The following is a 72,089-nucleotide window of genomic DNA, read 5'->3' as shown; positions in this document are numbered from 1 at the left end:
GATCAAACAATAAACAGTTTGATTTGACGTATTTCCTTTTTGGTGTTTGCTACATCTGTTATAACATAACAAACAATGGTAGAACTTGATGAGAATTTGGAGGAGGATGTATATAAATATACTGAATTTCAACTTGAAAGTTATTAATTTTACCTTGGTATTAAAATAGAGGTAACATTTATTATAGTGTCTATCGGCCAAACAGCATATTTCAAATAATGGCTTCATGATCACAATAATATCTTAAGTGGGTTAGGTACATAACCAATGTAATCTCAAGGTCACTGTTTTACTAAAAACTCATCTAGCAATTTAAATGTCCTAACTCTTCAAATTTTTGAAGACTAAATTTAATCACCCATAGAGGCAAAATTTCCCCCCAATAATATTACTTTTGAAGTACTTAACCTTTAACATAGGGTCAGCTGCCTCTTAGCTTAAAGGCTTTATCCTATTTCTTTTCAGCGTACTTTATATCTAGCTATTTTCCATTCAAATAAGTGCACTCAGGAAGATACACTGGTTTTCCAGCCTGTAATAGAGATAGTAGTCATCCACTCCTCTTAATTTGCTAACTGAAAAAAGAACTTTCAGGATTATATTTGACAGATTTTAATACACAAAGGGCTCATATTGACCCCTAAAATAGCAGATGGAGACAGAATGATCTCCTAAAGTAGCCACCTTAGTTATAAACTGTATTTTAATTGCCTTCATCAGAGTTGTTATTGACTCTAGCTTTAAATGGGATTGCTGGTCAGAGTTGGTAATAAAGTTTTTTTTTTTTTTTTTTTTTTTCTTTTCTGATTATTTCCTAAGCTTTTCAAGGTTTGGAATCCAAACACTCCTACTCGGAGTAAATAGAAAATAAAGTCTAATGAGGACAAAGCCAGGCCCTCCCCCAAAATTATTTTGAATGGTGTATTGCTATGGATGTCCTGATTTCCACTTTTAGAAAGTTTTTATAAAGCAAGATTCAAATGTTGCGGTCATTTCTTTTTCTTTTTCTTTTTTTTTTTTTTTTCGGTACGCGGGCCTCTCACTGTTGTGGCCCCTCCCGTTGCGGAGCACAGGCTCAGCGACCATGGCTCACGGGCCCAGCCGCTCTGCGGCATGTGGGATCTTCCCGGACCGGGGCACGAACCCGTGTCCCCTGCATCGGCAGGCAGACTCTCAACCACTGCGCCACCAGGGAAGTCCTGTGGTCATTTCTTAAACTAAATCAGTCATGTAGTCAATAAATATTTATTGAGGAACGACTCTGTGTCAGACACTTTTCTGAGGCAAGCAGTGGACAAGAGAGGCAAAGACTTTCCTTTCTGGAGCTCACGTTGTAGAGAGACGGATAGGTGGATTTTAGATCGAGTAGTTAGCAAAATGAGGAAGAAAACAAATATTTTTATTTTACATGATAAGTGTTATTAAAAAGAAAAAAACATATTCTGACATACTGAGGGGATACATTTTAGATTTGGTGGTTCAGAAAACCCTTCTCTAGAAGAAATATTAGAGATGTTTTCTGATGAGTACTGTCCGTATGACCAGCTGCAGGTAGAACATTCCAGGCAAAGGGAATAAAAAAATAAAATAAAGTAGCTCATGGGAATATTTATATTTGATCAAAATGTGAACCACGGAGGTTTGATGATATTTAAATTTTTGAAATGTCCTAAAAATATATGAATGTAGTGTTTTAAGGTGGGTTATCTAAGGGATAAAAGAGTTTCCAGTGACTTCAGAAAAAGACGTAGGAGAGCCATCTTGAACCTAATTTTCTTGTTCAATCCCATTGTAACGAAATTTATTAATCCAAGTGTTCAGTTATCATTAACTATCTCTTTCTTCATAGGACAGAAGCTCAATTATTTCAGCTGTCACATTTTAAGTGATCCTCTAAAATACTATTACAAACTATTTAAAAATATTTTTGATTTTCTCAACCCACAGTAAGAAACAGTCTTTATCTTGCAACCTAGTACACACACACACACACACACACACACACACACACACACACACACACAAGAGGCACGTGCACATATAGCTGAAAAATGTTTCACAAAACAATGCTTTCGGTTTCCATGGGTGATGAGTTCTAGTATTTTTTATCATTTCATTTAAAAAATTGCTTCTTGCAACTTACTGAACTGATTTCCTAAGCCACCAATAGGTCTCAATTGAAAGGGTGTTCTAAATGTTATTCAGCAATATGAGCACTCTGATCTATATATTAAAAACAAAAGACAAAGAGCTAGACCAATTACTATAGGCTAATTAAAGCTATTTATACTTTCAGGGAAAAAATTAGCACAGTTCTTCAATATTTTGACAAACACCAAATTCAGAAAAAAAAAACAAAACTGAATTAACTTTTTCTTTGCCCAGCAACATTGTAACTTTGTATTTGCTAGGCAAGCAATGCTTATATTTAATGAAGTAATATAAAGAATTCCCTTACTTGTAAGAGAACTGATTTTCTTTGTCCTGACCCCAGGTATTAGTCTCATTTAGGATGAGAAAGAAGTATTTAAGAATTTAGCAGGAGTGAACTCTAAATTATAGTAAAAGAACAAAAGATATCGGTTCTGAAATTTTATAACAGTGAATCTAACATTTAAAATAAACTTTTAACAGTAATATTTGAAATGTTTACTTAAATTTATTCTCAAATTTTTGACCACCTCAAGTTACAGTGTAACATAATAGAATATGCCAAAAGGAAGTCTCACACAAACAAATTTTGGCTTCAGAATACATATTGACACAGAAAACACTGGATGTTATGGAATTTACCCACAACCTACAATAAAAGAGTCAAGTCACTTTTGGAATGTATGGCTTTCAACCAACTGAAAGCCAGCCCTTGTGGTTCCTTCCCCATTTTCAACTCTGACATCTTAGAGCCTTTTTAAAAAATTTGTTACATTGAGAAAAAATTCTTAAATTGTTACACATATACTGTAAAATCAAGATTGTATAAACGTGTAACCAGAAAGTCAAGTGAGTTCCACAGATTTAGGTAGGAAGTACTCAGACATTGTACATAGGCAAACCAGGGGCCTTGCAAGATGTCTTCTAATTTTTAGGGAGTAGTCCAACTCCTGCAATTTTGCTGGCTCCTTTTCTACTCTGGGTTACCCCAGGGTCAAGCCACCAACGCTGCTGCAAACATTTACAGACTCTATTGTAGATGTGGAAGGTTATGTGGCAGGGTTTCATCATGAATCCCACAAACTTCCCCATCTACTGACTCTGACCACTTGGCCTACTACATTCATGCTTACAAATTCCTTCCCAGGGCAATTAACACACTCCTGCCTTTGGCTCATGTAGGATAGTTCTACCACGTTCAGGCCTCTTGAATGGAAGACACCCCCAGCACCTGGTTTATCTTGAAGTTTCCTGACAACAGAAGGCCTCTCCCCTAAGAAATTCTTAAACACAACACAATATATATGCATGTTTTGAAAGCACCTTATGCAAATCTGAAAAGATGCTTGATCAGCTGTCCCTTCACTTTTCTCCAAGGCAACCTCTGCATTAAGCTCTGGTTGAACTGCAGGCTGCAGATACTTTTGTACTTAGGGAGGAGAAATTTTCAACAAATTCACAAATTTTATCTTGGTGTTTTAAAGAAGAGGTGTCCACATATTTTCATGGTGGACCACATGATCAGAGATCCACATATATAAGCTTTTTTGTTTTGTATGTTTTTTTTCTTAAAACAACTTTACTGAGGTGTAATTTACATAGAATAAACTGCACCAATTTCGAATATACAGTTACATGTGTTTTAACACATTTACACACCTGTGAAACCATCAACATAATCAAGATCATGCTCTAGACACTCACATAAATGAAATCATACAGTGTATACTCTTCTATGTCTAGCCTCTTTCACTCAGCTATTCTTGTTTAGGTTCACACATGTTGTTGTGTTAAACTACTAAGTTTATTCCTTTTCTTCAGCAAGTAGTACTCCATTATACTTATATAACACAATTTGTTTATCCATCACCTGCTGATAGATATTTTTGGTTTGTAGATATATAAACTTTGTGGCTCTTCTAAAATTTAGTATACTATGTAGAAACTAGTTCAAATGCATACATTACAGGAAATATATGTTAATTCCATAACAATTCTACCACATAAATTCTGAAAACATCTGAAGGGTTTTTTTTTTAATTGTATAACATTAAGATAAGTTAGAAGGAAAACAGACAAGAGGACTTAACTATAGTTATCAAATTCTCCAAAATTTCTTCTCAAATTCTTTATTTCTCAGCAAACAATTCTGAAATTTTTAAAAGTAAGAGATTCCATTTAACTCATTCAGCCATGGCGAATGAGTGTGGGTCTCATATTCTCATGAAATCAGTGCATTTTAAAACTGGAATTCTTACTCCTCCTTGAACAATCTACAATGCCCCTGTTTTTTTCTTCACAGATTATAATTCAGCTTGTTTAAGCATTTTGTTACATGAGCAAGAAAGTATAAAGCCCTTGATGTGAGGAAGCAGCTAAGTAAATAACAGTTGGTTTCCAGGAACTAGTCATCTGACATATTTAAATAAACCAAATGCCCATCCTCTGGTTCATCTTAATTCAAATATTGGTAACAGTTAAAAGCACAGTTACCAAAAAAATTCAGAAGCTTTAAAACTTTTCATATTACCTCTTGCAGTGAACCTGACTTGCAAACTTCTCAGCACAGAGTCCATTGACAGAAACTTGCCTTTTGAATTGAATAAAGTTTTAAAAACTCACTTCTACATTATTTCATTACAGGAGTCTATTTGTGGCAAATGAGCTCAATGTTTAGACCAAATATGTCACATTCCTTCTGGCCAAGAAGTTAGATCCTACTAGGAGAAAAATTAATCTAAAAAATGGAGACACTGCAGTCAGTATGTTGGGTGACTCTGTCTTCCAGGATAGAATTAAATCAGAGGAGAGAAACAGGAAGTGATTGGAAATATGAACCTAAAAAGAATCAGGATAAAGGGCGGAAGACCTAAATAGACATTTGTCCAAAGAAGATAAACAGATTGCCAATAAACACATAAAAGAATGCTCAACATCACTAACCATTAGAGAAATGCAAATCAAAACCACAATGAGGTATCACCTCACACCAGTCAGAATTGTCATCATCAAAAACTCTACAAACAATAAATGTTGGAGAGGGTGTGGAGAAAAGGGAACACTCTTGCACTGTTGGTGGAAATGTAAATTGATACAGACACTATGGAGAACAATATGGAGGTTCCTTAAAAAACTAAAAATAGAACTACCATACGACCCAGCAATCCCACTACTGGGCATATACCCTGAGAAAACCATAATTCAAAAAGAGTCATGTACCACAATGTTCATTGCAGCACTATTTACAATAACAAGACATGGAAGCAACCTAAGTGTCCATCGACAGATGAATGGATAAAGAAGATGTGGCACATATATACAATGGAATATTACTCAGCCATAAAAAAGAAACAAAATTGAATTATTTGTAGTGAGGTGGATGGACCACCTCTATCATACAGAGTGAAGTAAGTCAGAAAGAGAAAAACAAATACTGTATGCTAACGCATGTATATGGAATCTAAAAAAAAAAAATGGTTCTGATGAACCCAGGACAGGAATAAAGACACAGACATAGAGAATGGACTTGAGGACACAGGAAGGGGGAAAGGTAAGCTGGGATGAAGTGAGAGAGTGGCATTGACATATATCAACTACCAGATGTAAAATAGATAGCTAGTGGGAAGCAGCCACATAGCACAGGGAGATCAGTTTGGTGCTTTGTGTCCATTTAGAGGGGTGGGATAGGGATGGTGGGAGGGAGATGAAAGAGGGAGGAGATATGGTGATATATGTGTATGTATAGCTGATTCACTTTGTTATACAGCAGAAACTAACACAACATTGTAAAGCAATTTTACTCCAAAAGATGTTAAAAAAAAAAAAAGGCATCAGGATAGAAAGAAAGGCAGAGACAAGGAGACCTTCTTCCTTAGGTAGAAGGGAACTAATGTTGATCATATCTTCCCACCTTCAATCACTTTGAGAACTAGATAGATACCATCGCCCTGCACTCTTACTCATTCAGAACTTTTATCCAGTTCCATCCCAAACCTAGTTTTATTTAAATCATGGATTTCATTTCAATCTTTACAGCTTTTCAAAGAAAAGGAAACACAGCATATTAAGGACTTCAAGAATCAAGCACATGCTTCTGCTTGCCATGATTCAAAAAAAAAAAAAAATCTGCATGCAAATTATCCATTCTCCTTCCCGTCTTCAAGTTACCCACCAATCTGACAAAAGTGTCTTGCTTTTTTTCACCCTAATTATTTATACATTGTGAGGAAATTGTAGGAGTAGAGAGCCCTGTGACTCACAACCAGATTCTTCCTTCTAGGTTGCTTAATGGTTGGCATCTTTGGGCAAAATCATTTTTAGTACTTCCAGTCTATAAAATTTATAAGCATGGAGTCAAGGTTTTTCATCACAAGGGAACTTGTCAAATGTTATTATTATACCCTAATATTCTCATCTAATAACACTGTCTAGAAAGAAAGAAAAATTTCCCCACATTGTTATTCTTAGTGAACCCATGCTGGTTTCTAGTTATCATCATTTCCTTTTCTAGATGCATAGCATGACACTAATTTCTCCAGGTCATTTTACAATAAACCCTGAAATCTGAATTCCTTCTGAAAAATTTCCTTTAACTCGTGTCACTCATCAAAAATACATCATTAAAGGAGAATTCCCTATTTGTTTTACTATCTGTTTCTATACATCTTTTTCTCATTACAACGGAGGGAGTACAATTCTTACCTTAAAAGCCAACTTTTTCATTCTTGCTTCTAGACCCCATCAACTTCTTTATTACCATGGAATCCAGAGTGGTGAAGCAGAGTAAGATAGGAGAGTGGTGGGAAATAAACTTGGAGAGAGAAGCAGAGGCCAAACCCCAAAAGAGGCATATGTTTTAAGCTTCATAAGAGGACATGTGAAGAATTTAAGCAAATGATGATATAGTCTGATTTTATTTGAATGAGTGAGAAAAGCAAATTCACTTGATTTGGGGATTGCATCTTCCTACACATATGACTTGTTTTCACGAGGTTTCCTGAATGCAGAAGGTTTCAGGAGAAATGTGGAATCCAGGAGACCTACGATGGCCTTTACCAATGCTTGTGCATGAAGCTCAGTCAGTGGGAGTTTTAATATTCATGTCGCAGCCTGCCCCCTCTTTATTTTAAATGTGCTTTTTGTCCTGTAGGATATTGAATATGTGCATTGCTTTCACAGAAAGGGAAACAAATAGCAAACAAACTTAGACTAGAGAAGCTATTCCCAGCATCCTCCTAATGCAACCGTCTGTCTCATCTGACCCCAAGAGAGAATTCTAATAATGTTATCATTTCATTCCCATTTCAGGCACTTTACATTTTTATATATGCTAAAGAATTCAGCAAGTCATCCAACTGGCATAAGCAATGGGAAAACTTCCTTTAAAGCACAGGTGTACAAGCAAACAAATTCTTTCTGTGCTTGAAAATTGATCCTTCAATATAGCAAACTTCTCAGCAGTGTGCTGGGCTGGCAGGAAGAGGTGCAGGAGTGCACAGCTGTCAGGTAGAGGAAACAGATGTGATCGCCTCCTCTCACCTTCCAGCAGAGTCGGGAATAGATACTGTCACCCTGAACGGTATTTTCCCAGCCACACTACCAATATGAATTTATTACAAGCAGAGATAAGTCACTCTGTGTGTGTGTTTTTATGACAGAAAAGAAAGAAGGAAGGAAGGAAGGAAGGAAGGAAGGAAGGAAGGAAGGAAGGAAGGAAGGAAGGAAGGAAGGAAGGGAGGAAGGAAGGAAGGAAGGAAGGAAGGAAGGAAGGAAGGAAGGAAGGAAGGAAGGAAGGAAGGAAGGAAAGAAGGAAGGAAGGGAGGGAGGGAGGAAGGAAGGGAGGGAGGGAGGAAGAAAGCAAGGAAGAAAGCAAGGAAATCAAGCAGTGGAGTATTAAACTCTGATGTGAGGTATAAACAGGTGTGATTAGCTGGTTAGCTCTGGATGCCTTGGAGAGATAACCTCATGTCACTGAGGCTATGTTTGGGGCAGTGGGTTGTAAACATCTTTGAAAAGCAAAACAGTGCCAGGAATATATCAGAGTAGCATTAAAGTGAATAGTTAAACATAATGCAGTGGTAAACTTTAGGCTCCAAATTTATCACTGGCACCTGGATATACTAAAAGCCCTAGAATCCTGGAAGGACTCCCTTTGTGACCAGCTCCAGTGGTGGGTAGGCTTTGTTCTGCTGCTAAGTCACAAAAGCTATGATTCCAAATTAAGAAATTAAATCATTATCTCCCAAAGCTTACATTTTTCAAGTAATGTCAAAACCTGAAGCACAACTGAGTAACATCAAATGGAGTTTAATAAAACAGTTTTGTTTAAGAGGAATAGATTTATTTGGCATCTAAGCCACTTCAACCCACTGTTCTTTATAGTATATCTCTGCTTCTTATGAACCTGAAAAAAATCCCACGGTAGACAGACAATCACTTTGATATTGCTACGTCAAGCTTTTTCAACATTTACTGCTTTCTTCAGTCAAATATCAGAGCCACAAAACTGTAACCGGATGCCATGTAACTACTTTGCTTTTCTTTCAAATATTGCTATTACATAGCCTAAGCCAAGCAAACAAGCCTGCACAGCTCTCTAGCTTGTATGTTTCACAGACACCTCTGAGTGCTTCTGTTGTATTCCCTGTATTCCTATGTACTTTCTAAGCGTGGACAATCAAAGGACTGTTTCCACCTCCAGCCTCCATCCCGCCAATTCTTTCAAGCTAAGGCGTCTTTAGGGTTTGATGGTGATAAATTTAAGGCATCCCAAGTTTAATCAACATTCTTCTTTAATCCTTCAGCTAAGGGTCCCAGGTGTTAAACACCATTTCAAATCAGGCATGTGTTAGCTCCAAAACTGGTCTTGAAAACTGAATTACAAAGTTTGTTCTGACAACACATCCAAATTAAATTTTACCTTGACAAGAGCTAACAGGTCGTCATCTTTAAAGCTTCTTCGTTGCCTACGTTTCTATCTAAATGTTTGTTGCCGGCGGAGCTAAAATGCCGGCCAAGTCCAGTTTTACCTAATCCCGCAACATTCAGGAAACACAGCTGGTGCGTTGTCGTTATGTTTATCCACGTGAATCTTCTATTCTCTCCTTCTCTGGGTTGTTTCTTATTTATTTTTATTTTTTCATTTAAAGAAGAAATAAATGTTTTAAGGTAAATTTTGGCTAAGCAGTAGTTTTCGGGTGTAAATAGAAATTGTTTCTTTTACAGGCATCGTACATTAAAGTAAATTCTACTGCATTTGAAAACCCGTCAGCTGTATTTTGTACTGGTATTCAGAATCCTCTCCTTTTTGACCAATATTACATATGAAGTTCTCTGGGAAGATAATGTGCATGATTGCAGGCTTGCCTTGTTAAAATCCATAGCTTTTTATGCAGTCGTGTTTTCACCTATGAATTATGCATGAAAGAGGATCTCATTACATTTCATTTTCTTTACAGCGGCATCCTCTCTTCTAGACAGACTGGGGTTCCCATCCGCCGAGCTCCCCTCACCCTGCAGCTTGGCTCCATCTTGATGCCTTCATAGCGTTTTAGACAAAATAGGCGTGTTTAACTTGTCACCTCCTGCCTGGTATAAATTATTCACCGGAGCTTTGCACAGATTTGTGAGATAACCAGCCTGGACTCGGGGAAACTTCACAGGCTGTGTATGGGAATCCGACAGATACATGGAAGGCCCTTTCTCTGCCAGTTGTCCAAGGTAGAGGAGAAACACTGCCTTGACTCCAAAAAATAGCCTCCTTGTAAAACTTAAAAATGTCTCACTCTCCTTCATAAAATAGAAATTATCTATAAACGTTTGCCACTTAGATGGGTGTGTTTCAGTGTTTTTCTTTTTTCCTCAGAACTAAAGGTCAAGGAACAAAGTGCTGTGGGCTTTTTTTTTTTTTTTCTTTTTCTTTTTTGAAATGAAGCCATTGGTCTTCCATACCTGACAAGATGAATTAAATGTGGAGAAAAGATCACAGAATTTAATCAGCACAGTCATTCAGTGTATGTGGTCAGGAACAATCACTCAAAGAAGCATATGGAAAACTAGGTTAGTATGTTTGTGTGTGTGTGTGTGTGTATTATGAGGATTTTTAACTAAGCCACTATCTCTGTTGTCAAATATAAGAAAATCCAGTTAGAAAAAAAGATTAGTTTTACCTATGTCAAATTATGCCATTCACTCTACCAGAGTCACATTATGAAAAGGGGTCACATAGAAGTAGCAAAAGAAATAACCCCTGAAGAATCAAAGTTAATAGCAAAAGATGTGATGAACAAATTAGCTTCTTATTTTTCCTATCCAATTAAATATTTCTTGGAATCAATGGAAATTATGCAGATAACTGAGGGCAATTTTCTATCGGGCTAGAAAGGTGAAAGGCACACTGAAGTTTATTTCTAGACTAAGAAGACTTGCTCAACTTTCTTTACTTTTTTCTTGCAAGAATGTGGTCATAGTGACAAAAACTTTCATATCCCAACTGTCATATATTCTTTCCTTCTTAAAATGAAACCCAATGAAATGACTCATAAGCTCGTTGCTGTAAGAGTAATGACAGTAAGGCTTATGGTTCTGACAATACGCTTTCGAAATATAACCGCTATGTGTGGAAATTTCTGATATGTGAGTTCATTATAAAAGTTTTACACTTTTAAAGCAAGCATTTTGCTCTTTTATTTCCATTTTCTTCTTAATAATTATAGGTGTAATATATTTTCTAAATATGTGTGTGTGTGTATATATGTATACATATAAACTATATTTCTATAGCTTTTGTGTGTATATAACACACACACATGTACACAAACAGCCGTACCCTCAGTGCTCAAATATGTCACTGAAAGATGGTGACGTGACGTATGAAGAATATAAGTAATACATCAGAAACCTCTGGTCCAATTACATTATCAGTTGTTAAACTCTGGGAAGTCATGGGTTTTTGCATGGGTTCCCCTTTTTCCCCTCCTGACTTAAAAGGAATCTTCATCCTGATCATGGAATAGTAATATGGAGCAATATGTTTACACCTGCAAAGTAGTATTTATTTAAACAAACACATGTTTTTGTGATAAGTATAGCATTTCTTCCTAACGTTACTGCTATTTGTTCCTGTGGTGGACATGCAGCCATTAATAAGATATAGATTTAATGGGTCTGAACCTCAGTCTGTTGCAATGCAAATACAAAGAAAGGAATTGACGTTTGCAGTGGATTGCAGTTTTCTTTGAAAGCTTATCATTTGGCATAGCGATTGGCATTAAAAGAATGCTATTTAACTCTTGGCTGAATGAGTGAATGACCCATTATTATAGGTGGCTCTATAACACATTGGAAATACAGAGAATATATGAACATGGTTCAATATCAATATAGGTGACGTTGGGTGGCTCAGGTTCTGATTTTTCATCAACAATTGTTCTGTTGTTTCCCAGGAACAAATACAGATTAAGCTCCTGGGAAAGCATTTGTTATACCCAGTTTGATTTCCAGGAAACTCATCCAGTGAAATGATTTGAATAGGGCAAAAGACATAATTATTGGTATGTAGTCATTTGATTGAGCAGTGGCACCAGACTATTAGTATTAAATACTATCAACTGTAGTCTAGGTTTAAATTTCTTCCAGTTTCTCTGCACTCTTTCTCATTTTGAGTGTTATTAAAAATATTGAGGATAATTTAGTGGAAATAAAATTTTATCTAAAGATTAACGTCATATTTGCTTGTTTATGTTTTCTCTTGTGTAAATGGTTGGTTTATATTCTTCGGTGTCCGCAAGAGAGGTACTACTTCCTCTGGGGATAAAGTATATCAGCACCTGTGAGTATGAAGCACATAAGATTCACTACTCTGTATGGCTTTATTTTACTTGTTCTCTGTTCCATACTCAGATCTCCTCCCTCTTTGCGAGGTGCAATAAACATGAAGGAAAGTTTGGGTAGAGAAGGCCGTTTTTCACTCTTTCACTCTCATGTATTCATATCCTGACAGAAAATCTCCAACAATATGTTTACCTAGGAAGGAGTGCTACAGAAGATTTGGTTGTGTTATTACCTACTGATAATTATATATTATAACAGCGACTTGGAGTAGTAGAAAAAAGAATAGGCATTTTGTATCTACCAGTCATGAACACAATGGCATACATTACTGAGTCCATATGCATTTCATCACTGGAGAAGAAAATCCCTTCTAATTATTTCAAGGGTATTTCAGGTTTGTGTGTGTTGCATTTTAGCTTATAACTAAAACAGTGTTTTTCTTTTACACTGTAGTCTTTAATATCTGCCTTCTACCCCAAATATATTATTTCTATTCCTGATACAACAATATGTATATTCAGAAATTTAGGCTGCAAGAAAAAAACAAATCAAAAAGAACATTCTATCTAATATTTTGTAGTCTAGAAATAGAACTAACTAAAGGAATGATTTATCAATTACAGGGCAAAGTAAAATAATACGGCCCAGGAAAAGTATACATTGCATATACCCTGTGCTTTTGTTTGGGTAAAATATGAGATATGACGTGACTATACTCTTATCTTGATTAATTCCAAAATGCCTCTCTCACTTACTCCAGTGCCTCACCCTCTTTTCTAATCACATTGACACATGAACTTTTTTGTTCCCACCAAGTGAGTTATTTGCAATGGCAATATTAATTTATTTGAGCAGAATTGAATCAAGCTGCTTTCAAAAAAAGATATAGTAATGGGGTCAGAGTACATATTATTTCAAGAAAATATTGTGTATATTTGAGGTGACAAAGGCCTACCTGGACTCAAATAAGACCAGACTGATTTGGAAGTAATAAGAGGTGATGACATGGATTTAACTATGCTGTATGTACATGGGGAATAGGATATAAGCTTTCCACTAGTTGAGAGTTTGATATATCATGAAAATTGACTTAAAGCATAATTATCAATAATTATAGATTATTTAATAGATACTCAGCTGAACCCTAGAGGAAAAGTTTCATAGACAGATAAGAAGTTATGGGTAATGTTGCAAATATAAAGACTTAAAAAAAAAGAAGCCAACATGTAACTTGCCAGTTCTGGTGATCACAAAAGACTAAGTCAAAAAAAATTGCCTTTAGTTACAGCAAGAGAGAATTTCTATTGAATGGATGTATTTCTCCCTTCTCTGAACTCTACCAGTACATATTGCCTGAATCAATCATATGAGAATAAATTGAATATCACTTTATGACGTCACTATTGCTTTATTAAAATTTTACATCTTGTATTGTGTTTTTCTTCGATCCTTTGATTGTGAGCTTGAGACCAAATGCAAATTATTTTATTCCTCACAGGAGATAACTCAATTTCTGTTACGTATCTGCTTCCAAGGAAATACACTTTTTTTTTTTTCATTTGACTGATTTGATCTTCACACCTGGTATCTTGAAAAATTAGAGAAGTAAGTGTAGTTTTGCATGATCTAAGGTTGTCATGCTCAGAATCAGAGGAATGGACCACATGATGTCTTTTATGACACAAGTGTTGTTTATAATATATAAGGTATGATTACCAGCCCCTATAATAGCCTCTAAAAGATTAAAAACTGAGGGTTAAAAGAGTAATGAAATGCAAGTTAAACTGTCCTGGCAACAGAACTGCATATTTTATTTGTTTCTTACAGAATCTAGGGCATAGAGAGTGTCAATAATAAATACTATCAACAGTATTCTAGTTTTAAAATAATGGCAGAAATAGTTCATAGTCGAATTGCAGTTACTAGTTTAAAATAAATGCTATCAAATATTTTGGAAACCAAATGTGGTTCCATCAATTCTACATTAAGAAGGGTTCTAAATATTTCATGTTGTCTTTCTATTTGCTATACTTGCCAGCTTTGTCAACTTATTGAGTAAAATTTAAGCTTATAGTTAACTTCATATAGTTGCTGCATACCTAATTTAAAATCAAATATAATTAAGGTTCAAGATTTATACTGAACACTCTTACCTAAGAGAGCTCTCTCTCGCTCGCTCCTTTTTTCCCATTTAATGAAGATAAGTAAAAGACATTAAAAACTTATGACTTATAAAGATCTTTTGACATTTAGTCCATTTCAGGTAGATGCTGTTTTAAATAACTTTTTAAAACAATGCATATTTTGGGTTGCGCTTAATTAAACAAAAGACAGAATGGTGCAGCCTAAATATCACTGGACTTGAGGAGCTCTGATTTTGCTGTATCCACTCATTCTCTATGGGACCTTGCACAAGCCACTTAACCTAGTTGGACTGAGATTTCCTCAACTGTAAATGAAACTGCTGGATTAGAACATCCTTAAGGTCTTTGTCAATGCTAAATTCGTATAATTGTATGAGCTCCATAATTACTTTCAACCTCAGTTTCCTCCTTCAAGTGATGTACTTTATGATAACATCTTTGCTTTCTTTTGGATTGTTTTGAGAATCAGAGTAATCAAATTATTTAACTGTTTGGAAACCATACATTACCACTGAAAATTGTTGTTATTATCATCAGTCACAGTGATATTAGCAACTTTAGGAGGATTCAACCTTGTCTTGAGAGTATAGAGGAATTCAAAAGAGCAGTGACACATCATGTGACCTGCCCCTTTAAAAAATCCTTTTCAGATGAATTTGTCCTTCAACCAAAGAAGCCTGCAGTGCAATGGAGTCTTGTTTCATTAGATGTTTTTCCATTAACTAAAACTGTTTGAATGTGAAATTAGCAAGAACTACTGGTTGAGCTTCCACTATATATAAAGCATCTTGCTAAGCACTCTCAGGAGATATTTACTAGATCCTGCCCTCAACAAGCTTACAATTTAATTCAGGAGAGAAAATAAATTTTGGAAAAACTGTCTCAGTCAGAAAGATGGTAGAGAAGATGCTGCAAAGCTATTCATTATAATCAGGCTGGGAAATATTATAGAAAATTGGTGTAGAATTTCAGAGGAGAGAAAGATTGCTTTAGGCTGAGGTGGAGGGTTAAGCTTCTACAGTAGAAATGGATTGTGTCCATATTAATAGAATTGACTAAAACAAATATTCCATGTGTTCTCCTATTTTTTCTTGCCTGCTATTCAGTTAGGTTGAAACCATGTAACCATGCCAGAAGGCTGTAAAAGGAAGTGAACTGTATCTTTTCTAGATGACGGCAATTAGGTGTTGTCAGTGAAGAAAAATTTGTCCTCCACCCTTCTAGATTCTTCTGGCTAGTCTAAGAATTAAATTGACAGGAGACAGATTAACAGGAGAAAATTGAATTTAATTACATACATGTGGGCCTCATAAGAAAAAATGAGACTCAAGGACAAGTTAGGCAATTGGGGCTTATATACCATCTGAGAGAAAGAAAAGGGGGTAGGAATTTGGGACTTCAAAAGGGAGGAAAACAATTTACAGAAAGATGGGAAAAACAAATGTTTAGTAAATAAAGGTTTTCCATACTATGCAGATACAATGAGATGCAGAGAAGTCTTTATTCAAACAGGTCTTGCTAAATTTCCCCTAGTCTACCTCTCCTTTGTAGTTAGTGCTGATGATAGAACTCTTCCTGGGATAGGTCACAGTCTAAATTCTTTTAGGCAGTTAAGAAGGAGGAAATAAAAGCTCTTATTGAGTGTTTTTTTTTTTTTTCCTTAAAAACAACCAACCCAAAATAATCCTCATGTACATTTTTGGGTGGCAGATTTTGCTTTCCTGCAATGTCAGTGAATCTCCTCCCTTATTCTCTTCTGCCTCGTAGCCTTGGAAGTCACACATTCCCCCAAATGGCACAGCTACAAGACAGAAGAGAGTTACCTGAGCCACCTGACCCAGTGGACTTTACCTGAGGGATAGGAGTTACTTTGACTAACACAAGGGATTAATAGAATTTAATTAGATAAAGAGAAAAGGGAAGACATTGCAAACATTTGGGATCATGTAAACAATGTGATGGACTGAAAAATGCAAAACTGTTATCCAGGAATGATTAAAACACACACTCACACACATACACACATACACACACACTTACTTGAAATAGAAGATGTAAAAGATATAATACTTTAACCTAGACAATAAATTATGACAAATTGATAGAAGTTTTATTGACAAATTAAGGAGTATGGGTTTTATTGTGTTGATTCCAGGCAAACAATGAAGATTCCTGAGAGCATAGAGAAGTTGTCAAAGAAGTACAGAGACTAAAAAAGAGAGAGGAGAGTGAGAAAGTGAGAGAAAGAAATTAAACTTTTGAATAGTTCATTAAAGAGGTAATAGTCTAGCATGTTGGAAATAGCAGTGTATACAAAGGGAGAGATACAGAATATGTATATGAAAATATTCAAACTGCTGTTCCACATTTTCTTACTCCTAAGTTTATGTGATATTTATTGATCACTGTATTTAATTATAACATTTCTGCATAATAAAGTGGAAAGTGTTATAGCAAAATGAAATATAACAAAAACAACAAAAATGTTTTCACGGAAGTTTAAGACTCACTTACAATTAAGGTGTATACTGTTGTGGAAGTAAGTGAATTAGTTAAGAAAAACTTGTCAATATTTTGCATAATCTTTAGAAATAAAATAATATTTAACATCTACACTATTTCTCTGAATCTAATAGCTTCAGCACTAAGATTTGACATCCAACTGTTCCTCATTACAATATTAAAAAAAAACACACACACACACATACAGCAAATACATCACACTTATATTTACCCAAATCAATCAGAATTTTGATTGAATTGATCTTAAAAATTCTCTGTCAGTTTGAACATAATATCAGTCAATTAAAATGGGAAGATTCGTTTAGAATTTGGACTATAAGAGTCTTTTTAAATCTCAGTGAAAAGAAAAGAAGAGGCAAAATTTACTTAATTCTTTTTGGAGTGACCATTTATGAAAACTTTGATTGTTTTTCCATGAACACATATCATTTACTTTAGGCTTACCTATATGAGACTTTGCTTTTGTCTTGACTAACATAAATATATCACACATCTTATATTATGTTTCTTATATAAAAACTTAATAAACAGAAACCTTAATTATATAGAGTTTGGAGTCCAGAAGAGGACACTCTCACACCCTGCAAAGATGGCAGAGCCCAACAGGAAAAAGAGACATTTTTTTTCCTGGTGAGGACTCAACCAATGAAAAGTCATGGACTCTTTGTTTACTCCAGCCCTCCCCAACTTCCTTTTCCCCACTATAAAAGTGCTCTTCTTCCCTTGCCATGTGGGGACTTGCACAGGACTGCAGACTCAAATTGCAATTCTCTGCTCATCCCAAATAAACTCATTATTGCTGGAGAATTACCTGGTAGTCTACTTGTTTTACATCAAATTTTTAGTGGCTCAGATGGGAACCAGAGAAAAACCCTGAAATCTCCAGGACTGTTGCAAAAATAGGTGCTATACCCAAAACTGAGCCCACTGAGCTCACTGTTTTTCTGGTCAGTCCTGGATATTGAAGGTACACCTTTCTCCTGGATCTGATCTCAGACGCTTTTTGCATTTGAAGACTTCTAGGCTTTATTCAGAATCTATTTTAAGGTTTTATCTTTCTGGTTAAGGCCTGGTTCTGTATGTGAATACTCTTTTGGCACTTTGGTCTGATTTTGAGATCAGACTATTTCAACCGAAGCTGGCTGAGAATCTATCAACCCATTCCTTCAGTAACAGGGGTTGCTTCACTGAAACTGTACCAGCTCAGAAGCTGGCCCTTCCTGTGGACTAGGATCTGTTCTCTGGAAACTGGTTTAAAAGGCTTTAGCCTGGATCCACTGGGACAAAGCTGTTTCCTTAGAAGTAGCTGGTATTAGCTTGCAAGCTGTTTGAATTGAGCTGTTTGAGTTGCTTGAAAATTATATTTTTACTCTAAGGAAAAATCTCTAAGAAATGAGATCCCAGTTATCTAAATATTTTGATGGTGCCCCATCACAGGAACTCTAGCAAATTTTATGTTTAAGAATTATGAAACTTCCTTATGTGCATTTATATCTAAATGGACCAACCTGACCAAAGGCAATTTAGAGTATCAATGACTGTGGTGAGGAACTTTTAAAATCCCCAAACTTAATTTCTTTAAAACCAAGTTGTATTACAATAGCTCAAATATTTCCAAAACTGAGTGGAATACCTATTTCAATTGATATTTTGAGGCTTCCCAACATTATTAGTTTAAATTTGCCTCTCTTCAAAATAAGATTTTAAGATTAACTGAGGCAAACAAACAATTAAATAAAAGGTAAAATGGCTCCCGAAGCTTCAGGCTACTTTTCCTTGGCTTCTTTGTCTCATACTTCACGTCTGGTGTCCTCTTGTCTCTTTCCCTTAGCTTCTCATGACCAGATCCCAACTCCACTTCCATCTTCTTCTTTACCATCTATTTTGCCTATGCCCCCTCTATACTCTCAGATACTAGTTCCCACATACTAATTCTCTCACCAAACTTCCCTTTGTCTCTGAAACTTTCCCCACTTCCTTTTCCTCTGAACTTGTCAGAATCTCTCCCTTTAAATTAAGTCTTCTGATGATCCAGATGCTAAACCCTTAATTCCTTATACTCCCTGAACTAAAGCTGAACTATGAGTCATAGTCAAAGATTTTACAAAAGTAATGGAAGATTCTTACAGATTTGCTGAGGAATTAAATATAGTCATTCAATCTTATCAACCTGATTACTCTGACTTATATCAGCTAGTTAATATGCTTTTCAGTGAAGACAAGGCCCAGTATAGAATGAAAACTACTAATTAGGAAAATCCTGAAAGGTCTCCAGAATTACATCCAGGAGGCCAGCCTGCTAACTCATATGATCAGGTTAGAGCAATCACTATATGACTCCATCAAGCAATTCCTAGGACTATTCCAAAGCCTGTTGATTGGGCAAGATTCAGGCTTGCCTACAAAAACCTGATGCACCTGTTCATGAATATTATAATAGACCTCAGATTATTTTTAAAGAAGATTTTAGTCTTCCTTCAGATATTGATTCCTCCCAGGTAACTTTTAACTGTGTTTATTATTTGACTGAACCAGGACAGTTCCCTTCTGGTAAAAAGGACCAGGATGGAATAGAAAACTATGTTCACTTCAGATTTTAATTAATCTGGCAAACCACCTCACTTGCACTCTAGATGAGTAACCTCAAGAAAGACAACCAAAATCCTAATCTTAATCTTCAACTCTAGCAAATGAAGGCTCCTAAATGAAACCAAAATCCTCCTATTTTATGCTATTATTGCAAAGAACCAGTACCTTGCAAAACAGATCATTGCAAATGTAAGCACTTAAGATGCCTTAAGCCCTCTAATCAGCCTTCCCAACATCCTCCTGCTTCTCAATGACAAGGTTCCAAGAAATTACAGGGGCCCTTCCCAAATCTCAAAGCACTTTTGTCCTCAAAGCCATGGCTACCTTCAAGAAAAGTGTGAGAAAAAAAATCATGTCCTTGTTTTGATGCACACCCATCTATGGAGCTTTCAGGTATTTGACATAGTACTGTGTATTAATCTGAGATAAGTAAAGTTTCCAAAATTGCCAAGTTAGTCTCAGGATTCTCAGAATGAAAATCTGTGATTCTAGAAGTCAGGATATGGAGCTACTAGGATGCTCAGTTTATTGATTGAAAGGCTGAAGAAGGTTAAAATTGAGTTTACTGGGAAACCAGAAAAATCTCAAATATAATTTTATCATGGAATGTAAAGGAGTACAGTAAATAATGAAGAAATCTACTACTAGGACAAATGAACAGGATTGTAACATTCTCTAGAGAATCTGATTAACTGAATACATTAAATATTTTCAGAAGCAGTTAGAGCTGGTATCTGCTGTTTAGTAGAGTGGAATGGTTTGAAGATTTTTACCTCTTTTCAGTAAGCTGAAGAAGAACAATATCTAATTAAATTAGAAGCATATACAATATTTGAAGACTTATAATGTATAAGCTTGGCTAATTTTTTTTTATCTATTCAAAAATAGGTAATCAAATATTTCTAGGCTCCTATATAGGCTTAAAAATATTTCATCTTCTAAAGGTATCTTGTTTGTATTTAAAATCTGACTAATATACTCACTGAATTTAATACCTGGAGAGATTGTTTCATTAAACTTGTTCATGGCTTAGACCTTTTTCTCCCAGAATAAATGAGACAAGAATGAGAAAATTTAATGATACTAGTGTTTCAGAGAAAAAATATATATATGCATATATACAAATGAATACATAAGATCTTAAGATTTGTAGATCATAGAGTGACAAAGTAATAAAAACAATAATATAATAACAATAATAAACACAAATCGTTGAGGAAAGAAATCTAAAAGAATTTCAAATTTTTGTCAAGAAATCAAACTTGGGTTTACCACTTGGTAAAACATATATCTTTGGAAAAGCAGAGACTATACTTACGAACTAAAATTTTAATTTTCTCTCAATAAAGTATGTCATTCACCTACTGTTAATAAATTTCAAAAAAGGAAAAAAAAATCTCACATAGTGCTTTTCCTTCTCAAAATGTTTTCTCCATTTGGCTTCTTACCTTTAGACAATAAACTATAAGGAAGATAAGTAAATATATAATAATATGTTAGCAACAATAAGTGCTACTAAATAATAAAATAAAAAGGAGATCAAGGAAAGGGAAGACATGAATGAAAATGTGAAATTTGAGCAAAGACTTAGAGAAGGCAAGGGAGGTAAAAGAAGTGAGGTTATTCCAGGAAGAGAGTGTGACCAGTATAAAGACCTTGAAGGTGGCTGTGTACCTGGTGAAGGAGTGCAAGAAGCAAGTGTGGCTTGAGTAAAACAAGGGGGAGGGATTTAAGGGAATAAGAAGTGATGGTGGTGAGCAATGGTGGTGTACCGACAGCCATGGTAGGGACTGACTCAATGTGAGGAAGCAAAACAGTATTTTGAGCAAAGAGTAACAGGATCTGATTCATGTTTAAAAGAATTATTCTTGGTACTTCTATAATAATAGACAGTTTGGCAACAACCATGTAAGCTTGGGGCAGGGGGAGTTAAGAGGTTACTACAATAATTTAGTCTATATATCTTGGTGGTTCAGACCAAGGTAAGAGGAATGAAGGAAGTAGAAATTGGTTGGATTCTGGATATATTTTCAAGTTAGAACTTGTAAGATTTCCTGATGAATTGGATGTGGGATATGATGGAAATGGAAGAGTCAAGAATTACTCCAAGCTTTTTGAACTGATCAATTGGTAGAATGGATTCGCCATCAAACTGAATTGGTAAAACGCTGGAAAAACAGATTAAAGGATGAACAATGTTTATTATTTTAATTTAAAATCTTTATTAGACATCCAAGTTAAGGCATCAAAAGAGTAGTTGAACATCAGAGGCTAGATGATGAAGGAGAAGTCTGCACTAGAGCAATAAATTAGTAAATCATTAACATATATATAATAATCTCACTATAAACAGTTTGGGTAAATAGTTGGAAGGCAGTGAAACTATTCTGTCTGATGGTGTAATGGTGGTTATATGTCCTTATACATTTGTCAAAACCCTAGAAGATGCAGCATAAAAAGTCAACCCTAATGTAATCTATGGACTTCTGTTACTGATATTATCAACATATAAGCATTGGCTCATCAGTTCAAAGAAATTTACCCCACTAATGCAAAAATGTTAATAATAAGAGAAATAGAGAGGAGGCCACATAGAGAAACTGTACTTTTTGCTCAATTTTTCTGTAAACCTGATACAAAAAGTATATTTTTGTGTATTTACATAGATATATATGTACATATATCTGAATTTTAAGCCAAATAGATTTGTTACACATAAAAATTAAAATAATTTAAAAAAATAATTTGTTATTCATAAAAATAAAAATATTTTATTATTATTAGCATTGCACATAACAATACTTCTATAATTAGAGGGAATGGGGAGATGTTGATCCAAGAGTACAAATTACAGGTAATAAGATGAGTAAGTCCTGGGGATCTAATGTACAACATGGTGACTATGATTAACAATATTATATTATACACTTGAAAGTTGCTAAAAGAGTAGATCTTAAATGTTCTCACACACCCCTAAAAAAGGCTAAACTTCACAGACAGAGGAGTAACTGAAACCCTCACACCACTATATAAACAAAGTGTGAAGCCAACGGAAATGGATGAAATATTATTGTGTTTTGAATTTTGCCATCACACATTTACTCTGACTTCTCACAGGAGAATTATAGCTTTGCACAACCACAAAGTAATTCTCATTATTTCAAAGAAAGAATTTCATCAGATTTGTTTAAAGAGGAAGTTCAGCCTAAATTAGTCTTATTCACAGTAGTCACTCTTTCTTAACAACAACCTTCAGTGTCCATTCAAAGTACATCAAAGTTCTATTTTATCCACAATAAAAACAATTAAAAATAGTTGAGACATTTGTCTTTAATACAAAGTTTAATTTGGATTGTTTTTCTAACAGCTTTATCCAAAGTATCCAAAAGTAATCCAAAAAAGGAACAGACAGTTTGGGAAGATTAAAAAAATCTGTTATGCTAAATACAGCTATAAATTCTTTATAGATTACTGGTTAATTTTAATGTTATTAGTTTTAGACAGGTATTCCTGTAATTACTCCAAATAGACTGAGCCCTTTTCCTGTTTATAACGTTTATATAAAAAAAACATGCTGGTGTTTTTAAAGTTCTGTTTATGTTGTTACAATATGTTAAATTGTTCAGTTTTTTAAACTTTCATTCTTTTACTAGGTATACTTTGTTAAGCATTATAATAGATATTTTATTAACTGCTATATAATATATCTATAGAAAGAAATGTTTTCTTCTGGGGAATATTGGAGGAAATTCCATGGAGGTATCTCCACTGAAGATTTGTTGCTAGTGGAAAAACAAACAAACAAAAAAACAGAAAAAAAAAAACATGATTTTGCAACTCTAATGTCATTTTCCAGTCACATTTAACATATCAGAGCTGTCTTTCTTACTTATTTTCCCAAAATTTTCTTTTTAGTATTTAGTATGGGATAAAATTTACTTCTCTTACTGATACAGACTTAAGATTTATTTACTTGCATATTTTGGCCATTATTCTTACCTCCATTCTTTGTAGATATGATAAAGTCATTTGTTATATTGGGGAATTTCATGATAAGTTTTCCTTCCTTTCCCTTAAATTAGATAAGTCACATTAGAAGTGTAGTATGTTATATGTAAAACACGTTACAGCTATGTGTTCTAATTTTTTGTTCTTATGTTGAAGAGCCTCTATGAGTCATGAGATAGGAAGCCAATTCTAGAGGGGTAGACTGTGCAAAAAATATCTCATTGTGGTAGGAGGGTATTTCAATAGACAAGGCCTTGTGCTCATCATGAGTAATATCTAAATAACTAATGAAACGAGATATAAATTAACATACTGCATCAAACCAGAAGGAAAAGTCAGTTCTGAAAAATGGAGGATTCTCAAGACCATAAATTCTACCTTTGATATTTTAAAACTTATAATGTCTCTTCTCTAATTTTTAGGCATCTTGAGTTATAAATGTGTTGATAGCCAGCTCTCAGGTTCTGTCTACTACATGGTTAGCATGAGGGCTGTATGATAAAGTATTATAAGAAATATAAAGTAAGAATATAATGTTTATGGAGAAGGATATTCAAAAGAACATATGTAATACTAATAATAGTAAATGTATATTTACTGTTTGACAGGCCCATTCACATAAATTATTTTATTCAGTATTGTCCACCCACTCACCCCAGATATCATGGGATAGGTATTATTGTTACTCAGTTTGTCACATATATGAGTTATTTTAAAGATCAAAATAAAATGAGATTATAAAGGATATTATTTTTGAAGTAGTTATTAAACTTAGGAGCTTCCAAATTTATCTTCATTTTACCTCTTCCTAGATTGTGCGTTTTATCTTTCTTTTCTTTGGTGTTTATATTTATCACATAATGAATAACACCATGAATTTTAAAGCTACCTCAAGTACTTTATTGAATGAAATAAAATAAATATAAATAACATGGCACTATTTTCTTTATTCTACAAAGAAACTGAGGATTTGAGAGAGTAAAGAACCATTACAATAATTCATTATGCATTATAATTTACATAGTAAAAAAATACTCTTCCCTTGAAACCATGGTACCTCTCAAGGTAGTAGTAATCATGAACAGTATTCATTCAGTCAGCAAAATTTATTGAAGAGCTACTGTGTGCTAGACATTGTGCTAGGTACTGAGAAGCCAATGGTGAATAAGACATAAATGTTCTTTCTCTCATGAAGCTTATATTCTACTTAAGGGAGTGTATTAGTCTGGATTCTAATAGAACCGATAGAATTTTTTTAAGTTGATATTATCACATAATTAAAGACCTAAGGAGCTTCTTTTTACAATACACTACATGTGACTTTTAAATAGAATAAAATAGACATCATGGGGTCAAATGTATATACCATTGCTGAACTCTTACTGTAACAGGGAACTGTGAAGCAGAATTTCCTTTCCTGGCATTGAGATTGTAATGCATTTTTATATGCAATATGTTCCTTGATAGACTTATTCGTTCTATGGAAGTACAGAATTTCCAAAGGAAAGAAGTAGTAAAGTATTTCATTTAAAATTTGAGCATAGTGCTTATCACCATAAGCTATTTATACAGACTTCAGAAAAAAAAAATCCTAGTAAACATTTAAAATATTGACTCAAAACTTACCAGTTAACTTTTGTAAGTTCAGTCTCACACAAAAAAATGTAAAGGAAATAAGGTAGGGATCAAGACAGTGGTGTAGAAAGATGCTGAGCTACCCTCCTCTCACAAACACATCAAAATTGCAATTACATACAGAACAACTCTCACTAAAATTGGCCTAAAGTCTAGCAGGATGGCTTTTCTACAACTAAGGCTGTAAAGAAGGAGCCACACAGAATCTGCTAGGAAAGGAAGAGAAGCAACCTAGTCAGGACCACACAAGCATGTGGAGACTAAACAACATGTTACTTAAAAACCAATGGGTCAATGAATAAATCAAAGAGGAAATCAGAAAATACATTGAGACAAATTAAACACACAACTTTCCAAAATGTATAGGATTCAACAAAAGCAGTTCTAAGAGGGAAGTTTTAGCATTGCAGGCCTACCTCAAGAAACAATAAAAATTCAAATAAACAACCTAACCTACCATCTAAAGGAATTAGAAAAGAAGAATGAGCAAAGCCCAAAGTCAGCAGAAGGAAATAATAAAGCTCAGAGAGGAAATAAATAAAATAGAGACCACACAAAAAATAAAAAAGATTAATAAAACCAAGAGATGATTTTGTGAAAAAATAAAATTGACAAGCCTGTAGCCAGGCTCATTAAGAAAAAAAAGAGAAGGGGCCCAAATAAACAAAATAAGAAATGAAAGGAGAAATTGCAACCAATATCACAGGAATACAAACAATCATAAGAGAATGCTACAAATGTTTCTATTCCAACAAATTAGACAACCCAGAAGGAATGGATAAATTTCTTAAAAAACAGAAAAAAATAGATAATCTGAACAGACTGATTGCTAGTATTGAAATTGAATCAGTAATAAAGAAAAAAAAATCTCCAAACAAATAAAAGTCCAGGACTAGATTTTTTTTACAAGGGAGGGAATTCTACCAATCATTCAAAGAAGAGTTAATGCCTATCTTTCTCAAACTATTCCAAAAAAATATATATATATTGAAGAGAATGGAACACTCCCAAATTCATTCTATGAGGACACCATTACTCTGATACCCAAACCAGACAAAGACAGTACATAAAAAGAAAATTACAGGCTAGTGTCTTTGATAAATATAGATGCAAAAACCCTCAGCAAATCTAATTCAACAATATATCAAAAGGATCATACATCATGATCATGTGGGGTTTAGTCCAGGGATGTAAGCATGATTCAATACCTGTAAATCAACAAATATGATACACCACGTTAACAAAATGAAGATAAAAATCACATGATCATCTCAATAATTCAGAATAAGCCTTCGACAAAACTCAACATCCATTCATGATAAAAACTCTCAGAATAGTTGATATGGAGGGAACATATCTCAACATAATGAAGACCATTTATGACAAACCCACAGCTACTCAATGGCAAAAAGCTAAAAGCTTTTCCTTTAAAACCAGGAGGAAGACAAGGATGGCCACGCTTGCCACTTCTATTTAACATATTATTGGAAGTCCTAGTCACAGCAATTAGACAAGAAAAATAAATAAAAGGCATCTAAACCATAAGGGAAAAAGAAAAACTCCTTATTTGCAGATGACAGGATACTATATGTAGAAAACCCTAGTCTCCACCAAAAATCTATTAGGAGTAATAAATAAATTCAGTACAGTTTCAAGATATAAGATTAACATAAAGAAATCTGTTGAATTTCTATAAACTAATAGTGAACCATCAAAAAGATAAAGCAAGAAACAATATCATTTATAATTGCATTAAAAAGAATGAAATACCTAGGGACAAACTTAATCAATAAAATACTTATACTCCAAAAACTATAAAAGATTGATGAACAAAACTGAAGATAATACAGATAAATGGAAAGTTATTCTGTGTTCATGGATTGCAAGATTTAATATTGTTAAAATGTCCCTATTACCCAAAGCAATCTACAGATTTAATGCAATGCTTATCAAAATACCCATGACTTTTTTTTTTTTTTTTTTTTTTTACAGAATTAGAACAAATAATCCTAAAATTTGTATGGAACTACAAAATATCCCAAATGGCTGGGATAAAGCAATCTTGAAAAAAAAAAAGAAAAAGAAAAAACAAAGCTGGGAGTATCACACTACCTGACTTCAGACAATATTACAAAGCTATAGTAATCAAAACAGTATGGCACTGGCACAAACACAAATCAATGGAAGAGAATAGAGAGCACAGAAATAAACCCACATACATATGGTCAATTAATCTGTGACAAAGAAAGCAAAAATATACAATGGAGAAAAGACATCTCTTCAATTAAGTGGTGTTGGGAAAACTGGAAAGCTATATGTAAAAGAATGAGATTAGAACATTTTATCACAACATACACAAAAATAAACTCAAAGTAGATTAAAGACTAAAGTTAAGACTAGAAACCATAAAACAAAGAAAACATAGGCAGTACACTCTTTAACATAAGTCTTAACAATACTTTATAAGATCTATCTCCTCAGGCAAGGGGAAAAAAAGCAAAAACAAAAAATGAGACCTAATCAAACCTAAAAGCTTTTGCACAGTTAAGAAATCCATCAATAAAATGAAAAGGTAACCTACTAAATAGTAGAAAATATTTGCAAAAGTTATTTCTGATAAGGGGTTGATATCCAAAATATATAAAGAACTCATATATCAACAGCAATAGAACAACCTGATTAAAAAATGGGCTGAATACCTGAATAGGCATTTTTCCAAAGAAGACATACAGATGGTTAACAGGCACATTAAAAATGTTCAATATCAATAATCATCAGGAAAATGCAAATGAAAAGTACAATAAAATGTCACCTCACACCTGTCAGAATGGCTTTCATCAAAAAGAACACAAATAACTAATGTTGGTGAGCATGTGGAGAAAAGGGAACCCTCATACACTGTTGGTGGGAATGTAAACTGGTGCAGCCAGTTTGAAGGTTCAGAATCTACAGGATTCAACCAACCTCATATTGTGTAATACTATAGTATGTATTTATTGAAAATAATCCGTGTATAAAGTGGACCCACAATAGTTCAAACTCAGTGTTGTTCAGTAGTCAACTGTATATGCTATTGGTTCTGTACACCAGTTCATATAGAGATATTACATAATTCTGAAGCCTGAAAAGTCCAAGATTTACAGTTAACAAGCTGGAGATCCAGGAGAGCCAATGGTGTGTGTAAGTTCTAGTCAGAGTCCAAGTCCAAAAGTAGGGGAAGACTGATGTGCCAGCTCAAAGACCGGCAGAAAGAATTATTTTTTTTAGTCAGTTTCTAATTCTATTCAGGAAATTGGATGAGGCCAACACACACTGGGGAGGGAAATCTACTTTACTCAGTTTACCAGTTCAAATGTTAATCTCTTCCCAAGACACCCTTGCAGACATGCTCAGAAATAACGTTTAAACAAATATCTGAACACTCTATGGCCTAGTCAAGTTGACACACACACAACTAACCACCACAGGGAATTAGAAAATAAACCAAAAAGGAAATGAGTGAATACATTAATTTCAAATACTAACAATTCTATTTTAAAAAGTAGACAGATAATGTGATAGTGACTAGTTGTGTGATGGGAAGGAAAGACGTCATTGAGGATGCAGTGTTTGAATGAGAAATCCCAATATATTAAACAGTGGTTAAAGAGAGTTTTCACAAGTTAGAAGAACACATTTAAGGGCTAGAAATACACAAAAAGAAAATGCTTGAAGTATCTAAGGAAAAAGAAAAAAGTTTAAATTTGTGGAGTCTGGTGACCAAAGTAAGAGTCCTATTAGAAGAGGCCTGAGAGACAAACAGGGGTCTGATCATCCAGAGCTTTGGAAACTACAATGAGGAGCACAAATTTCATTTTAAGCTCAATGGGAAACCATTTATGGGGTTTTATGCATTGCAAAGGCAAAGCATGATTGAACAGTAGATCAGCCAGTTTAGGATCTACAGGAAACATCTCTGAAATTTTAAGGTAATGGACAAATAGTTGATTACATAGATAGATACATGATAGAGGATATAGATTTGCATATATTAGCATATATATGTAGACATATATATACAATATATAAAGTGTATATATTTGCAGGTAGATAAAAGGGCTATTTTGATTTGCTGCTTAGGTGAGAGGTAAGGCACCCATGGGGATATATGAGAAACAATAGATATTAGCTAAACTACATTCTGGTGAGAATGAATCAGTGAACTAAAGACCTTTAGTTTTGTGAGTAGAGTCTGCAAGCAGAGTGAATACACATTCCTCAACCTCCCTGCAAGCTGTGTTCAGCCTCTCCTCTAGGTACCTAAAGAATACCAGTCTTAACAGTGTCAAATTATTGGCTTCTGATATACTTTCAAATCTAGGACCAGTTCCGATGTTGTTGTAACATTTTCCTTACAAATGTATAATAATAAATTATTAAAATTCAATGATATGTCATTGGTCTTACTACTTTATTCATATCTGAATCCCAGCTTCTCTGACGCCTGGAACACCCACACACTTTTAAAGATAAAGGAAGAGATTTTCAAGTATTCATTCAGTGCCATTCAATGTACTCCTTGTTTAGAAATAGGAATGTATATATATTTTTTATTCTCTAACATTTAGGTGGACTTATGTATATGGTTGATAACAGGGCAATACTAAAATAACGCAGCCTTTGTAACCCTATATTAAGTCAATAACGAAGCAACTCACTTGAAGCAAGACATGGAAAAGCAAGTATAATTATATTATAATACATGAATTGTCAAAATTTTTGCGGGCTCTTCTGAATAGTTCGAGCAATTATGAGATTCTTTTTCGCACTGAGAAGAGTAAAACATTACACAAGATGGGACTGTTAGTACTCCCATCATACAGAAATACAGTGGAGGGCCGAGAAGTTTAAATGTCTTATCCAAGGTCACAAAACAAGCAAATGACCTCTTGAGGGGTTGAAGGAGTTGGAACCCAGATACTATCGATGTTGCCTGTCTGAGGGGATATACATGTTTGTGTGTATGTGTGTGTGTGTGTGTGTGTGTGTGTTAATTTTGATGAGAATTTAACATATTTATTTCAAAACTTTTAGTGTTTCCTTTAATACTAATAGTCCCTACATTGTAGAACTAAAAAAAAAAAAAAAAAAAAAAAAATAGTAGATGGAAATCACCTAGAACAGTGCCTGTCACATAATAAATACTCCGTATATGTTCACTATCCTAATGACTTTTTTCCAAATGGGAACTATCAGTAGATCATCCCTTAATTGATTCCTTAGTAAATAAATAATTTACACTAAAACTAAACCTAAATAATATATATAAAGAAATGGCATTTGCATAATGTTACTTAAATGTCAAAGGACATATAAATATATGGCTTTTTGAAGTATGGAATATTATTAAGTATATTTACCAAGTATAGGTTCCTAAAGAGATTTTTTTTTTTTTTGTATGTAGCTAATTACTGTAGAGCAAATGTGAGGTAAGGAGATACAAAGTTTCTTAGACTTTGTTAGAATTACTCCCACATCTATGTAGGAAGGGATGAATTAAAATAAATTATAGTCATTTATAATTTCAAATGAAGTTCATGATGTAGAAAGAAAAACTGGACAATAATTTACTTATAAGAAAGGGTCAGAAGTATAGATAACTTGTCTATTTTTAAGTATATTTCTTCAATTTAGAGAAAAGTTAAATTTATTATCTTCTCCTGACAACTTCACAAACTAACCTATCAGGATTAGGATAACATTCTGCCCTCTGAGTCCACACAGAGATCCACAATCTATCTCTCAAAACCTCTTTCTTTCACCCTCTCGAATTAACAGGATGAGGAATTATGGGAGCCCTAGAGGTGCAAACAGAGGCTGAAACCATCAAAAGAGGATGGAGCTGATATTTTTTAAATGCAGTAGTTAGACAAGTGAGAGAAAGAAACATGAAGGGTACTGCAGTTGAAAGAGCACAGAGAGAGAGATAAAACTGAAGTGGTGGTTACATGTGTGAGAGAGTCAGGAAATAAAGCTGGGGACTAAATAGTGCCCAGCTCCTAAAACCCCATGCATCCTAAGTTAAGGCACTGATATAGAATGTAAACACTTAGAAGTAGAAAGTCTTAGCTATTTTGTTTAGGAATGTGTTCTAAGGGCTTAGAACAATGTCTAGAACTGAGTAGGTGCTTAAGAGATGTATATATATATATATTTTTTTATTTTATTTTATTATTTTTTATACAGCAGGTTCTTATTAGTTATCTATTTTATACATATTAGTGCGCATATGTCAATCCCAATCTCCCAATTCATCCCACCACAACCCCCCACCTCCCCCACCCCACTTTCCCCCCTTGGTGTCCATATGTTTGTTCTCTACACATGTGTCTCTGTATGTTGAGTGAATGAGTACTTTGTAAATCTTTCCGTGACCACTTAGTTGCCATTCGTTCAGTTTCAATCCCAACAGTGTCTAAACAGGGTCTAAAAGTACAGCTAGCCATGGAAAATAAAGGGAGTAGAAAGACAAGTTCCCCAAGCCCCCAGTAAACAGCTCATCTCTCCTGTCCTCTCACTCAGGATCCAGCACTTTTCTGGTGGTCCAGAAATTCAAAGTTTTGAAAGCATCCAGAGACAACACTCCTGATGTGCAATAGCAGCAACGGGGCATGTGAACAAGTAAAGAGCAGAGAAGGAAGAAAAACAAAGATGGCATGATGACCTTGGCACACAGACTGGTTTGGGGGTCACAGGAGGTTTTCTTTAGAGAAAACTGTGAATAATTGGGGCACAAGGGTGGGAAGCTGAAATCCTCCGCCCCCGCAAATACATGGGGTAGCATGGCTGGGAGCCTCACAAGATAGTAGAATATAAACATGTGAAAGAAAAACATCACAGGGCTTCCCTGGTGGCGCAGTGGTTGAGAGTCCGCCTGCCGATGCAGGGGACACGGGTTCGTGCCCCGGTCCGGGAAGATCCCACATGCCGGGGAGCGGCTGGGGCCGTGAGCCATGGCCGCTGAGCCTGCGCGTCCGGAGCCTGTGCTCCGCAATGGGAGAGGCCACAACAGTGAGAGGCCCGCATACCGCAAAACAAAACAAAACAAAACAAAAAACACATCACAAATTCAACTTACATAATGCATGTACATTCCATCTTTTCATATGAAAAGAGAGGAAAAGACAGTGCTCACTTCAAATGGTGCTTGTGAGAATTAAGAGTCTTAATAGTGCCTGGCACTTAGAGAACATTCAATATGATTTTTAAACAACCCCATGTGCTCTTATTAGACCTAAGGATTCTGCTTAGAGAGAGAGAAATCGAGAGGGAAAGAAAAATGGTTCTAGTCTTTATAGTGCATGAAGTCTGGTGAAATAGGCAGACTTGTGAAGCTGAGGATACCGTTGGATTTCATTTAGCTCCTGGAGAGAGAGCTTAAAGCATACCTTTGGCAGAAGAAAGAAGCCACACACTTTTTCTCTGCCTTTGAGCTTTAGGGTCTCTGCATATTTTCTAGTGCAACTCATAGTTCCAGACCCTTGGCCCCAGTAATCCCTCCTGACTTGTCCTGACTTGTCCTTCCTTACTGATTCTGACAGCCTAGATTTTCTCTTATCTGGACTATACAGGGAAGCTTGGAGCCACTTTTCCTGTAATGGGGAGATTGCAGTTTCCCAGGGGATGAACAATGGCTGCTGACTTTTATATTGATGACGTTTCTTCATTCTTTGTATCTGTGACCCTGTGACAAATTTCACCATATTTCTTATGACCTGCCTTCAGAAGTAACATAATTTTCAGTAATGCTTAGTGGCCTGAAATAATTCACTTATCTTTTCAGTAGTCTATACAACCACCTATGCTAGACACAATTCTGGACACTGTAGATGTGAAGTTCTCCTTCCTCTGGAGAAACTCAGAGTCGATGTTAGCTCATCAATAAAGAATCACAATGCAGTGATGTCATATATAATACAGTGTGACATTCAAGTTTCTTTTGAGCACTCAAGTCAGAGAGACAAGGTCATGGGAGGTCTCATAGAGGAGTTTATATAATAACTGACCCTTAAAGGCTAATTCAGAAAAAAAAAAAGTAAACAGAATAGGTTCTTCTATAAGAGCGAATGGCAGTTGCATAGACAATGTCATGGGATTAAAAAAGTATTGAGCAGAATTCCTTTTTCTTCATGGGCTAAAAAATTCAATTAGTACTTTATAAGAGCAAAGGGATAGGACTATGTCTGTATTTTAGACAGGTAATTCTGGGATTTGAATGGAGGATAGAGACAATTAAAAATATTGGAGGCCATTACTTTCAGCTTCCTGAATACAAAAGTTCTGAACTCTTCAATAATCAGCACAATTCTAGACTTTCTGAAAATATTAATTTATTGCTAATGATTTTGACAGTTTGAAACAAGTGTTTTGCAACTTGTACTTGGAGCTAAGAAAAAGTATTACTTACATGAATTTTGGGCTTCAAAGTCTATCTTTAAGGAAATATTTAGTTTATTTTAAGAAATATTACATGTCTAACATATATGTGTATATATATATATATATATATATATATGAATATTAACTGAAAGCAAGGGCCCATGGAGGTAGTGGAAGAAGTCTAGAATTTATTCCATGGGTAGAGATATACATCATACCCTTTTAAAGATTAATAACATATTTTAGTAGGATCTACAGCATTTAACAAAATATAATTGACAGACTGACACACAGTGTTCTTTTATCTGAGTCTCATAAGGTTAAAATCTGTAGGAAATATCAATAAAAATATTATGTTCTCTAAGCAGATGAGTGAAGCAAAAGTTTATCAAGTTCATTGAATTTTAAGCCTGCCATTGTCAAGTTGCTTTAAGTAGGAAACTATTAGAGATGTGATGCATTTAGTGAGAGTTTCTAATTTTTTGGCATTAATTATTTTGTTCTATCATTTTTTAATGCAACTAGCTATGAGACATATTATGCATAATATAATGCATGACAAGAGTTTTAAATATCTGAACATGGATTTGAGTAAATATGCTTAATCTAGAGAGTTTAATCAGTTTTATCAACACTATGCATGTCAGAGTTGGTGGGCACCATGGTAATGTGACCTCATTAAATTAATACTTGTGATGAGGATGAAAATGACCATTGAATATCAGAATAAATAATGCATCATCTTGTATTCTTTTGCCACTGCTGCTTTAGGCATCTGGGGAAATTAATAAGGGTTATTGTGTCAGTCAGGCAAATCAGAAGTAAAAAGAAATCTTCAATTAATCATGGTATTTTACAACTATCCCTTTGGGGAAAAAAAGAGAACCCTATTAATAAAAAAGCATTATGCCTCTGTTGCAGTTGACAAACAGTGATAAGCTTCTCTGGGGACATCCTGTATGAGAGATTCATAATAAAGTTTTCCTTGTAAATTTCTCTAAAATCATTCCATCTACACAGTCTCACAGTTCTGAGGCATGAAACCCATTGGGGCTTCATCTAAAGAGGTTTTCCTTTTGGCCTTCACAGAGTGAGCTGCTGATTACTGCATAGGGCCTTTGTAGCATGCTGCCAGGGACTGACACAGTTAAAAAGCTGAAGCATGTTCCTTGCACCAACAAGTTTGGTTAATCAGGAAGCTTCCTAGGGACCATCCAGGGATTAACCAGTAACTCCCCCACGTATTAGTAGCCTTGAGACACTCAGTGCAAACACGTTTCTACAGACTTTGTACAGCTTGTTAGGTGCAACTTCTCAGTCACACTTTGGGGTTTATTCCTAGAAATTTCAGATGAACTGGTAATCAAGACACAGGGATATCAGCTTGGCGCTTTGCGACTGCCTGGAGGGGTGGGATGGGGAGGGTGGGAGGGAGGGAGACACAAGAGGGAGGAGATATGGGAACATGTGTATATGTATGGCTGATTCACTTTGTTGTAAAGCAGAAACTAACACACAATTGTAAAGCAATTGTACCCCAATATAGATGTTTAAAAAAAAAAAAGACTGAATTGGAATGAGGGATGGAGTTTCTAGGTGTGAACCTGTTCTGACATAACACTTAGAGTGCCATTTCTTTTGGGATGTTAGCCTTAAGTCTTCTCATCATAAAAAGAACAATATTCATTTCTTGTTAGGATGAATTTTCCATGTCTTAGCCATCTCAGGAATTCTTTGTTTCCCTATGATTTTTCTTTCTTCATTAAGGGAGGAAACAAACTGTTGTTATACACTTTTTGTCTTAAAATTAAACATCAAATAATAGCAGACATTGGGCACTGAAATAATCATCAACTTTAAGAAAAAAGACATAAACTAGGAGTGAGCAATACTTACAAACCATTTTGAATATTCTTGGAAAGAATCATTCAGAGTTCATATATATTTCATTTTATGTAAATACCGAGACCCGGACATAGTTCCTTTGCCCCATTTTTTATCAGGTGTGGAAGATAGATAACACTTTTAAACCTCTAGTTTTGAACAGAATGGAGCCTTGACATTGAGAGTAGGACCATGTTTTAAAATATCAAGATATACTATGAAAACAATCATCAATTATCCCATTTAGTCACCTCCAGAATTGATGCCTGTCATAAAAAGAATATACATATATTTATTTATGATTTCAAGTGAACAAATTAAATTTAGGTTTCTTATTATAGTATTTTTGTACTTTTCACAATAGCAGCTCTCAGGTAGTCTGTAGGTAATTTTATATGTGTTATGTATGTTTATATTAGAAAGGCAGAAATTTGTATATGGGTAAATAATAGAATTTTATAAAATTTCTTTCTATTAGTGGTGTTTTCAAACTTCTTGAAACAGAAAAATTCATATGTTCAAAAGTTTAACAATTTATCAAGATGCTTGAACAAAATATCCAGTTGTGAAAAAAGTAATATATATTATTGATGCAAGCATGCCTCTCAACATACATATATGATAATCACAACAGACTTTTGAAAATATATGAGACATAAGTTAATATTTTATTGTCACAAAAAGGAATATATTATTACAAAAATAAAGTAAGAAGACTGTGTATTATGTATATGTTTTTCATCACCATAAGGTTTTGACCTTGGAAATTCATTTAAAGCTTCCTTTTCATAAGTTACAAGATATAATCTTCAACGTAGTGACAAATCATATGACACAGTGCTATTATTTCTTTTATTTATCTATGGTGCTACCTATCTCTTTACTTATCTAAAGCAATTTGGAGCTTATAGTGAGATATAAAGGCAGGCTGATTCATTATTAATAGAATTCTTTTGTATAAAATAGCTTTTAAAGATGCCAAGGAGAAAATACAACCGAGATCTGAATATAAGGACAGGAATTAAATGTGGATCTTGACCAAATTGCAAGTTTCCTACAGTGCCAAACAACAATAATGTTTATAAAGCTATCTACTATGATTTTCCAGTAGTCAATACACAAGGATATACATAGTAATAGCATTAGTCTTTGTCCTTTGTTAAATGTAATTGTTTCTCTTGAAGAAGTAGGTCTTTTAGAAGAATGGCTCCCCAGAGAGAAAGAGAAAAGGGGATTAAGATAGTGAGTTCAGGTAGGAGCTTCTATAGAAAGTCATGAATATTACTTTTCCTCAACAACAAATGTGGGATTTAAAAAAAATCATCTGTAAAAAAAAGCAATCTAAATTAACAGGATTGCATATTTAAAACTACTTTTAGTAGTTATGTGACTCCAGGAGTCACAATTTAAATTCAGAATTGAAAGGGAATATAAAAGCCATTTGTTTGTTTTTGCCTATGAAACAAGGAATTCATTCATTCATTCGTTCTTGTTATGTATTCATGCCATGGATCAGTCAAAAAACATTTATTGAATGCTTTAGTGCATGGCACTACACTGTATTTTGATTTTCATTTTGAGTTATATTTAGGTAGATATTTCTGGCTACCAGATGATCTCAGACTGTTTTAGATTTAGGTTGTGAGGTGAGACATGAATCATCTCTGTTGATTACTTACTACGTGCCCCGCGATATTCCATATAAAACTAAATATTTATTATGTTCCAAAAAATTGCCCCCAGTCCTGCCTTGGCAGCCATCTCCCTGGTTTCTTCATCATTTAACAAAACTAACTGTATCAGACACTGTGCTAGGTCTGAGACTAAAGAGAGGAGGGGCGGAATTGAAGAAGATGAGCCTGCTTATGCATGCTTAAATTCTACTGGGAATAAACATGCATATAATTGTAATATAATAAAACTGTAGATTCACAAGGATGTGCATGGTGTGGAGTGAATGGGGGCCAGGAGGATGGGAGATTTAGTTACCCTGGTGAAGTCAGGGGAGGTTTCTGCAAGGAGACAGGCTTTGAGATGATATACCAGGATTATGCTGAAATATTTCAGAGAGAGGAATGAAGGATAATGAGACTTTAGATGTTAAGGAATTTTCTGGGAACCAGAAACAATTTAAAACTTTGGGATACAAAATATGATCAAGAAAGCTGGAGGGACAGGAAAGATGACAGATGATAAAAGATTTTGAAAGACATTTCTGAAATACTGTATAGCAGTTTCTTGAAAATTGTTTGTTAAGCTAATCAAGTTTTGGTTTCACTCGTAAGAAGATACAGAAGTCCTTTGTCAAAAGAGTCTGGATCCAATTTGTACCTAAGCAATGTCATAAGTCTGTCCTGAGTTTTTTAGCAGTCACCACCATGGGACTGTGATGTTATTTCTTTTACTCAGTTTCTTTTAAGCAATTGATATAGTCACCTAGATAAATGGAAACAGAATTAGAAGTAGAAGCAAGTTCTATCTGGCTGCTGAGTCCATGAATGTTTTAATGACTATGCTGCTCTGTTTGACTTGGTTCTTCTGGGGAGAATTCTTTGTCTCCACATTATTACTAGTTTGAGAATTTTGGACTACCATGGACCAGGTGAGATAAATTGATACCACAAAGGAAAGAAAGAAATGAAGATAGACTGAAGTTTAAGGGCTTACATTTTAAGGGGAAAATGACCTTTCTCTTTTACTGTCAGATAATGACATTGAAACATGGAGTAGAGATCAAAAGATCAAACAGAAGACCAAACTGGGAGACCTTTAGTCTGGATTCTATTCTTTGGACAACATCACAGGCTTCTTTGTCCAAACTCTGCTGACCTCAGAAAGACCGGCTCCTGTCACTTTTTTCTATTTATGACGATTCTTGCATCAATTCTTCAACTAATTCTAGGTCAAAAGAAATCATACTCTGGAACATTGTGATTTATGAAGTAAAGGCTTTATGATAAATTGTTGTTTGGTTGGAAATCCTTACAAGTTATTTTATTCTGTTAATAAGTGTAATTTAACAAAATTCTAAAATTCTGAAGCTAACATTGAACTAAAGATTAGTCTTGCAATCAACTGTCAACAATTTTGTTAATTAATTGTATTATTTCTGTTGTGAGTTATGGCTTATCTGACTAAAAGAAGAAGGATTGTTAAAAAATAAAATTAAAATAAGCATACTTAGCTTCCATAAAACCTGGCTCCATCCTGGTCAAAAACTATAAACATTTAAGATCTCCACTGCTTATCCTTCTAATGCTATTTTATCTCACTCACTTACAAGGGAATTTTGGTCAGACTCACTGTTTTAAATGTCATCTGGACATTGATGGCTCAAATGTATATGTCCAGTCTGGACCTTTCTACTGAGCTTCACACACAAATACCAACTTCCTATTCAACATTTTAAATATAACATCTCCAAAGCTAAACTTTGATTTTACATCCAACTCTATTCCTCTGATAATTTTCTCCACTCAGCAAGTAAGTAAAAACTTTCATTTTCAATATCTCAGGTCAAAGACTTTGGAATTATCATTAATTGATCCCTTTATTTTATACTCCACTTCTAATTTATGAATAGATATTAATAGATTCTGTCAATTCTAATGTCAAATTACATCCTTGAATCTGCCAATTCTTACCACCTGTGCCCTGCCACAGACTGCCTTTAGCTCACATCTAGATTATTAAAATCACTTCCTAATTGATCTTTTTCCTTCTTCTCTTTCCCCAGAGTTTATTTTAAAATCAACAGTTAGAGCTCTTCTCTCAAATCATAAATTAGATCATTTAGTGCCTTGCTCTTGGCCTGTTAATAGTTTTCCAATTTCCTTAGAGGAAAACCAAACTCTTTACAACAGTCTACATGGCTCTACATGTGCTTCTTATACTCTTCACCCTGTGTGATTTTATTGCTTACAGTGCTCACTCTTTGCTTTCTGACCTTGCTGTTCCCTAAAAATCCAAGTAACTTTGACCCAAGGCTCATGTTATTCATTTTGCTTGGACATTCTTCCTCCCAAGGAAAACTCATGACTCAAAATCTTACTTTACCCTGGTTTCTGTGTAAATTTCACATTATCATAGTATTTCTCCTTTTGATGTTTTTATATAAAATAAGTTGGAAAAAAATGCTCCCACCACCAACACTTCTAGAACATTCCCATCCTTACCAAACTTTATTTTGCCATGGAAATAATCCCTACCTGAAATTACATATGTATGTTTTTAATTTATTTTTTGTATCCCATTACCAAATGTAAGTTCCATATGTCCAAATACTGAATTACAATCCCCTTACACCATATCTAGATTGTAATATGCATGTATATGTATATAATTAATTAATTAATGGTATATTGAAAATGACAATTTAATGCACCTATTCCAAGAGCAACTACACTCAGCTATACAAGACCTTAAAATGGCAAATGGAGAAGAAATGAACAGAGACCTGTTAAGCCTTCTACTTGATTTTAGAAAGAGATATTGGAAAGCTATTACCAGGTTACTAATTTTCAAAGATGCAAAATATGAAAATTCTATGCCTAGAAAATGGTCACTCTTTTGACATCTGCTATTCATATATCAGTTTGTCTATGTTTCATGAATAGGCATTTACTTCACCATGATGTTTGATATAGTTATTCAAGGGAATAAAATGTCTTTATTATTACTGAACTGTTGTTTTTGCTAAATAAATAAATAGATAATAAATCTATTGATGATGACTGATTTGAAATGATTCAGAAAGCACTGAGAAACTACATCTGGCTCTAGGCCTCAAAAAACAAGGGCTAATAAAAGTCTTGGTAAGCATGGCATAATGTCTAATATTAAAAGTTTATTATTTCTATAATGGAGAGTTCCAAACTGTTACTTATTTCAAGTTATAAAAACTTAGCCTATTTAAAAGGTAAGTATATCTCTGGAGACTTTTATAAAAGGTATCCAAGAGGAATTTTCAAAATGGGCTTAGATTAGTACTTTCTTTTTAATATTGCTCCGAATTATAATAAATTTATCTTACCTTTTTCACAACATATATAATATATCATACATTTTTATTTTGCTTATACTTTGTAATTATGTTTGTTATTCAGAACTAGAACACAGTTTTCCATAAATCACATTGTGATGTTTCTGAAAATAAATCCTGATTTTTGCTATAAAAACTATTATTACTGAAAAAAAAATATTATGTATTACCTTTGTTTTTAATTCCATTTTACTGATTAAAAATTGATATCTACTAACATTTAAGTTAAACATTATACTAATATCTACAATCTCTTTCAAAGATTAAAATGGAGAAAATAGTTCCTAACTCATCCTATGAGGCCAGCATTACCTAACACCAAAACCAAAAAAGACATTATAAGAAAAAAAAGCTATAGACCTATATCTCTCATGAACATAGACAGACAAAATCCTCAACAAAATCTTAGTGTACTGAATCTAGCAATGTATAAGAAGAATCATGCACCACACCAAGTGAGATTTATCCCAGGTATGCAAGGTTGGTTTAACGTCTAAAACTCAAATAATGTAAGCCATCAAATCAACATTCTTAAGAAGACAATTAATATGACCCTATCAGTAGATGAGAAGATTTGACAAAATTTATGGTACAAAATCTCAAAAATAAAATTAGAGTGAAACTTCATTAACTTGAGAAATATCATCCACCAAAATACTTCAGCTAACATCATATGAATGGACAGAAACTGAAAGCTTTCTCACTGGGATCAGGAATAAGATAAGGATGTCCCCTCTCACTATTCCTTTTAATATCAAACTGAAAGTCCAAGCTAATGCATTAAGTCAAGAAAAGGTGTATGGATTGGGAAGAAAAAATTAAACTATTTTTTGTTCACAGATAACATGATCATCAGTAGAAAATTCAAAAGATTTCATAAAAATAAACTCCTGGAACTAATAAGCAACTATAACAAAGTTGAAGGATAAAATGTTCATATACAAAAGTCGATCACTTTCTTATATACCAGCAATGAACAAATGAACACATAGAATTTGAAATTAAAAACATATTTACATTAGCACATCCCCCCAAGAGAAGTACTTGGTATAAATCTAACAAAATATGTCCAAGATACACATGAGGAAAACTGCAAAACTTTGGTAAATGAAATCACAAGAGAACTAAATAAAGGGACAGATATTCCATGTTCATGTGTGGGAAGACTCAATATTGTCAAGATGTCAATTCTTCCCAACTTCATTTATAGATTTATACAATCTCAATTAAAATCCCAGCAAGTTATGTTCTGGATATTGACTAACTGATTCTAAAGTTTATTTGGAGATTCAGAAGATCCCGAATAGCCAACACAATATTGGATGAGAAGAACAAAGTTGGAAAACTGACACTACGTAAGACTTATAATGGAGCAAAAATACCATTATCAAAAAATAGTGCTAAAACAACTAGACATCTGCATGCAAAAAAGAAAAAAGAAAGAAAAATTACACACAAAATTAATTCAAAATGTACCATAGACCTAAAAATTAGAGAAAACTACAAAACTCCTAGAAATAACATAGGAGAAAATCAAGATGACTTTGGGTTTGGTGATGACTTTTTAGATAGAGCACCATAGCCATGATCCATGAAAGCAATAATTGACTTTATTGGACTTTATTAAAATGAAAAACTTCTGCTCTGAAAAAACAGTGTGAAGAGAATGAGAAGACAAGCCACAGAAAGACAGTGAATATTTGGGAAATACACATGTGATAAATAACTATTATCCATATATATAAAGTACTCTTAAAGCTTAACAATAGAAAACAACTTTATTTAAAAATAGGCAAAAGACCTAAACAGACACCTCACCAAAGAAGATATAAAGATGGCAAATAAACATGTGAAAACATGCTCAGCATCATCTGTCCTTAGAGAATTGTAAATTAAAACAAAATGAGATCCCACTACGTATCTATTAAAAAGGCCAAAATACAAAACACTGATGATACCAAATGCTGACAAGGATGCAGAGCCATAGGGACTCTCATTCACTGCTGGTAGGAATACACAATGATACAGCCTCTTTGGAACGTAGATTTGCAGTTTCTTACAATACTAAATGTACTTTTACCATACAATCCGGCAATTTTGTCTCCTTGGTATTTACACAAATGAGGTTAAAAACTTATGTCTACACAAAAACATGTACACAGATGTTTATAGCAGCTTTATTCATAATTATCAAAACTTGGAAGCAATCAAGATGAATGTATAAATAAGCTGTGGTATCCAGACAATGAAATATTATTCAGTGCTAAAATGAAATGAGCTATTGAGCCATGAAGAGACACAGAGAAAACTTACATATGTACTTCTAAATGAAAGAAGCCAATTGGAAAGGCTACATACTGTATGATTCCAATTATATGACATTCTGGAAAAGGTAAAACTATGGAGACAGTAAAAAAAAAAAGCAGTGGTCATCAGGGGTTGGGAGAAGGGGCAGGGATGACTAGGTGGAGAACAGAGAAATTTTAGGGAGTGAAACTATGCTGTCTAATACTTTAATGGGGGGATACATGTCATTATACGTTTGTCTAAACCAATAGAATGTACAACACCAAGAGTAAACCCTAATGTAAACTATGAAATTTAGATGATGATATGTCAATGTAGACTAATGTATTATAAGAAATTTACCTCTCTGATGCAGATACCAATACACGGGTAGGCTGTGTACATGTGCGGAAGGGCATATATATGGAAACTCTGTATCTTCTGCTCAATTTCCTTGTGAACATAAAACTGCTCTTAAAATGTCTATTTTTAAAACTAGAGTAATCAGAAGTTAGGTGCCCCAGAGAAGGTTCCCTGCAGTCTAGTTTGCTTTCCATTCTTCTATGCTAGACAATTTATTATAAAGTTGGAGTTATTATTTCTTTGTTAATTTTGTTTTCATTTATAGATTTGGTCTGTTTTTTCCTGTGACACTTACGATGATGAAAACCGACTGTTTCTAATTTGCACATGGAAAGCTGTGTGTGATACCTGAATGCTAGTATTATGAAAATTAGTGTATTAGTTTTCTAGGACTGCCACGAAGAATTACCACCAACTTGATAACTTAAAACAACAGAAATTTATTTTCTTACAGTTCTGGAAGTGAAAAATGTGGAAGCAAAGTGTCGACAGGGTTGGTTTCTTCTGGAGATGCTGAAGGAGGGCTTGTTCTTTCCCTCTCTCCCATCTTCTGGTGGCTGTCAGCAATCTTTGTTGTCAGTTGGCATGTGGATTCATTGCTCCAACCTCTGCTTTCAGCTTTTCATGGTCTTTTCTTCTATGTCATTAAGTTTCTCCTCTTACATTTGTCACTGAAATTGGGAGGCACTTGGTTGGTCCAGGACGTTCTCATTTTGAGATGCTTCATTTGATTATATCTGCAAAGATCCTTTCTTCAAATAAGGCTACATTTACAGATAAGAGGTTTTAGGACTTGAACATATCTTTTTTAAGAAGTCACCCTTCAACCCACTACAATTACTAGTATTAATACATTGTTTCACAGTATGACGTCAATATATTTGTGTCTCCAATCAGCTGTCTTATGGGAGAGGAAAAAGAACAGTCAATTTAAAAAATATTTCCAAGATTTTTTCTTCCTGGATTTAAATTGAAAGAGTGTATAATTTACAATCAGAAATAACTAAAAACATATTAATGAACATGAGATTTTTAAAACATAGACAAAAATACCTAATCATTCATGTAGAATATTACATATTTTATTACGTGCTCTTCCCCAATTCTACAATTTAGCAAAGATTGTAGAGCTTTTCAGAACTGTAAACAAACTCAGTATTATAGGTTTACATAAATAATAAACTTTCAGACTAATCATTCAGGCTAAATAATCTACTTTTATTTGCTTCTCTTTGGTTTATGTTTTCAAAGTTTATACAGTTTTTAACAGTGGTGTATTGGGGGTACCCTAATGTCAGTGCTTATATCATACCCTATTATATTACACTAGGCTCCTAGGAGACCCCAAAAGGGATTCCTGTAAAAAAATTATTAACAGGAAAATAAAAGGAACGACTATCAAATGTTCTTTGGTTCTAACTGTGCTTTTAAAGGTTACATTGGTAGGTAAATATCCCAGCACAGACATACAGAAAAGAGTTACAATTTGTTTTGGGGTTTAAAAACTTCATTCCTATTTTTTTCTTTTTTTCCCTGCTTCTCCTTTTCAGCACTGTCACCATAATACAGAGCAGGAAAAGTATTAAATTCACTGTAGGAAAGGAGCCTTCATTTTGTTCTTTTAAATAATGGGCTTATAACTATGCAGGACAAACCCTCCCTGACATTGACAACTTTAAAGCATCTCTCTCCATCTTCAGCTGAAGGAAGTAAAAGCCATTGTTATTGATGTGTGTGAAATTCTGGGAAAGAAGCAGAGCTGGGGAAAACATGTATTCTCCCTAATCCCAGTTAGGGGACTGATTTGCAGTTTACCAATTTCCATACAGATGGTTGTATTCATTCCTTTGCTTTGAGTATTTGCCCAGTTGCAAACCACCTCCCCTCCCCAAACACACACATTGCTTGGATTTAGCTGATGATGAGGTCTGAAGATTGTTGGGATGAAGAATAGAAGGGTGTTTGAATGCCACTATATTTGTGAGCGAGCTATTCAGGAGAACTAAGTTAGCTATTATTCCTCCTCCTTATCATCAAAAAACTACTCTGAATATGTAGGGGCTTCCCTGGTGGTGCAGTGGTTGAGAGTCCGCCTGTCGATGCAGGGGACACGGGTTCGTGCCCGGGTCCCACATGCCGTGGAGCGGCTGGGCCCGTGAGCCATGGCTGCTGAGCCTGCACGTCCGCAGCCTGTGCTACGCAACGGGAACTCTGAATATGTCATCATGTAGTGGAATTGGGATACAAAATTAGAGCAGAGAATGATATTAGTGACTGAAGAATGATCTACTCCAAAAGAAGCAGCAACATGTTTTCATCTGTTTTAAAATACTTCTGATAGCACTGCAGTTATTCTTTGTAGAGGATCCAATGTGGTGCAAGTTAGACTGAGGAAAGAGTTAAATGGCAAATAAGGGTGCAAAGAATGTCTAAATCACAAACTGAATTATCTTAGACTGTCTAAGTTTGAGATGAATCTCTCATAGTCAATGCAGGATTCTACAATTACATTTAATGAGCTTTTCAAAACTCATAAGATTCTTGCTCAAATTAAAAATGAATTCCCTGGGACTTTTGTAGAGTGGTCATAGGTCTATTTTACTTGACTCAAAATCTAGTCACTGTAGAAATGTGAGTATAGGCAACAAGAGGCCCTTGCTTGATAGTGATTGTCTAATATATACAACAGATTATGGGCCAAACACTACATTTGTTTTGGAATATCAAAACTTTAATGCATAGTCTTCTATATACTAAAAGTTTTGATTCAGTCCTTATATTATTCAGTCCTCAAGAAAAAAAAAGAAAACATCTTTTTTGTTTCCTCTTAAGGAAAAGTTCCCCTGACTTTCTTTTCCACTTCCATTAAATCAAGTCTCTCTTTTTTATTAAATCATCCAGAAGACTATTGCTGACAATTATGATTAAACAACATCGTTCTTTACTTGTTATTTCCATTAATGACTATAAGTTGCTTTAGGGTGAAGATAATGACTTAATGCATCAGTCTGAATTCACTGTGCACGCTGAATTCAGCACTGTGCACGCTGAACATAATATGCATGTTAAAACTAGATGATAGATAGATAGATAGATAGATAGATAGATAGATAGATAGATAGATAGATAGATAGATATGGTAGAAGGAGAGAGAGGGAAAGAAGATTTGGATGTCATTTTTAAAAGAGTAATTGACAAGCTAGAGAACATGCAGAAGAAAAGGATGGAGAGGAGTCTTGAAACTGTATTTTATGGTAAAAACTGTGAAAATATCCTATAGAGTAAAAGAATAAATTCACAATTATTTGATGTTTTCAAACAGAAGCTTAATTATTCTTTCCCAAAAAACTAGAGTCTGCAATTACCTTGTTTGAGAGGTGGATGGAAGGCGTTCAAGACCCTTCTAACCTTCTGACCTATGGACTCTATTTTCATGTGTCCATTATTCATTAAAATGTTTTTTCACTAATTTTCACTCCAAAATCAGTCATCCAAAACAATTCATTTTATTTGTAGATTTTAAGTTCTATGTAGTAAAAATTATAAGCCCTCAAAATTTTCAATAGTTATATATGTCCAAAATATTAAAAAAGGGGATGATAAATTTTGTTTTTATCATCTGTCATTTGAATTATAAAATTAGGAGATCAGAGATGACTTAAATGTGGTGGGAAAAAACAACAAGAGTAGAATTTTAGTGTGAGGCATTGGCATGGAAAAATTGGGATTTAACCTTTAACTATATAAACTGAATAGAAAGAAAATGTTCCTAAGAGTTTTTTGGAGGAAGAAGTGACGAGCAATTCTTTTATGTCGAAATTTTACTCAAGACTTCTTAAATTCAAATTCTTCCAGAACATAAGTAAGTGGATGTGTCTTTAAGACACACATACAATTTTTTCTTATTTCATATTTTTTTTAATTTCATCATAGGTGATCTAGAATCCAAGGATCCAAGTGACTCAGAATTGTGTAGATAAAAATATAGTTGCTTTATTTTATTTTCTAGTATTAAAATATTACATGAGATTAATATAAGCCATTTGTGTTCAGTTTTAATAAGAAGCAAACAAGAACAATGGTACTCTAGAAAACACTTTCCTAAATCTACGAGAGCCTCTGGTTAATTGGTGAACCTCATTTAATTCAGGAAGATAACTAATTTAATGGATCAGTTTTGCAAATTAGCAAATTCATCAACATTTTAGACAAAACTTAAGTTACATGGAATATCTCTATAAGCTACTTCAAATATTTGGGGAAAAATGACATCAGTTTGATACCCCAAAAAATAAAAATGTGATTTTTTTTAAAGGTTTAAATCAGTCTCAATTTTCTGTCCATTTTCCCAAAAGTAACAGGTCTTATGTTTGATAACTTTTTTGGTGGTCAAGACTCATGAATGGCTGCATCCCATAATAAAATTAGTCTTCCAAAGTCCTATGGCCTTCTAGAGTCAGCCTTATGTAGAGAAGGGCACGGAATTCAACAAAAGTTAATATATCATCTCCTGTGCCTTTGAATCTGCATTCTCTCCTAACTAGAGACAGGCCCCAAACAGGGACCCACATCCTTCCTACGTTAGAATCAGATTGGAACAGTTAGATTCACAAAGTCTTTGCCAAATGGAGTTACTTCTTCAGTGCAGTTAAAAAATATATTTTCCATGCTTTTAAGTTGAACAGCTAAATCATCTCTGAAAAGAGTGCACGTGCAGATTAATTGATTTTAAAAGTTGATATTCATCTACCTGTGCTACCTCACTAAGGAGGTAAAATCAAATGAATCAGGCAAATGTATAAAGGTCAGACGATAAAAACAATGCTAAGAAATTATTAGGACAAACTTAGTTTTGTCAGAGCTACATTTAATGGGGTAGCATTCATGGTATTATGTTTTTAAGCAAGGGCTAACGCGCAATTTTTTGTTTTAAAGTTACCTAGAGACATATTGTTTCTGGACTATTAACTTTTTCTTCTGTATTTAGATCACAACTCCTAAAGGCTTAGCTATATTTTGACAGGTACTGACAAAGAGTGTCATGGAATTGTGATTCGATTGTCACCTTCAGAGTGTTCAAGCTGAAAAAGGATGAGTGCTAGGTACTAATTAGACCTGTTATATTAGGAAAGCAAATACAATGGTGTCTAACATTAAACAAAGCACAGTTCTCATCAAAACTGGTTTCTTTTGTGTGTGGGTTAGTCTATAAAACCACTTTGCATGTTAATGAACTACAAACAATTATTACCAGAGTAACTAGTTTCATGCAATTACAAAAATCACATAAAAGCCCTATTGTTTGTTGTCTTATGATTTTTTAATGCTAATTTTGCACTTGATAATTTCAGATTTCATTTGTACCACAGTGCACAATTAGGTTTTTATATCTGTGAAAGTGAAGGCTAGTATTGGGAAAAATAACTCCTCATGAAAAAAGTAAAAAAATAGACATTTCCAGAATGAGACTATTAGCCTGAAAAGATGGAGAAAAGTGATGAGGCGAATTTCCATCAAGTGAGAAGGCAACATTTATGTAGCTGAAAGAAGAGTATATCCTATAGAAATTGGAGAGAGAGAGAGAGAGAGAGAGATTGAGGAGAAAAGGGAAAAAAAAATCCTAGAAACAATGGAACAGTATGAAAAAGAAACTAGAATAAAGACACAGGTGGGATCATCAGAGAGCTGCCACCTATTACATAGTAAATCATAGTTACAGCTGGTAGACTAGTATGATAACAGTGGGATGGATTCATAAGTAAAAAAGTAAAAGTACGTGGAGCTAATTAGGTGCCAAAACTATTTAAGCAAAGAAATGCTACTGTCAAAACAGTGTGAGCACTAGACGAAATTTTAGGGAAAACTTTGAGTGGTTACTTCATTGATGAAGAATTCTCTGCATTAAGATCAGGTGGAAGTGGGAGATTTGTGTTTTGCTAAACTAGTTTTTCATTTTTGTTCACAAAAGTGCAAGGGAACTTACTTCTCATGTTTCACGGTTAGATAACAATCTAATCCTGTACTTCAATAATGCAGATAGTAAAGGATTAAACAGTTTTTCTGCTGGAAAAAAATATGAGAAATTATCTGGTATGGTATATTAAATTTGTTTACTTTTTAAAATATTTTTTTTGCAACTACAAACCATCTGGAATGACTTTGATCAGTGTTGACCTCCTGCAAAGTTTGTGAGAACTCTGGATTTTCTGGTTGCTGTTACTTCTTAGACAATGTGACATATATCTGGTACAAGCTTAGATTTACTGCTACCTTAGATGTTGTTGAATAGAGCACAATGTTTGAAAGGTCAGAATTCATTTTCCTGTTAGGATTCTGTTTCTTGTTTTTATTTACTGCAATCTAAGGCATGTAAATTTTTTGTAGGTCTTTCATAGGATTTAAAATACTGAAAATATACTTAAAATGAATGTGTTTGAACTATTAAAATAAAAGCTTCAAAGCTCCAAACTTTTCCACAAAACTAGCTTAGCTTAGCCCCTTGTTTTTGCACCCTCATATTCTCACTTTATTTATTTATTTGTTCTACTATTAAAAGCGTTCCTCAGAGCACTAGAGTTTTCCAGTGGTAAATTTTCCTATCACTTTTACAATTAATTTACATCCTTGTTACTCATTCACTACGATTATTGCCTATATATAGAAAAGCACATCTTACTGCATGAAAATAGCATTAACATACCCTTGCAGTTATGTAACATTTTAGAAATACTACAGAGTTTTAGGTAAATAATTGTTTCATGGTTTTCACAATTTGAAGGTGGCAATGTACCCTCCTGTCTCTCTAACCTTTCTTCTCTACTGCTGTGCACTTAACGGAAGAAAAGAAGGAAGGAAGGAAGGAAGGAAGGAAGGAAGGAAGGAAGGAAGGAAGGAAGGAAGAAAGGAATGAGGGAAGGAAGGAAGGGAGGAAGGAAGGAAGGGAGGAAGGAAGGATGGGAGGGAGGGAGGGAGGAAGGGAGGAAGGGAGGAAGAGAGGGAGGGGGAAAAAGGAATTCTGGGGCTGTGTCTGAGTTGTTTCTGCTACTTAAAGCAAAGAAACACCCCCAGGGTTTTTCTTTTAGATATTGTTAGCACAGTTTAACTCTATGCAAACCTGATAGCACACATTCCTTAATAATGTGGAAATCTGTAACAAATATTTGCTGAATTAATCATGTACATTTTCAGTGTAAAGACTTTTTAAACTCTCTAGACAAATAATTAAATCTGTTTCATGCAAACATGTTTGAGGCAAAAGTAAGAACACACTTTATGTATTTAAATATGCAACAAAAATGTATCCACTTAACGTGAAAAATCATTTTTATATCACCTAAAAATTATTGGTGGATAGCTATAGTATAATGATCTCAGTCTCTGTCCATGGCTTATTTCTTTTGGTGTTTTTGAACCCTCAAAAATAGATTTTACTTTTTTTTAATTTTTTTTAGTTTCTTCTTTTAATTTTCTTTAAATGTTTTTCTATTTATTTTTATTTTTTTTCATAGAAAGGCATTTTATTTTAAATATAGCAGTGTGTTCATGTCAACCCCAAACTCCCAATCTATCCCTCCCTCCTACCCTTCCCCCCATCTATTTATCCTCAAGTGCAAGTCTATATCCCAGGCCTTAGTTCCTAGATGTTAAGAAAACTTAAATAGTATGAAATAATCATTCAGCAGTTCAACAGCAGTGTTACTAATGAGTCTAAAATATAACTGAGCATTAAGGGTTAATGATTTGGAAAGCCAATAAGCATTTTGGAAAATGTACACCTTAATGGGCGTTACATAAAATAACTATTCTTAAAAAGGGATTAGATATATTTGATACATTAAATATTTCAAAATCATCTTTCTTGTCAATTTAAAGTAGGCAATACATTTTTCCATAACATTTTCTAAGACTTCAGACAAAACAGAGATGGTTAAACTGAAAGAATTCCTGTTTCTTATTCATAAGCCATAAAATGATTTCTCTGTCTCAAATTTAAGAATTGAAAATATCTCTGAAAGTAGAAATGCCACTTAAGAAAAAGAATGTCAAAGAATCTAAAAAAGAGTGGATATATGTATATGTATAATAGATTCACTTTGCTGTACACCTGAAACTAGCACAACATTGTAAATCAACTATACCCCAATAAAAATTTTTACAAAAAGAAGAAAAAGAAAAAGAATGCTCCCTGTTTTCCCTCCAAATTTAGTCTTCTGCTCTAAGCATGGTTGCTTAAGGTAGCCTAGGAAAGCCACTACCAACCTAGCTAGAGAAATGGGAAGAAGTATGTTTCAGCATCCACCGTCTCTGTGGTGAATCCTTCCCTTCCACCACTTCTTAGACTTTCTGAATAGGGAGAGGCTCAGGAAACTTCTTTCAAACAATACTTCAGTTACTAAATTCCAGGGAAGGAAATGACATGTATAAGCTATCACCTCACTTCCTTCTCTGTTTCTACCCCCCTTTTTCCACTTCCTCCTTTCCAATCTGCAGGCACACACACACCTTAGGGCATCCCCAATCTTTACCAGCCCAGATCCTGGGAAGAAAATGCCCTACCCTCACCCATCCATGCCTTTTGACTGCTATCTGATGCATCCATTCCACAGCTGGGATGACTAGCCCTACTGTTTTATTTATGATGCAATCAGCTGCTGTAAGAAGGTGAACAGTAACTGCTATTCCATTGCATAAAAAAGCCTTTTTAGCCTTATGTTATAAACATTTAAAAGTCTCTCTTTTACCCTTCTAGAAAAAACACAGCAGGAGGTAGATAGAGGTCACGGGGAGTATCTAATTCATCTACATTTATAGTAGGTGTTGCAAGCTCTATTAGCAGAAAATGTATGACAGTCAGACCTAAGTTTAATGTTTCACTTAAAATATCTGCACCTCCAGCTAATGCCAGAAGCTGTGCCCATGATTGGTGGCATGTAGACACTTACTAACGAAACCTTCCCCTTTGGCAGAAAATATCAGTTGGAAAACTGCTGTTACAATAATATATTTGAGTATCAACCCAGAAAATCCTGCTTGAGAGATTTTTTTTTTGGCCCACACAAGCTAGCACTAAGAGCACATAAGACTCTCTGACAATATAGACATTGATACACACTAAAATATTGAATGGTAACCTGATACACACTAAAATATTGAATGGTAACCAGACATGTATGTATATTATCTTGCAGCTCACCAGTGGAAATTGTTTTGAACTGGAGAAGCAACCCTCTTCTCCTTGTACCAGCAAAAGTGTCCTAAAAGTAGCTTCAGCAACAATACACCGACTTAGCAGTCTGAAAAAGCTTGTAAAGTGCTGCAAGCTGACTGACTTAATCCTGGAGTCATAATGGCTTCCTTCCTAGGCCCATTTCTTCTCCGGACACTGCCATCTTGTGAGTACTAAATACATCATCAGTGAGTCTCATTCTCATGTATTACACTAATACATCATTGGAATGACAACTGCTTCTGATGATCTATTAATGCAATACATCAGAGTGAGGTGTTTGAATGGGTATTACTCAGAAACCTGTGCTGTCTACATAAAGCCAGGTCCCAAATCCAATTCCATTTATTTACACAGAATTCTTAGCATGCTTGCAGCAGACTAACACTACCAAAATTCTAGCATCATCAAAGAAATTATTTGCATTCTCATTAAATTATCAACAAAATCTTTCCCTTTCCTGGAAATGGATCTGTCTGGTAAGTCAGTGATTCAGACTCCATCATCTCGCCATCCCCTACGACACACAAGAATTATTTTGCGATGGCCCATGAATAAAACAAATACTCTTTTCCCTATCGTTACTAGGTCACATTCTATAGTCATTAAAAAGAATATCAGATTTTCTTATCTAAAATACAATTTCTTTGGTAAACATACATACTGCATTGAATGTTCTTTGTTTGTAGTTACTAGACACCTTCTAAACATTTGTACTTCTGTACATATTATACACAGAAAAAAAAAAGAGACCAGAAAAAAGCAGCTGAATTTGCTTTAGAGTCAGTTATAGTGCACTCTGTGTATGTGTCATTTGTCACAAAGCTATCATAAAGAACACCCAATCCCTCTGCTCTTCATTTCTGTATAAGACATCTATTTGTGTTTGTATAGCTCACTGTGAAATTTAAATTGTGTAATCTATTGCTCTTTGGTTGGTGTTACAAATAAGGTTTTGAATTGTCTTTAATAATCAAATTTTAAAAATTGTATCCTGGCTTCATTACCATGAAATTTTTCAGAAATTCACTCTTTCACCTGCATTTTTTTGTTGTTGTTCAAGTTGGAATCCCTTGAGTGTTTTCCATAACAATAATCCAATATAATTTAAATGAAACAGGTATCAAAATTTTATAGCATTAACCTCTAAATTTTAGGTTATTTTGCTTCCAATTAAAGTTAAGAACACAATAAAGTAATATGCCAGATTGGTGCACTGGTTTATGAAACAACTGAAATTCAATTGTATAACACCCTCCTACCTTTGTAACAGATTTTTCAAATAGACTATTTTGTTTAAAAAACATTTATCTATTGTTAATGTCTTTGGAGAATTCATCTTGGGGTTTAGACTGAAGATAAATGCAGGCATGTGAAGGTTTATGAAAAATGTCTCTGCAAGTGACATGCAGCCTGATATGAGTTACCACAGTCCGTTTCACATGTGGGGCAATCCACTACTTGCCTTGCATTCATTATATTTTCTGGCCATGTATTTTTTCTTCCTGTTATTGAGACCATTTGATATTATATACTCAAATATAAAATGCTGAAAGCAAATCTGAAAAGAATCATATATATATAATCATTATATTTTATATTCCATATATATAATGATATATACATAATGTAAAAAGTCACCTCAGTATCAATTGCATACCTCAATACTGATTGCATGCTTCAAATATGCATTTCATTTAAACTCAGGACGAGAATAACAGCAAATAGTCATTAGAAACTATTTCAAATAGAATAGACGCTTTACAAGGATTCTACCTACTTCTGGGGTAGGAAGATGTGTGTGTGTTTGTGTGTGTGTCTGTGTGTGTGAGAGAGACAAAAGGAACGAGAACAACATAAATAATGCATATCTTCTAGAAATATGGATTAATCAATCTAGTTTGAATCTGTGATAAAGCTCCCTGTCACTTAAAAATGAATATAGTTGTTTTAAACATGTGACTCTTTTACTGAGTTTATAATTCCTCAGAACTTACAGCTCTGTTTTCCATTTCTTTGTCTCTCCTTTACTTTTAACTAAAGGTTACCTTGGTCTCAAGATTTCCTTTATGTATATTTCTTATAACAGTACTCAATTAAAGGAGTTTTCAGCTCTTGCTAATTAAAGAATTACCTTGAGATTTGGATACACATTGTATGTGAATAATATGTGGTTATGGAAAAGAAGCATGCTCATGATGTATTCAGTTATAGCTCTCTTTCTTTTTCTTGAAATGGTCTCTTACATCACATCATAATATTTTGCTGCCCTTGTACTCCTAGGTTGTCTACCTTATACCACCGTTCTGGACCAAGTTAAGCACACATGAAAAGCAATACCCCAGCCTGTTGGCTGCACTGGGTTAGTACAGGGAAAGTGCCTTCTGTGCTCTGAAGCAAGGTTGGAAGTGAGTTCATGGTGACAGAGATCTCCCCACCCCCTGAAGTTTCAGGATGTCAGGAGGAAGGGGAGAGATGGCTGGACTCCATCACTCTGGATGCACTCAGGGGCTGAATGAATTTGAAATATGACCAAGTCTGAATGGAAGAGTGGTCAGAAAGCCAAAAGCAATTACTTCAGCTTGCGAAATGTTTAAACGATTTACTTCACAGGACAAATGCAGAGTCTTCATGTGCTGGGAAACTCTTAAAACTATATTTGGACATAATTTGGTGAGGCTTTTTTCACAAGCTATTGGAAGAGGGGAAGGGAAATGATTTGAGATGCCAGCAGCATTTAGTCAGGGATTTGTGAAACCCAAACCCCTATTCTGTCATCTTTGTTTCAGAAAGTCTGATGTGTTCACGTTTTCCATCACCTTGGGAAGAAAGCTGAGGTAAGTAGCTTAATTTATAGATTGATGGGACAAACTTATTTAAAAATTCTCAGTGTGGTATCATGAATCATGTAGGCCTATTAAACTAATTGCTAAGTAAATTTAAGCAGTATTACAGTAAAATTCAGCAGAATTTATCATCAATCTGAAGAGATCTTTGGTGGTCTCATGCTGCCCCCCACAGATATGTCTCAGAACATTCATTATGCCATAATTACAAAGTCTCTTTGAAGAGGCTAAAAATCCCTAGACTCTTCTCATCAATTATTTTCACCTGTTAATTCATTTTGTGTGAGGTAATAACCTCAGCATAATAATAAATGTGCAAGTACTCCGATTTTGCAATTAAAAGCAGCAGGGCTTCTATTTTGATCATACAGACTGTGACATCCATCATAGAAAACAATTTGGGCCTAGCAGGATGACAGATGCTGTACTGATGGCTCTACTAACTAACTGCCTGTCCTAGGGAAAAAAAAAAATGGTCAGGCTTCAACCCGCAGCTGCAAGCTATCTGATAGCTTCTGACCAGTCAGCAGGAGAAAGCCTGCAGTGACTAAATTACTGAAAGGTAATTTTACTTCACAAAATGAGGATTTCTGAGCCATAAATGTATGCATTCCAGTGGCTGCTGTAATTTGGAAACAAATAACCCTTTTCATTTGAAAATGACTGGAATCACTGCCAGTGTTCAGGACGTTTTGTTTCTTGGGCTTTTACATGAAAAATACAATGTAATACTCATTATTTCTGCTCCCTTTCACATCTTATTAGACACAGAAAGCAAGGTGGTTATCTCTGCTCTCTTAGGCTAAATCTACACAGGGAAAAATTTTCCCCCAACCTCTGGACAGGTGCCTAAATAATAGAAGAGTGTCATTTTTGTATGGGGCCCAAGTGAGCTCTGTCTGAACCCCAGTTCATCTGAAAGACACCTAAACCTAACCTGATCCCACTACAAGGACAATGTTGATTACCTGCACATCCTAAGCTGCAAGAAGTGAATTAGATGCTAATAAATGCAGATGAAATACTTCTGCCTTTATTTTTTAAGTTGCAATATTTCAAAAGAGTTCATAAAATACAATGTGCCTTCTCTTTTCACTTCAATAGTAAAGTATTTGGGATCTTACTCTAGTCTTCATGAGAATAACTATTTTCTTTTTTGAAATGTGTGCTATTATACTACTGCCAGTCTTGAAAAGAAAATCATACAACTGTGCAAATAAGTTCTGGCAAATTGAAAACATAAATATTTTTCATGATTACCTTCAATAGGAAAAGACCTCAATAGAAATTGAGGAGCTTTGTGTATCGTTGTTTCTCTAGCAAAACTAAATTCAGATAATTGATTGTGGAATATAGGCCACTGAGTACAGTAAAAGCCGATATGAAATGCAAACAAAAACCATATTATTGGAAGTTGTTATGTTTCCAGGATGATGTGTTCAGATTTCTTCCATGTGAATCAGGACAACAAAGGATGAGGGAAAGACAAAAGCTTAAGCACGGTATGAACTTTCTCAGCGGCCATGCACCTTGAGACAAGAAGACAGTCTTACTTATGATATTAACAGACAATATGATATTAACATTTTACACTTCGCTCCCACATTCCTTGCAGACAAACAAAGAAGAGCACTCTGTTTCTTGGGGGAAATCTACTGTTTCTTAGTCTATTGTACCAGACTCATAAACCCTGTCAGCAAGAAGGATGAATAGATGATAGAAGCTGGGATGTGCTGCTGGAGAAACACAGAGCGGGGAGGGAAGTGTTTCTTTTTTCAACGCTCCGATCGGGATCGTTCCTAAACATTTGAAGCAATCCAGGGTTGGACATGGGTCTCCTTTGACTTTTAGTAGGGTGATCCTTCCACGTTCACTGTTAATAAATCCTTTAAACTTGTGCAAAATGCCTCTGCATAAAGGCAAAAGTCTCTGTGAGCAGCCTGGGAAGTTGTAATACACAAGTTCTTTTCATCAGGTAGCACAATGAAATATCAAATGAAAGGGACACATTACAACAACAAAATTGCAATTACCCATCTGAGATCTCCTTTAATGGGATGCCAGGGGGACATGGCCTTTATGCACACACTCTGACTGTAACTAATGCTCAGTAGCCATCAACAAATTATGACTCGTGACACTTTTGCTGCCGCAGTATTCAGCCCAAAGTCCAATGGAGAAAATATATGGTTTTTATTACAAAATTGTTCTTGTTTACAATTCTAATATCCTCTTCATTATCTACTTTTCTAGACATTTTAGGCAGTTCTGAAGACCTGGGGCAGCACTAGTCCTGTCATAAAGAGAAATTAATGTTGTTAAGGTTGGCCTAGCTGCCCTCTGGTACAGCTGAAGACGTGGAAATATAAGGCTCTGTTTTTAAAATGAAAATGATTAAAGGCACAGACACCTTGCTTTTGGAGCGATCACTAAAACTTTTAATAAAATACGTGGGCACATACACACAAAAGCTTCTTTTCCTTTCCTTTCAATAAGTCATCATCTTCTCTCTCTCTCTCTCTCTCTCTCAAATCCAACTTTGTTCTATAAAGAAACAGCTTGCTTTAAAGACTAATAAGCGTAAAAATGACCTCATTGTTATAAAGAATACATTTATTTCATTCAGCAGCAGCTCATTCAATAACAACCAGGCACAGAGAAACCAGGAGAGCTTTCTCCCAATAAGCTAATTAGGAGCACTCTCTAATAGGTAGTCTTTACAACAACTGACCAGCTTAATTCAGCCTCTGGAACACACTTAAGAATGGCCTAGCAGTTGCCACTGTTGGAGGTATGTACCCCAGTTTGCATCTTCCAGGATGTCAGAGAGGGGTTTCATCAGGGGGAAGCAAGGAAGAAAGAGCAAGCTAGTGGAGGTTACTAGAAATCCTTTTAGAGAGAGCCTACCAGCAGTATCTTGAACAAAATGGCTCATATATCCCAAGAAAAATGACAGGAAATAACTCAAAGGAAAAGAGAATAACCTTTGCCATCCAAGGGCCAAAGAACAGCAGTCAAGATATCACCTCTCTGATCCTCCCAACCTTAGTCATTTCATCAGGTTAAGTGAATGCTCTCCATACAGAGCTTGAGAGTGAAGTAACATCCCCGCTCTCTTAATGCTTTAATTTTATTATTTTATTTCAAGAAGCCTTGTGTTTCCACCATTTTTCTTTTCTTTTCTTCCTCTGTATCTTTCCTTTCTCCTTTCTTTCTTTCTTTCTTTCTTTCTTTCTTTCTTTCTTTCTTTCTTTCTTTCTTTCTTTCTTTCTTTCTTTCTTTCTTTCTTTCTTTCTTTCTTTCTTCCTTCCTTCCTTCTTTCTTTCTTTCTCTTTTTCTTTCTTTCTCTTTTAGTTTCTTTTTAATTTGTCCTACTTGCCAGCATTCGGCTCAGATACAAATATGTAATTATAGATATATGGGAGGAATAAAATTTCTACCATAGCCTTAAATTGTTTTCATTTTCTTGCTGTTTGCTTGATTGGTTATTCACGTGAATTAATGTAGCTTCCTTACAAATCTAAAGCTACTAGAGGATAGTCAAATGTCACTGAGGTCCATCATCTATCTGCACACTTCTCTCATCCAGATAATTTCATCAAACATCTGCTCTGTAAACAGACTTAGCAGACTTGAGTTCCTCATTCTTATACATTTTAGTGAAGCCACGTGAAACCACAAATCAAGGTCATTTCAACAGCATTTGAAGAATGTCACAACTTATTCCATTAAGCAGCTTGAGTATCCAAAAGGCAGCCATACTGGCATGTAACTCTCCCCCTCTGTTCTTTCTTCAGTCTGCACCCATTTCCTCCCAGGAGTTTTGGTTTTGTTTCCTCTCATAATTCCTAGTTCTGGGCCTCCATTATAGACAGATGAAGAAAACAGTTGCCCACACACAGTAATTCAAGTGGTGCTAGCCCCTGCAAACTGCTAAAATGGCCACCCTTTTTCTCCTGGGCCTGATACAAAGTGTCTGAAATACCACAGTTAGATGTCCTATCCTTTGGTCTTTGAAGGTTTTCTAACATTAGGAGTCACCTAATTAGGTTTTAATACCCTTATGTACAAACACCTTAACTGAAACAGCTAATCCCTTGTTGGAGATTAGTTGGCAAATGGCTTTAAAGAAATCTAGCTTTGAGATAATCGTAGCAATAACATTAACATTATTGAGACCCTGCTCTGTACCAGTCACTGTTCTAACTTCTTTATGTGGTTGAACTCATTTAAGCACCACAGCAGCCCTTTGTAAATGAGAAAATCATGGCACAGAGAAGGTAAGTCACACAGCTGCTCAAGACTGAACCACAAATCACACCCACACATTCTGGCCACAATTATGACATTCTTAACGAGGCAATTAAACTCCACAATTAAACTCAGATCCACAATTAAAAAGGGAAGACGGATGCCATTTGAAAGAAAGAGCACTTAAAGGCAATGCTCCAAAATCATGCTGCTTTCTTCAATCCCTGCTAAAGGCCCATAGCATGACCTCAACACCCCTTAAACACTGATTGCAGAATAACAAACAATCACTATCTATTTCTGTCACCAGACATTTCTCCAGCAACTCATATAGCATTTTGCTTATTTGACCCTACTTTTTTGTAGCCCTTCCTGAGAAGCTATGCATCTATTCTCGTTAGATGCCAACACATGCTTGGAAGGGGACTGGCCAGGATGAAAAAGGCATCTGCAGCTGAGTCTGTGGTTTCCTCATATGCAATTTTTGTCTCATTCACCCCAACTTATAGTTAAGGTCTAAACTCTCATATACATGTGCTTAATTGTGAGGTAAATTACATAAACCAAAAGGTGGAAAGCAGTGCATATCTTTAGTAAATACAGTGTTCTCATTTTTCACATTGAAAACCAGCATGTATATATATATATATATGTATATATGTATATAATTATATATATTCAGAATATATCTATATTCAGTTGAATATATATTCTTAGTTACAATAAAGAAAGCAATTACTTCTTACTGAATTCAATTGATATAAGTTCATGATTATATATAATAAAAATCAGTGCCAGATATTGTCAGTAAAACCTGTCAGCTTGCTGAATGTTTCACTATATATATATATATATATGTGTATATATACACATATATGTATAATTTTATTTTTTATCAAGTGAATACATTGCTATGCATCTGAACACTTAACAAATGTTAGGGAAGAATTACAAGTGGAGTGCTGTATTTGGTGAAGCAAGAACAATGGAGAAAGACGTCCTTGGATTAAAAACCTGGCACAGCTTCATGCTAGCTTCCTGACCATAGTAAATGTTCTTTTATCAACCTGCACTTCTATTTTCCTTTTTTTCCCTTTTCAGTATAGTCATCATGCTGTTTATTGGATTCCCAGAATTTATTAATCTTATAACTGGAAGTTAGTAATTGTCGACCAACATCTCTCCATTTCCCTCACCCCGCCCCCCAGACCCTGGAAACCACTATTCTACTGTCTGTTTGTATAAGCTGGCTTTTTTTAGATTCTGCATATATTCATAGATATATTTAGGTGCTCTTTTCATTGATTCTGCCTGGTACAGGTAATCACCTTAAATATGCAACTTCGTTTATTCTTTATTTCAGATGTTTGTTTTCTGTATTTAAGATCAGTGTTTTTTATGTTATTTTATTTCTGGAAAAGCAAATAATTAGGTATACATTTTATGCATTTTCCTTTGCTTCCATATCACTAATCTTAACCAGCTTATGAGTTTCTTTTGCTTTCCTCTGTATTAAAAGAGAGCTTTTAAACTTCATCCTTGTCCCACTAGTCAAATGTCTACAAGACTGATAAAGATAAAAAGAAAGAAGATACAAATTAGACAAATGAGGAATGAAAGTGGAGACTGACTTTACAGAAATTAACAGATTATAAGGGAATACTATGATCAATTGTATGCCAACATATTAGATAATTATTCCTTCCAAAAAATAAAGAGGAGGAAGGAATTCTCAACTCATTCTATGACGTCCATATTACCATGGTAATATTGGAAAAGCCATCACAAGAAAAGAAAACTAGAGACTAATATTCCTTAAGGAAAAAATAAAAAAAACACCAAAATCCTCAATAACTACCAAACTGAACCTAGCAGTATATAAAAAGAATTATGCACCATGACCAAGTGGGATTTATTCTAAGAATGCCAGGTTTATTTAATGTATGAAAATCAATTCATATTCATGTTAATAGACAAAAGAGCAAAACCCAAATAATCGATTCATCTCAAAGGATGGAGAAAAAATTTAAACAGAATCTAACACCCTTTCATGAAAAAAAATATATCAACAAACTAGACATAGATATGATGTCTTCAACCTGATAAAGGGTGTCTATGAAAAGCCCATACTTAACACTGTACTTACTGGTAAAAAGCTGAAAACACTTCCCTTAAGATTAGGAGTAACACATTGATGTCCACTTTCATCGTTTCTATTCAACATTGTACTGGAGGTTCTACCCAGAGCAATTAGGTAAGATAAAGAAATAAAAGGCACCCAGATTGAAAATGAAGAAGTAAAGCTATCTCTATTTGCAAATAACATGACCTTATAATACAGACAGTCTTAAGTAATCCAAAAAATACTAGTATAATTAATAAACAAGTTCAGCAAGTTTGCAGGATACCAGATTGATTTAGAATAGAATATATAGTACTATTTCTATATGGTAGAAATGAACAATCTATAAATGAAATCAAGGAAACAATTCTATTTAACAATAGCAACAAAAAATAAAATTCTTACAAATAACTGTATCAAAATAAATATGACATGCACACTGAGAATAAGAAAACATCATTGAAGTAAATTAAAAAGACCTAACAACATGAAAAAACATTAACAGATTGGAAGACTTAATCTTGTTAAGATGGCAATACTCGCCAAATTGATATACAGATTCAACATAATCCCTATCAAAATTCCAATTGCCTTTTTTCTCAGAAGTTGACAAGCTGGTCCTAAAATTCTTAATGGAAATTTAAGAGCTTCAGAATAGTCAAAACAGCCTTGCAAAAGAGGAAGAAAGTTGAAGTACTCTTACTTTCTTATTTCGAATCTTATTAAAAAGCTACAATAAACAATATAGTGTGATACAGACAACAGTATAGAAATACAGATAAATGGAATAGATTTGAGAGTCCAGATATAAACTCAAATGTCTAAGGGCAATTGATCTTATACAAGGATGCCAAGAAAACATAATGGAGACAGAACAGTATTTTCAACAAACAGTTCTGTGATAACTGAATATCCACATGCAAAAGAATAAGAAAGTAAAGAGTAAGGGCACTTCTTTTCTCTTGCAATGTAGTTTGTATAAGTGGCAAATTCTAAACCTGGTTTTGTTTCCATAAAAAATTATTATCAATCTTCACCTCATAAAGAGAAAATTCATATGCAGAAGTAAAAACCTTTTCATTCTCTCTCCATTCTTCTGCACAATGGTCCCACGGGAGGAGGAGACCTGTAGCGTATATTGTAAAATATATGCTCTGTCATATGGCAGATTTTTGGGGTGGCACTGGTAATGTGACCATCAAGCACACACAGTCATCCTAAATATGTTTTTCTTTCTTAGACAGACATGACTACTTTGGTAAAATTATGACTTCACCACCTTTCTTCATAATTAGCATAATAACTTTGATTTCCTCAGGCATCCAACAAAAACATATTGTTCACCTGCTTTGGAGGAAAGCATAGTCATAAGATTCAGTTCTGGCCAGTACGATATAAGTGGAAACCACCTGAGACTTTTGCAACAAATGTGACTCTTTTACCCTTGTTTCTGACTGGAATGCAGAAATGAAGACCAGAGCATCAACATCCTTCTTGTGACCACAAAGCCACCATAAGGAAAAGGCTAAGGGAATCCTAAATCTTGCCCCTAAGATCCACGAGCCCCTGAACCAAAGTTAATAAGCAAAGTTTTCTGTTATGAGGAAAAAGTTAAACCCCAATTTCATTATGCTCTTATACTGAGGTCTCCATTCCATGCAGCTGTACTCCTTAAAATTATACAGTGCTGTATGTCAATTATATCTCAATAAAAGTGGAAGAAAAAATAAAGTATACAAGAAAAAAAATCTAACTGGTAAATTTAATTATTTCTGCTTTTCCATTACACATTATTTTTCCTCATATTAATTTTCCCACACACAGCATTTTTTAAAATCCTGATATTAAATTTGTTTTCACATTATTACAACTGTAGCAACTCTATTTCTGAAATAAGAGGTAATGGTAAGATGTCATACTGTTTCATAAAAGAGATATAAGTTAATAAAGGGAAATTTCATAGCAATGTTACTGAAATAAATTGTACTTAGTGGTTTAGCACACCGTCAAATGAAAAGTGAAATAAGCATAGTGACCCAAACTTCTTTGTGGTGGAAGTAATATAGACACATAAAAATGCTCAAAGAAAATCAGAATACATAACACCAACATCATAGGACCTTACTGATTTGACATAACTGCTATTTTTGTAGGAAGATAATACTGTGGTATAAGCATCAGACTCAGTCCTTATTACCCTAATGTCTAGCTTTCTAAGGGGCTAAAATATTTAAATGGGTGTAGCCTCTACATGTATTACTTTGAAGCACCAACCTATGCATCTATTCATTCAAAAAGTATTCATCAGGAGCCTACCATATGCTATAGACTCCCTGGCTTGGACCCAGGTAACAGAGGTAATTAAAACATACTTGCCTCTGCTCTCATCAGGATTACACTGTGGAGTGATATGATTAAAGGAACCGGAAATAAACAATAAAAATTACAAAAAGTGTCATGAAGTAAAAACAAAAAATGTTTTTGTCATAGAAAAAAATTGGGCGAGGGCCACTTCCTTGTCTATAATGATCAGATAAAGCATCTCTGAGAAGGGCCATTTAAACTGAGACCTGACTGGTTAGAAGGATAAGAAGACAATGGTACAATGAACTTGACAAGAACTGTTTTCCAAGAAGAAGAGAGAGAAAAACGGCAGTATATCTTAGTATAATGAGGAATGATGGGAAATGCAGTAGTCAGGGTCCTTTCATGGAAGACCTTACAATCTTACATGCCATGTTAATGATTGTTCTAATTAGGTAGGGAGCTATTTATATCAGTTGAGAATGATTTTGATTAAAAGTAACAGAAGACCAATGGTTTAAGTCATTTTTACCTTTGTCAGTAGAAATCTGGAAGTCAGTTGTTCCAGGATTAATTCAGTAACTCAAAGACATCATCAAAAGTCTAGCGCTGTCCAACCTTCCATTTGGTATCTTTGGAAAGTTGATATTTTGTCTACACCCTTTTTGTCTCATGGGCACAATAGATAATTTGTTGTCGTCTAACTTGGATCCTATCAGGAGGGAAAGGGTCAGTTCAGAAGGCCTTCTCTCTTATCTTTGTCTTCCATAAATAACACATTCCTAGTGCCTATACAAATGTTCCAGTTGTGAAATTTAGATTTAGGTTAGGTTGCAGCCAGTGTTGATACAAGAGCCAAGTATGTCTGTAGAGATGGTCAAAGGCTTTCACCAAGATTCTTTCTGTGTGAAACAGAAGATTTTTAAGGATTAGGATAATTTTAGGAAAAAATTACAAGTGAAGCTGCTAAAATCCAGGAGAAAAGATCAAAGATGTGATCACAATAATTCCTCATTCTTTACAAAGATGACTAGAATTTCAGTGATGTCTCCTGGTCTTTTGCTAATGGAAATATAATAGGAATCTGACTGAATTTTTTCTTTGATATTCCTCTCCCATTCTTAATCTCAGTTCTATCCAGCTATCTCATGTGCTATAATGAATCTTTTTACCAGTATTATGCACAGCCCTAGATATGAATTATATAATTCAGAATACTGTCTGGAGTTTATTAAAATTCTTTATGATTACTGAGGCCAAAATACTGCTCTGAAATCTTTGGCACCTTTAATAATATTTTTGACACTACATTTTTAACAAATAGCACGATATTTTTGAAAACCAACAACCCATCTTAAGGTGTCAAGTTCCTCAAACTCTAATTTATCAAAAGTTTTGATTAATTTTTAATCTGTGTGCATTAAAGAAGCAGGATTTACTTGACTTGATTTTCTTTTCCCATCTAACAAGCACCCTTATTAAAGTAACTTTAAATTATCTACTTTGTCTCCTTTGCTGAATGGAATAACAGCCCTAGATTTCAAAAATTCAATTGTAGATACCATCACTTAATGTCAAAATCACTGCTTCAGAATATTCAGTGTTCTCCATGAAGTCTCATAGGTGGATTATAGTTCTGAGGTATATTGAAGTATATCAAAAGAAGGCTTTCTTCTGCATCATTTTTTTCCTTTGGTTTTAGAATATGGAATAATAGTTTGCACCTGATATTCCAGGATTTCCTCTGTAAGTTAGAATTGCATCTAGACTGATACTTCGAGTACATGATTCAGGGGCAGGACTTCCCCTCATTATTTAAATCATTGGAAATGGCTCATATGATGTCATCAGCTGTCAAGAGAACTTAGTATAAATAGATCTTCTATCTGCAGACATCTATCTGGTGTCTTCATTTTAATTACAGTGTCAACTCATTTGTAGCATATTGCCGAGGGGCAATAGACATTTAAACTTTGATTCTACCATTCTAAAGGGTGTGCTCCTGGCCAAGATGCATTGGAAAGGAAGATGACAAACTTAAAGGATAGATAAATATGAGCTTGAACCATACCTATCGTCCAAAGAGAAACAAGAGTTTGCCATCAGGAATAAAATGTTTCTGCTAAGTCATTATGAAGGGCAAGGGCAAAGGAGAGGAAAGTTGTAATCTTCCTGTGGCTTTCGAGAAATGTAATTTCAAGTTAGCCAACCTGGCTAAGGGACTCAGAAGGGTGAATTGTCTCATGACTTTGAAATGCCAATAACTCTTTATAAATAGTGGGATTTTGCCTATGGCTTAACATCTGTCCAATTCCTCAGCCTGAGAGCTGTTACCACTTCTGAAAGAAAATATAAAAACAATGTCCCATCATCCTGAAAATTTAAGGGATACAGGATAAAAAATGTTCATTTACCCTTATGCTGTCTGGATTTGGAGTTGATTTCCATCAGCCTGGCTTTGATAGAATCCATGTGGATGTGGGGTCTTAATAGATTTTGTTTGGTGATGCTGGTGGCGGAGGTGGTTATTTCTGCAGTTGGTTTCGCGCTGAAGCCAAGAGTATAAAATCCTTTTAACTAGACTCCCAGCCCCCATTTGTGATAAATATAGTAGCCGGACTCACTAACACTAGCAACACGTAAAGTTCAGTTTCCTTCTGCAGGGAGATAAGAGGATCTTAACGGGTGGCTCTGAGCGGTGCATTTCCTATTTCACGCTCAGTGCATACGACTTAACGTTAACTCTCTTCATATGTCATGGATTCTTTAACAAGCCCACACTGCCCTTCCCAAGACACAACACTTCCCATTTCCCCCAAATGTGCAAAACTAATTGCCTTAAACCATATTGAATGTTTAAATTCACTAATCAAACTTGTGAATATTTAACTGGTTTTACCTACATGATTAAGGCCTGGTGTCTCTATGTAAATCATACTATACTCCAGCAGTTTCAGACAATAGAATATCTATATTTGCCATTTAATTCTGAAAATCAAGTTACTGTTGTCAGTGTATTACTTAACAGGTATTGACGGTCCAGATAGAAACTAAGGTCCTATAATATAAGATGAAATTCCAGGCCCCAGTTTAAATTATGCAAGATAGTCTTCCTGCTAAGGATGCATTTTCCATGCATACCAAAGGCTCCCTGTCTCTTTAAGTCTAACAAGCAAAGGGGATGCCTTTTATTGATCAAAATTATGGAGGAAACATATTCACCCTATGTCACTAGATGCAATAATTGCAAAGTGACAAACCTTGCTCCTGAAGTTATCAACTCTGCACTTGTTTATGGACAAGAGCATTTACTTTTTATAAACAGTTGCATTTAATAAGTATGATTAACATATACAATTTTGATTTAAAAATCAAACCATGCAGTGGGATGTACAATATGAAATATAAAATTCTAACTCCTCTTCTTTGACTCTGAGAATCACTACCTGGAGGTAATACCGTGAACACTTCCTTGTGTATCTCCCAGATATCTTCATGCATTTGTGCACATCCTACACACACATATGTAGAAACAGGATTTTGCACACACAAGCACATGCATGCACACATTCTGCCTTTAATATACAAAAATTTCTGCCATGGGAATTTGTGACTTGTATCTTTGTGCTCACAGATAAATATATCCATAGCCTAAATTTCTAAAAATTTATTCTAAAAGTTGAAATGATTGATTGGGAATAGAATTATATATGGATGGTTTTAATTTCCTACAGATTATTTTCTTTATATTCTAAATTCATAATATACTGATTGTCTATCTAAACTTTGGAATTCATTGAGTTAGCTTGAATAAAAGAACAAAAAGAAATAATATTAGCTTGAGTAAAAAGACGCAGGAGTACTTTTTATTTTTTTAAATTCCCATATCATCACGATTTAACTTTTCCCATAGGCCACAAGGTTAAAATAAAGCATCATTCATAAATACTTTATACTCTAACATGTTATTTCTCAAATAGCAAGCTTCATTCTTATTTTTAAATTTGGGCTTTTTACTTTCTTGGATATAATGCGGTAATATTTTTTGAAGCCTGAGTTCTTCATATTTCTCTTCCTTGGGTTCTCAACTAATTGAAAACTAAAGCTATATAGTTACAAAGTGTTTTCATTCCCCAACAATATCCGCAGAGTAATTTTGTGACTAAATTGCAGCCTTTTCCTTTGTGATTTTCCAGGAAGTGAAAATGAGAACAGGTTAACTATCCCTAGCATATATCAAGCCCTGCATCATTCATACCAGGCCAAAAAGTCTGGTTATGAGCGTAAAAGAAAAACTGCACTGGATCAGTGTAACAGTGCAGTAACAGTAACAATAAAAGAAGACTTTATTTAGTCAAGACTATTTTTTTTTTTTTTAATTTTTTGTGGTACACGGGCCTCTCACTGTTGTGGCCTCTCCCATTGCGGAGCACAGGCTCCGGATGCGCAGGCTCAGCGGCCATGGCTCACGGGCCCAGCCGCTCTGCGGGATGTGGGATCTTCCCGGACCGGGGCACGAACCCGTGCCTCCTGCATTGGCAGGCGGACTCTCAACCACTGCACCACCAGGGAAGCCCAAGACTAGAGTTTACTGCAATTGGAGAGAGGGATTGAACTCAATTTTGCTGAAACAGAAGGTGGGAGGACTGTATTTAAGTACTGGGGTGAGCTAATAGGAATGTGCTGGAGGAATGGAGTGAGCAGGTCAATCAATATTTGCTAATTGCTGCCCACGGAAATTAGGTTCCTACCCGCCGACAGAGACTAGGAGACAGGGCCCTCTTTCTTGATGATTATATTTCAACAGACTGGTTCCCTGGTTCTTGAGAAAGACAATCCTGCATTGTAGACTTACACCTCCATCAGTGGTAGAAAATACCTACAAGGAACCAGACCTCAGCAAATTATATTCTGAATTTTTGCAAACTTCTGTAACTGGAAAGAATAGAGTCCCAGAAGGAAAGCTCTTTGAAGCAACTTAGGTATATCTGTTAACTTATGTCAGCGCAGAAAATATGTTGTGCTTTTCACCAAGATTGCATATTGATAAAATTATTTTCCTATGATTTAACATGAACCCCATAAACAATTCTGTATAGAAAACATTTTTGGTTTCTTGTAAAACTATACTATTAAAAGACACAATTGTGCCAGATTTATCCTATGTTTTATATAATTATAACTTTGAAAAATAATAGTGTGGGGTTTGTGAAACCTTGAAATAATTTTTAAAAATCTTGAACAATCTAGTCCATTTCCAGCAAAAATTCAATTTCTAAGGAAAATAAGGGAATAGTTAAAGCTTTCATTATGGGAAAAAATGCACTATTGAAATGTCTGTCTTGCCACAAATAAATGATCTAATGCATCACTCTTTTGGAATGGATGATTGCACTCCTTTGAAACCTTAAAACTCTTCCTGAATCCAGCTGCCCAAACAGGCTTACAAAACTTCATTTTATTAATTAGCTTCTCCTGCCCCTGAAAGCATAGTTATCAGGAAGGCTGGATCATGTAATGTCATAGAAAATAAAAGAATGGATTTACCATGAGTATAGGAAGTATATATACATCTTCTGCAATAGCTCTTAATGCCTATGTCACTATTTCTCTTTTGTTTTACCAGGTTATTTTATATTTTATCAAGTAATTCACCCAATTATGAATCTTGCTACTTGGTTTTAAAATGTCCAGTCTTTCACTGGACTCTGACAATATGAGTTGTAATAGCTGCTTGAAGTGTTTGGGGGAAAGTAAACACAGTGCCAGTTGTCTGTCAGGATTGTATTTGACATTCTGTATAAAGATCCTTGATCATATTCACACATTTTTTCCCAAGATGAATACATCTATTTGGGAAAACTTATGAGCACTGTTGAACCATTTTGTGTTTTGTTTTTATGTGAAAATATTGTACGCTTTATATGAAGAGATTATAAATTGCTCATAAAGAGTAAGTCACTTTGTTGAAACATAGGTTAAGTCCACTCAACAATGCCAAAACTTAAAGCAAAAGCCTCTTTTGTAAAAGTTTGGCACATAAATATTTTTTCAATTTGTTTATTCAATATTAGCCTTATTAAAATATTACATCAAGTCATCAAGAACAAATACTAGTCATGTGAATTGTAAATGGCCACGTTAAATAATACATTTTTTCATTGAATAATATATTTACAATGAGACTTCATGGCTTCAACAACTCTTAGTCATATTAATGATAACCCCCTCATTTCCCACATTGGTTTTAGGAAAGGGTGTGTTTTAGCATACACTAAAACTCTGTACCTGTTAATATTAATTGATCAAAAAACTAACATACACATCATTCTCAAAGGTGACTTGTATGAGATTACGACTTCATATTTGAATATCATGAAAAATCTTTTCAGTCTTATTACTGTAATAATTTTCAAATTGAGTTTTCTCATCCTAACTACAAGGCACCCAGTTTCCTTTGTGAAAATGCAAGTTCTGATTATTCAAAACACTGTGTGCATATGTGTATGTAAGCTTCATTGGAAAGCCAGCTAGGTCTTTGAAGGTTTTAAACCACATAGTTTCAAACTCAGGGATGTAATGTTTCATATCCATTTTCTTTTAAGTCATTACAGGTTTTTGTGATTTTGTTTTCAATTTCATTTTATCCATAATTTCCATAGGTAATTTTTAGCTCTAAGTCTGAATAAACCCCTAAACTGTGAAAAATCTAATTACATCTTCATTACATCTGTTGATAGTATTTATTTGCAATAATAACAATAATAACAACAATAATAATAATTTTACTGCAGTCTACATCATGCTGCCTCTTATTTCCATGTGATATATTTTTTTTTTTCCATTTTGGGATTAACAGCATGATTTTCTATCTCTGCTACTTCATAATCAGTATATCTAATTAAAATGACCCTTTTAAAATTCAGATTCACAACTAATACTTGTAAAATGACAAATAAGTCATAAAATATGGGATGTTTTGCCCTTCATAAAATGACAAATGTTATAGAACTCCCAAATGCTTAGTGTTATAATTTTTAGTTACATATCAGGCTCCATATTTGATTTTTTTTTTAAATTAAAGCTATAGAAAAGGGAATGGAATTGATATTCATTAAAGATCTTTTGAATTCCATTCATTTATTCATGCCACAAATAATTATTAAGTACTTATTATGTGTCACTCACTTAACTAGGAGCTGGACATAGAAATGAATAAGAAATAAATAAATGAACCACTTTAACAATGAGATAAATTATACAGTAGAGGTATGGGCAAAGTCCTGTAAAATCACAGCATGGAGATCATTGTAAGTGCTGTACAAATGTCAACTTCCTGCTTTACCATCAGGACATTTTCTGGTGAAGGACATTAATTGATCTTCTCAGTCCTCAACTAACAAATCTCTCTCTGCCTGCAATTTGAGTTCATTACAAGAGACAAATGTATTATTATATGATACTACTATAAAGGCAAAATTCCTTTTTTGTTACTGAAAAATGCTAAATTTGAGTACATATCTTAAATGTGTAGAAACAAGTTGTGTTTTTTTGAATCCTGAAACTTAAAATTGGACCAATGTGTTCACTTAGGCCCAGGAAGAGGAAAACGCCCACGTTATTTGATGGTCTCACCTATAAAAACATACAGTGTGAATGAGCTCCCCAGCAAAAGTGGGGACAAAGAATTGAGCTACACATGCTAATTCCTCCCCTCAACTCATCAGTCAGATAATTTATTCCACCTCCTTGGAAGGAATAGAAATGCAACCAATGACCAAGAAATATCAGAGAACAGTCTTCTTCATGGAAAATATAGGGGTGGGGAAAACAATGTACCCTATTAAAAACAAGACAACAGGCCCAAAATGGAGTCACTTATGCTAAGTCCCATGTCACCAAACCTAGACTTAACTTTATTACATTTCAGCTCTCCCAGAAATGGAGTCTTAAACCAGTCAATCTGGAATCACCTAATCAGCACAAGTTAGGCCATCTGCCTGATCAACCCCTGATATCCCCTGAAGGAAAGTGACTTTGCCATGGCCAATCTGATTTTTTGTCTAGGATAACTTCCTTGTTCCTGCCCACATCTGCCTTTAAAAGTCTTCCATTTTGTACAGCTCCTTGGAACTCATTTCTATCTGCTGTTTTGGAGGCCACCCGATTCATGAATTGTTGGATAAAGCCAATACAATCTTTAAACTTTACTCAGTTGAATTTTGTTTTTCAACAACCCCAATGTGTGTGTTGAAAATCCTAAAGTGTTAGTGTAATTATTTTAATCTAGAAACCCCAGTATATCCCTACCAGCCTTTAAACATCGCTAGATAGAAGCACAGTTCCATTATACTTTTAGTGTCCTTCTGTAGTTCAGCACAGAAGTGTTCTCTTCACTGTGTTACCACTAAATCTGCATTATTAAATGCTTATAAAGCCCTGGGCAACCTTCTGCTGCCATCATTTA

This window comes from Grampus griseus (genome assembly GCF_964374135.1).
Source record: "Grampus griseus genome assembly, chromosome: 17".
NCBI lineage: Eukaryota > Metazoa > Chordata > Mammalia > Artiodactyla > Delphinidae > Grampus > Grampus griseus.
Note: the sequence above shows the minus strand (reverse complement) of the source record.